The 72,089-nt window shown below is 37.3% G+C and overlaps 2 protein-coding genes and 3 long non-coding RNA genes across 5 annotated transcripts; 2 read left to right on the forward strand and 3 right to left on the reverse strand.

Annotated features, from left to right (window-relative positions):
* Positions 1–17,928: 17,928 nt before the first annotated feature.
* Positions 17,929–36,952, reverse strand: LOC141638500 (deoxyhypusine synthase-like). The gene is given in 12 exon segments (XM_074447913.1): positions 17,929–18,330; positions 21,036–21,271; positions 21,434–21,518; positions 21,520–21,540; positions 22,091–22,177; positions 25,545–25,672; positions 25,675–25,737; positions 25,740–25,760; positions 27,072–27,159; positions 27,161–27,244; positions 27,352–27,557; positions 36,821–36,952. Coding segments are annotated over 11 exon segments (1,095 nt in total). The 5' UTR covers positions 27,547–27,557; positions 36,821–36,952; the 3' UTR covers positions 17,929–18,243.
* Positions 22,239–24,868, forward strand: LOC141638502 (uncharacterized). The gene is made up of 3 exons (XR_012542097.1): positions 22,239–22,539; positions 22,776–22,853; positions 24,558–24,868. It is a non-coding gene; the product is annotated as an uncharacterized LOC141638502 (long non-coding RNA).
* Positions 31,876–34,504, forward strand: LOC141638504 (uncharacterized). Its single transcript, XR_012542099.1, has 3 exons — positions 31,876–31,901; positions 32,246–32,260; positions 33,658–34,504. It is a non-coding gene; the product is annotated as an uncharacterized LOC141638504 (long non-coding RNA).
* Positions 36,953–50,389: 13,437 nt separating the features above from the next.
* On the reverse strand, positions 50,390–51,001 carry LOC141638503 (uncharacterized). The gene is made up of 2 exons (XR_012542098.1): positions 50,967–51,001; positions 50,390–50,887 (listed from the first exon to the last, which is right to left on the reverse strand). It is a non-coding gene; the product is annotated as an uncharacterized LOC141638503 (long non-coding RNA).
* Positions 51,002–51,933: 932 nt separating this feature from the next.
* Positions 51,934–59,132, reverse strand: LOC141638501 (deoxyhypusine synthase-like). The gene is made up of 4 exons (XM_074447914.1): positions 58,924–59,132; positions 58,674–58,841; positions 52,500–52,718; positions 51,934–52,101 (listed from the first exon to the last, which is right to left on the reverse strand). Exons 1-4 carry the CDS (start codon positions 59,116–59,118, stop codon positions 51,973–51,975), a joined length of 711 nt encoding a protein of 236 aa, XP_074304015.1. The 5' UTR covers positions 59,119–59,132; the 3' UTR covers positions 51,934–51,972.
* Between the last annotated feature and the right edge of the window lie 12,957 nt (positions 59,133–72,089).

Raw genomic sequence — 72,089 nt, forward strand, 5'->3', positions numbered from 1 at the left:
AAAAATCCACGTAGAACATACATTTATGTATACACATGGCGAGAATTGGCGCAAAGCGAATGACTCAAGGAGGACGGCGAAATACGGAAGAAAAATACAAAAAATACAAAAAATTTCTGCCGGAGGAAATGACCCGGACGATGCAGGGGCGGGTTACCCTTAAAACAAGAAAAAATAGAAACCTATAGGTTAGAAATGAAATGACTAAAAAAGAAATGAAATAAATATATGAATGAAATAAATATATGAATTTTGAAATGAATTGAATTACAATGAAAATTATTTCCTAAAATAAATGAATTAAAATGAAAATTATTTCCTAAAAAAATAGGAAATGAAATGAAAAAAGGAATACAAGTGTGGTAAAATGACGAAAATGTTGATGTAGCCTATAAAATGCGTGCATGGATTAGGAAATCTGAATATGGTAATTTCCGCGTATTTACAAAAATAATAACCGTAAATAGGAAATTATTTATTACGGAAATTAGGAAAAGATCAACGGAAAATCCCAGAGAACTTTAGAGGGGAAGAAGCGCGACATGAAGAGGCTGCGTCCTTTTGAAAGAAGCGCGGAGTCTTCCTTTGTTCCAGTGTCTGATTGCGAGTTTAGGAAAGCGAAGTGCAGTATAAATAGGCGTCGATAGGCTTTATTCACACAATTCTTAGTCTCTTCTTCGTCTTATCACATAAAATTCTCAATATAAGCACTCATCATGAATACTTTAGAGATTAACCTAAAAGAATGGACCAACCCAATTTTCCAAATGGAGAAACCGACATGGCGCCTATAATCTTGGATCTTTGTTGAGTTTGAGGCTCATCAGGGTTATCCAAACCATTTTGGATGCTTGTCTTGACTATTAGGACCAATTATCATGTTTTTCGTTCCATGACATTTGCCCATTTCTGGCTTGCGATTGGCGGGTGGGATCGAGCACTTATGCACATGACTCCTTCTACTTCGCAGGGTATAAGACCAAATTGAGAGACTTGCTTGGGTTGACTAGGCTTGGCGAGAGGTTGACGGCGTTTAGTGACCTCGAGAAAGGAGTGCGAATGTTAGTTTCATTGGCCAGTTGCGGGGAGGCCGGCCACCGTTTCTTATGTTGCTAGCGGGGAGCTTTCGGGTTTTGCTTGTTGCATGTGTAGCTGTCCTCAAGGGCATGTTGATGAAGACTTGAGGTGATCCCGTCTTCTTGGCACCTTCCCCTAGTCGAACAAATGGAGTAGCGTGAGGCCGAAACATTTTATCTTTAGAGAGAGAGATCTGTTGAGCCTTGGATAATGGCGAGGAAAGCTTGACCCCGCAGTGACACCTTTCTAGGTACCCAGGAAGTCCCATTATTCTGCGGGTAAAAGAACATTTTCTTCTTCTTTTTTCTTTTTTTTTTCTTGATTTCGTTTTCTCTTTTTTCGTTTTTTTCTTTCTTTTTTTTTTTTTTTTTTTTATTATTCTTGTGTTCTAATACACCGCTTTTGGTAGGTTTGGCTCATGGAGCGGCTTGATTGATCGAGCCCCAGGTTCATGTTCCTTCTTATCATGCTCGTTCGATTGCAATGAGGACCACAGTGTACATGGTGGACTTCACTCGAGTTTGCAATTGCAGGAGAACAAGTTGAGGAGTGATGATGGCCCCTTAATTAGGTGGATTGTTCCATGGTGGCACCTCAAATATGTCTTTGAGTATCTTCCTTGGATCCTATTCGATCACATGCGCATTCCCGGCTTGAATTCATGGTGTGCATCTTCCGGAAAAGGCTGATGAGACAAGTCGGACTAAAGCGAACTATCCGAAGCTTGATACGTCCATCCTTGAGACCGCGTGGCGCTACCTACAGAGATAGCGAAGGAGTGGGCCATTAAATGAGCCCAAAGAAATGTATGGTTCTTGAACTCTTCTGCTAATGCCTTGTGGGTGTCTGATTCCTATCTGCGATGGAGGAAAGCTACCACTCAGGAAGAGCGAGAGGTTGAGGAAGCGCGAGCCCGTTGACTACAAGGTCCGCGAGGTGGAAAAGGAGAAAGAAAGCATCGGCCAGGAGAGGAGGAAGCCGGGTTTCGAGGTTGTTCATCCGTCGAAGAAACCGAAGACCTCTCATCGTGGAGATGGTGATGGGCAAGAATAGGAAGTCTAGGCCTCGAGAAAGACCGTTGGTGATTAGGTCCGAAGTGGCGCAAAGCGTCCGGCCGAGGTCGCGACAAGAAATATGACAAGAATGACAAGGGCAAAGGAAGATGGAGGAATAGCCTAAGTCCTTATTATTATTTATTAGTATTATTATTGTTGTAATAAAAAGGTAGGGTTTTTAGAATCCTAGCATATTTTATTTTATTATGTAGCGTACTATTATTAGAAAACGAATGAAATAAAAAAAGGTTAAATGGTTATGAAACCGTTGTGATTTTCTATTTATTATTCTTGTCGAATTCCAAATGCAATGCAAATGTCCTTCTATTTACATTTTAAAATAATGGGTTGTATCTGTGAAGGATTGCCCGTATTCATTTAGAAAAATGAAATCAAACCCTTACGCGTAGTTCGAATAAATGTAAAAGAATAATTGTTCTAAGCAAGAGCTTGTAGTGAACTTAGAAAATAAGCATGAGCTTTTGCTTACTCGAGGGTCGAATTTAGTTTATTCGATGATATGAGGATGACAAATTTGTCAAAATGCAAGAGCAGAGTGACATTAGCTTATTTAGCTTGGCCGGGGGCTGTCTATTTAGGGCCCAAGAAGCTTACGTGGGGTTAGCGCGTAGCGTTTTTTGTCCCTATTCTAGGCATAATACCCGTTTTAGTTGGTCAAGGTTTGTCGGGTTGGCAAATTCATTCCCATCTAGGTCTAGATGTGATTCTTACCGCACCCCTGATTTGAAGTATGGATTTGACTAGAAATGGTCCGGCCCAATTAGGTTTGAAGCAGTGGGTCAGAGGTAAAGAGCTCTAACCGACTTGTACTAAGTCTCCTTCCTTGATGTTTCTTGGCTTAACCCTTTTGTTGAAGGCTCGTTTGATACATGCTTGATATGTTTGGATGTTATGCAAGGCGCGTAGCCTACGTTCATCCAGGAGGATGAGTTCTTCATATCTATCCCTTTTCAAAAAGGATTTGACTTTCGAGTATAATACGCAAGGATGGTATCTCTAGCTCGACTGGTTGTACAGCTTCCATGCCGTAAGTCGAGATATAAAGAGTGGCCTTGATGGGCGTCTAGCGATGTCACGATATCCCCATAAAGCAAAGGGTATCTTGCTTGGCCAATCTAGATAGTTGTGAATCATTTTCTTGAGAATTGTGACAACGTTCTTGTTTCTTTGCCTCTCCGCGCCATTGATACGTAGTCTATAGGGCGAAGAGTGGTGATGCCTAATTTTGTACTTGGCTAGTAATTGCTCAGTCTCAGCTTGGAAATGGGATCCATTATCACTAATGATCTCATGTAGGCAACCATATCGACAGATGATGTTGTTTTGTATGAACTTTGCCACGTTTTTGGTCAAGACTGGTGTAGGAAAAGCCTTCTACCCATTTGGTGAAGTAGTCGATTGCCACTAGGATGAATAAAGGTGACCTCCGTTCTACTGGGTTTATCTTCCAAATTATGTCAATTCCCCAGGCATAAAATGGCCAAGGAGATGTCATCGTATGAAGCGATGAAGGAGGGACATGTTGTACATTCGAGAAAGATTTGGCAATTGTGGCAATGTCTTACGTATTTGATGCAATCAGATTCCATTGTGGTCCAATAATACCCCAATCGTGTGATTTTCTTCGCCATCATGGGCCCACTCATATGAGGACCGCATTCTCCATCGTGGACTTCTTCCATCACTTTCCGTGCTGTGAATGATTCATTTTGAACATTTTGGACTTGGTTTGGGGCTCGAGCCCCTAGTTTGCTGGATATTTCCCTTTTTGTTGTATATATGATGGCATGAGTGCCTTTCTTCTTAGGTTGCGTTGCTTGTATCTGCAGGTTAGCTTTGAACAGGTTTGGTAGATGACGGTTTATGCCGTCATGCCGCCGAAATTTACACAAAAATCACGTAGAACATACATTTGTATATACACATGGCCAGAATTAGCGCAAAACGAATGACTCAAAAGGACGGCAGAAATGCCAGAGAAAATGCAAAAATGCAAAAATTTTGCCGGAAATGACCGGACGGTAGGGCGGGTTACCCTTAAAACAAGAAAAAAAATAGAAACCTATAGGTTAGAAATGAAATGACTAAAAAAGAAATGAAATAAATATATGAATGAAATAAATATATGAATTTTGAAATGAATTGAATTACAATGAAAATTATTTCCTAAAATAAATGAATTAAAATGAAAATTATTTCCTAAAAAAATAGGAAATGAAATGAAAAAAGGAATACAAGTGTGGTAAAATGACGAAAATGTTGATGTCGCCTCGAAATGCGTGCCCGCGGAATTAGGAAATACGGAATATGGTAATTTCCACGTATTTACAAAAATAATAACCCGTAAGAATAGGAAATTATTTGTTACGGAAATTAGGAAAGATCCAACGCGGAAAATCACAGAGAACTTGCTGAGGAAGAGGCGCAGCATGAGCTGCGTCCTTTTGAAGAGGCGCAGTGCTACGCTTTGTTCCCAGTGTGTCTGCTCGCGCATTTTAGGAAAAGAAATTAGTATAAATAGAGACGTCGATAGAGCTTTTATTCACACAATTCTTCCGTCTCTTCTTCGTCTTATCACATAAAATTCTCAATATAAGCACTCATCATGAATACTTTAGAGATTCGCCTAAAAGAATGGACCAACGAATTTTCCAATATGGAGAAACACGACATGGGCGCTTATAATCTTGGATCTTTGTTGAGTTTGAAGCTCATCAAGGTTGTCAAACCATTTTTGGATGCTTGTCTTGACTATTGGGACCCGAATTATCATGTTTTTGCGTTCCCTGGAGGCGACATTTGCCCATTTCCTGAAGAAATTGCTGCGATTGGCGGGTGGGATCCAGAGCACTTGTCTGCTATTCCTTCTACTTCGCAAGGGTATAAGACCAAATTCAGAGACTTGCTTGGGTTGACTAGGCTTGAGGTTGACCGTTTAGTGACCTCGAAAGGAGTGCGAATGTTGGATTTCATTGACCGATTTATTAACAGGGCCGACCCCACCGTTTCTTATGTTGCTAGGCGAAGGGCTTTCGGGTTTTGCTTGTTGCATGTGTATGTCCTCCAAGGGCATGTTGATGAAGACTTGAGAGGTGATCCCCGTCTTCTTAGCCTAGTCGAACAAATGGAGCTACGTAGGAGCCCAGCTTGTTTATGCTTAGGAGAGATCCTGTTGGGCTTGGATAATAGGAAAGCCAACCGTGACCTACCGTACTTGGGAAGTCCCATTATTCTGCAGGTAAAAGAACATTTTCTTCTTCTTTTTTTTCTTTTTTTTTCTTGATTTCGTTTTTCTCTTTTTTTCGTTTTTTTCTTTCTTTTTTTTCGATTTTTTTTTTTTTATTATTCTTGTGTTCTAATACCTGCTTTTGGTAGGTTTGGCTCATGGAGCGGCTTCGATTGATCGAGCCCCCAGTTCATGTTCCTTCTTATCATGCTCGTTCGATTGCAATGAGGACCAGGCTGTACATGGTGGACTTCACTCGAGTTTGCAATTACTGGGAGAACAAGTTGAGGAGTGATGATGGCCCCTTAATTAGGTGGATTGTTCCATGGTGGCACCTCAAATATGTCACTGGAGTATCTTCCTTGGATCCTATTCGATCTGTGCGCATTCCCGGCTTGGAATTCATGGTGTGCATCTTCCGGAAAGGTGATGAGACAAGTCGGACTAAAGCGGACTATCCCGAAGCTTGATACCGTCCCGAGACCGCCGTGGCGCTTACTACAGATAGCCGAAGGGAGTGGGCCATTAAATGAGCCCAAAGAAATGTATGGTTCTTGAACTCTTCTGCTAATGCCTTGTGGGTGTCTGATTCCTATCTGCGATGGAGGAAAGCTACCACTCCGGAAGAGCGCGAGAGGTTGAGGAAGCGCGAGCCCGTTGACTACAAGGTCCGCGAGGTGGAAAAGGAGAAAGAAAAGCATCTGACCGAGGGAGAGGAGGAAGCCGGGTTTCGAGTTGTTCATCCGTCGAAGAAACCGAAGACCTCTCCTGTCGTGGAGATGGTGATGGGCAAGAATAGGAAGTCTAGGCCTCGAGAAAGACCGTTGGTGATTAGGTCCGAAGTGGCGCAAGAGCGTCCGGCCCGAGGTCGCGACAAGAAATATGACAAGAATGACAAGGGCAAAGGGAAGATGGAGGAATAGCCTAAGTCCTTATTATTATTTATTAGTATTATTATTGTTGTAATAAAAAGGTAGGGTTTTTAGAATCCTAGCATATTTTTATTTTTATTATGTAGCGTACTATTATTAGAAAACGAATGAAATAAAAAAAAGTTAAATGGTTATGAAACCGTTGTGATTTTCTATTTATTATTCCTGTCGAATTCCAAATGCAATGCAAATGTCCTTCTATTTACATTTTAAAATAATGGGTTGTATCCTGTGAAGGATTGCCTACGTATTCATTTAGAAAAATGAAATCAAACCCTTGCGCGTAGTTCGAATAAATGTAAAAGAATAATTGTTCTAAGCAAGAGCTTTGTAGTGAACTTAGAAAATAAGCATGAGCTTTTTGCTTACTCTGAGGGTGCGAATTTAGTTTATTCGATGATATGAGGATGACAAATTTGTCAAAATGCAAGAGCAGAGTGACATTAGCTTATTTTAGCTTGGCCCAGGGGCTGTCTATTTAGGGCCACAAGAGCGACACGTGGGGTTACGCGAGGCGCGTTTTTTTGTCCCTATTCTAGGCATAATACCGTTTTAGTTGGTCAAGGTTTGTCGGGTTGGCAAATTCATTCCCATCTAGGTCTGTGATTCTTACCGCACCCCCTGGAAGTATGGATTTGACTAGAAATGGTCCGGCCCAATTAGGTTTGAATTTTCCCCGTGGGTCAACAGGTAAAAGAGCTCTAACCGACTTGAGTACTAAGTCTCCTTCCTTGATGTTTCTTGGCTTAACCCTTTTGTTGAAGGCTCGTTTGATACATGCTTGATATGTTTGGATGTTATGCAAGGCGCGTAGCCTACGTTCATCCAGGAGGATGAGTTCTTCATATCTATCCCTTTTCCAATCGGCTTCTGGGATTTGACTTTCGAGTATAATACGCAAGGATGGTATCTCTAGCTCGACTGGTTGTACAGCTTCCATGCCGTAAGTCGGATATAAAGGAGTGGCCCCGGTGGGCGTCCTAAGCGATGTACGATATCCCCATAAAGCAAAGGGTATCTTGCTTGGCCAATCTAGATAGTTGTGAATCATTTTCTTGAGAATTGTGACAACGTTCTTGTTTGCTGCCTCTACCGCGCCATTAGTCTGTAGTCTATAGGGCGAAGAGTGGTGATGCCTAATTTTGTACTTGGCTAGTAATTGCTCAGTCTCAGCTTGGAAATGGGATCCATTATCACTAATGATCTCATGTAGGCAACCATATCGACAGATGATGTTGTTTTGTATGAACTTTGCCACGTTTTTGGCTGTAAGACTGGTGTAGGAAGCCGCTTCTACCCATTTGGTGAAGTAGTCGATTGCCACTAGGATGAAACAGTGACCTCCCGTCCTACGGGTTTATCTTCCAAATTATGTCAATTCCCCAGGCATAAAATGGCCAAGGAGATGTCATCGTATAGAGCAATGAAGGAGGGACATGTTGTACATTCCCGAAGATTTGGCAATTGTGGCAATGTCTTACGTATTTGATGCAATCGGATTCCATTGTGGTCCAATAATACCCCAATCGTGTGATTTTCTTCGCCATCATGGGCCCACTCATGTGAGGACCGCATTCTCCATCGTGGACTTCTTCCATCACTTTCCGTGCCTGTGAATGATCAAGGCAACGTAGGATTACACCAAGAGGTGTTCTTTTGTATAACTCTCCTTGCATGAGAACGTATTGGGAAGCTAGTAGGCGTATAGCACATTGCCCCTTTTGTCCATGTCTGGTGGGTATGTACCGTTGAGCTTGAAATTCAGGATTGCTTGGAACCAGGGTTCCTGTGCGATTTCCTCTTCATCGGTGATTTGGTGGACATAAGCTGGCTCTGATCGTCGTTCGATGCACAAAGGCATTTCCACCATGTCATCTGGCATGTTAATCAAAGATGCGAGTTTTATAAGAGCATCTGCAAATTGATTTTCTTCCCGAGGTAGGTGTAGATAGGTCACGTGATCGAAGAATTGGGACACTTGGTCTATTCTAGCTTGGTTAGGTGCTAGGCTTTCGCTTCGGATTTTCCAAGATCCCGTAACTTGATTGATGATCAGAGATGAATCTCCGTGTACTCGGAGGTTTTGATGCCTAAGCTCACTGCCGCTTGTAGTCCAATGAGACAAGCTTCGTATTCTGCAGCATTGTTTGTCACCTCGAAGTCGAGTTTGACAGAAATTGGTGTATGCTCGCCTTCATGAGAAATGAGCAACACTCTTATTCCAAATCCTCTTAAATTTGATGCCCCATCAAAGTAAAGGTCCCAGAAGTCTACATCAGTTTGGAGTATATCCTCGTCTGGAAATGACCAAGTGTCTATTGTTTGTGCATCATTGATGAGATTTTCTGCGAAGAATTCGGCAACGGCGCGCCCTCTTATTACTTTTAGAGGCACGTATTTGAGATCGAACTCTGAGAGCATCAAGGTCCATCTTGCCAGTCGTCCGTTGAGGACGGGTTTCTCGAAGAGGTATTTGACTGGGTCCATTTTGGAGTATATTTTGACGGAGTAGCTAAGCATGTAATGACGTAGCTTCTTCGTTGCCCACACAAGAGCGAGGCATGTCTTTTCGAGTTGTGAGTATTTGCACTCGTACTCCAAGAACTTCTTACTAAGGTAGTAAATAACTCTTTCTTCCGTTCCTACGGTTTGAGCTAGCATGGCACCAATGGTTGTTTCAGTTACTGTGAGATACAAACCAAGAGGTTGATCTCGTTGAGGTGGCATGAGCACTGGTGGTTTAGCCAATATCTCTTTGATTCGGTCAAATGCCTTTTGACAGTCATCATCCCACGTGGTGTGATCCGTTTTCTTGAGCTTCTTGAAGATAGGTTCGCAAATCATTGTGAATTTCGATATGAATCGACTTATATATTGCACTTTTCCCAGGAATCCGCTGACTTCTTTTTCTGTTTGAGGTTGTGGCATTTCGATCAAAGCCTTGATCTTGGAAGAGTCTATTTCTATACCTCGTTGGCTAACGACGTATCCCAGGAGTTTGCCAGATGTTACTCCGAATGCGCACTTCTGAGGATTGAGCCTCATGTTGTATTTTCGTAGCCTTGCGAAGAATTTGCGAAGGTTCGCAATATGCCCCTCTCTATCCTTGGACTTGACAATCATGTCGTCTACGTATACTTCAACTTCTTTGTGCATCATGTCATGTAAGAGTGTAGTTGCGGTGCGTTGGTATGTAGCTCCGGCATTGATTAACCCAAACGGCATTACCGTGTAGCAATAGGTTCCCCATTGAGTGACGAAGGCGGTCTTATGCATGTCTTCTAAGGCCATCTTGATTTGGTTATAACCCGCATACCCATCCATGAAGGATAGTAATGCGTGGTCTGCAGTATTGTCAACCAATATGTCGATGTGTGGTAGAGGGAAGTCATCTTTAGGACTTGCTTTGTTTAAGTCCCTAAAATCAACACAAACACGGATTCTCCCATCCTTTTTTGGTACAGGTACTATGTTGGCTACCCAGTCAGAATACTTGAAAACTTTGATGAACTCGGCTTTGAATTGTTTATCTACTTCTTCCTTAATCTTGAGAGCCCATTCCGTTCTCATTCGGCGAAACTTCTGTCTTACAGGCTTGAACCCCGACTTAATTGGGATTCTATGTTCGGCGATATCTCTGTCGATTCCTGGCATGTCTTTGTAGGACCACTCGAAAACGTCTTTGAACTCATGTAGGAGGTTGATAAAGTCGGTCCTTTCGGTAGAGCTCAAGGTAGTCCCTATCCTAAGTTCTTGGGGTTCTAGTTCGGTTCCTACATTGATGGGTTCGGTGTTCTCTATTACTGGTCCCCCTTCCCCTTCCTGTAGTATTTCTTTGGCTACGTAGGGTGGTATTTCAATTGAGTCTGGGTCTTGGTCATCCTCAGTATCATCGTAAACAGAATTGCACTCAAGATAACACAAAGAGTAAGTTAACCCGATTTATTCATATTAAAGTTTGAGAAAAGTTGAAACAAAGAAGCCATCTGATCTGTGGTCAGTGGCGGTAAAGGGACAATGGTTGGGACATTTCCCGAACTACTGTTACTACTCGAGGCTAAGCTAGGAGAAACAAAGGGAATGGGGATGACGACAGGAGGTGACTCCTTAGTGACTTCTCTAGACTTAGACTCTGACTCCGACTCTGACTCGAATTCATCATCTTATGGTTCTCCTTTGAACATCTCTCCTTCTCCAGTGGTGAGCTTGAAGAGTTTTCCTTGATTGTTGGTGTAGACACCTCGTTTCTGCACCTCCCGCAAACCACCCGGTGATGATTAGGCCGCATGTTTGGTACACGGAACGATGTGACAATTCGTAAGTTTATCGTCAAGTGATCGCTCAAACATTTATGTCTACCTCTTAATTGTCATCTACGTGCCGATACGATCGTTTTGGCAGTAATTAGAGTTCATTTGGAGTCCGGTCAAAAACCATCTTCATTTCCTAAAACCGTCAAATCCCGAGTCAAAGCAATGTCCTTGTCTACCTAAGGTTAGGATGTCATAAAATGTTGAGATTATGTCTCATTTTGAGTCACATATCACTTCATTAGGCTAAACTAAAAGTTTACATTACAAAATGTGCATTTCATTTAGCTGAAATGACAACCCGAACTTTAGGCCCATTTTACGAGGTGATAACTACTTTTTTGCGTCAGGCCTATTTCGGAGAAAGTTCTAGATATTTCTTTTAGCTTTCCAACGCCACCAAAATCACCTTATTCCGAATCTTGTAGAGAAAGTTATGCATAAAATACGACAGGCTGCCAAATGCGTTTTCTACGCGCAGAGGAACCTACCCGGGAAAAGACGCAGCAAGTGCTGCGCCTCTTCCAAGGGACGCAACACCTGCCGCGCCTTTTCCCAGGGCTTTCTTTTTGTCCAAGTTTCCGTGTTTTAACCTAAGTCGGTTGTTTCCGGATCTTTCCTTCCGTATCCAACTCTTACCATAATTCCTTCGTGTGATTAGTATAAATAGGAGCCTTCGCTCCTCATATTTCTCACGCGAGTGTCCGCCCTTCTCTTCTCCCTTTGCATTCTAGACCTTTGTTCTTACCTTTTGGCGTCTACGTGCTTGAACATTCGACCACGTAAGCTCGGATCCTTCTGAGTACCAGCCTCGTTTGCATGACCGACCAAATTGACCAACTCCACAATCAATCAACTTAATTAATTTAATCGTTTTCCTCTTACGAGGGCACTTTCGTCTACATTCGAGCCGAGCATCACTAATCGTAAACTTAGTTCATCTCGTTTCGTCAAACATGTAAGTCTGAGGGTGTAAATCTCTCTTTTATTTATTGTTATTTATCTTTTTGTATCATTAATGTAAGGTTTATGTCGAAAATACCTCTTAAAACCGATTTCTAAAACCATGCTTTAAAACACCTTTTTACGAATTTCCAGAAGACAAACCGTCAAGAAAGGACGCAGCAACTGCTGCGCCTCTTCGAAGGAACGCAGTACCTGCTGCGCCTCTTCGTGAGGCTGCCGCAGTTCCTACTTCCTTTCTTCTTCTTTCCTCCTCTGTAATTCGTCAATTTTGTTTGTTTTCGTTTGTTTGTTCGTTGATTCTTTGACACGATAGCATATTAATTCGTATGTATATTATTTATCATTCATCAACACGTTTAATTCATCATTAATCCGACTTAAATCCCAAGTAATCCAACATTTGCGGGTTTTCGTCATAAAATCAAATCCGGGTTGTAGAAATTCAATTCATTCATATTGAGTTTCTGGAATTCGACCTTTGATATATTTGCATCTGTTTATCATTGTCACCATCATATATTCGTCATTAATCCATTGTATTTAACCTAATTAATTAGTTAGTTTGTTAATTTGTTAATTCATCGTTCATTCATGTAAATAATTCACTTGCATTCCGTCTCATCCGTGTTTTATTGTTTTATGACCCATTATTCATATGTAAATAATCTATTAATCACTTTCATCCGAGTAAATAATTTAATCAATCATTAAATTCACCAACGAGTATTAACAACACGCAATTTCGGCTTCACAGCCAGAATTCGGGTCAGGAACAGACGCAGCAACTGCTGCGCCTCTTCCAAAGGACGCCGCTCTGCTGCGCCTCTTCCGGGTTGAATTCTGTCCCTGAACTCCCGTTTTGCCTTGACTTAGTTATTTAATTACGTATTAATTAACTATTAACCGTATTATCGCCCTATAATCTACTCGTCATTTATTCTTTTATTCCTTTTTCCCAAATTGTCCATTTTGAAAGGTATTTTCGACATAAATCAATAACTCCATTGTAATTATTGTAATTTTCATTATTGTAATTTTATTTATTGTATTATCATATTTCTTGTATCATTTGTATGCTTTCATATGTAATTGAGCATTAAATCCAACTTTGACCCAATTGTATGTTAAATTAATTGTTCACCGACTTAGTAAATTCTCACATGTTAGGATTAAAACTTGGATGTTGCATTGCATGCATTTAATCGACGATATATCGAGTATAGATAATTTCCCTAATCATTAGTAGAGGCCGCAATCGAGGTGGGCGGGATTAGGTGTTCGATCAAAAGAGCTTCCTAATACGTACCCTCACCCCTTACTCCAGATCTCTGTGAACACCCGTGTTCATTGGCATCCACGAGAGTCATTCTAGATATAGAATGCTAAGGGTAACGATTGCTTAGTATTCATGTCACTACTTTATGTCTTGACATGACATGAGGTATTCGAACGGTTCCAATTTCCCATAAAAATTGGTGGCGACTCCAACAAAAATGCAAACGCTTGTTCTCTCCCTCCCAAGCGCCCCGTGGGCCCCCGATGTCCACAGGTGTTCCATTTGATTGATTTTCTCCATCCTTTCACGACTCGCGTTTGTCTGTGATTAACGCGGTAGGGTTGAAGTGATCGTTTTGAAGTATCATGGTAATGATCTCATCTCGTGCTCTAACAAATCGATCCTCTCCGAACAATAGACTAACAGCTTGTTCGTCTAAGCAAGGTGCTTGACGGGTTTTGACGGTAGGAACCGTTTCTGGAGGGATGAAATAGCAATCGTGAAAGATCTTGATTCCGGCTAGCTTCTTATCGAGATAATGCCAAGGCTCGGGAAATCCATGAAAGAGTTCTTGATCTCCTTCCCTAACGAAGTAACCGTTTAGGGTAGGGAAGTATGGTCGCATTTGGACTCCTATGTACTTACGGTTTTGAACTTGAGCAAGCATCTTGAGAACTTCCTCTTTAGTGGGTTTGTACCCTAGGCCAAGTGGTATCCTTTTTTAGTTGCCTTCCTTGTATGGTGCGAGGGTGTTTCTTCGGATGGGGTTTAAAGGCATTCCAGGGAAGTATCCCTGGGTTTTGAGCATGTGGTTGACCACCAAGTTGGAGTAGGGATCGTAGTATAAGGGTGCCCATTCGCTTTCGATGACGCTTACGCTTTGGAAGCCCCCAAGTTCATATCGGGTCTCAAGGACTTGATTGTTCGACTTCTTTTCGATTATTGCCTTGATGGGTGACGAAGTGATCGTCACCACTTTGCCATTTAGTGGAATCTTGATCTTTTGATGAAGGGTAGATGTCACCGCTTTGGAAGCGTGAATCCAAGGTCTTCCTAGAAGTATGTTGAAGGAAGCTTCAATATCCACTATTTGGAAGTTAACCTTTCGCTCGATTGGCCCTGTGGCTATGGTTAGGTTAACAAGTCCTACTACCTTTCGTCGTGTACCATCATATGCGCGAACACCTTGATTGGTAGGGGTCCAATCTGACTCTTTCATGCCTAATTTGTATGCCGTTTTGAGGGGTATGACTGTAACACCCCCATATCCAGAGGAGCCTTAACTAGGCCTTCCTTAGCATATAAGGGCGTTACCATCTCGGTTACCCGAGGACAGTAATAATCAAATGTCGATAAAAGAACTATTATGTTATATTACAAGTGATTTAAAACCAACTGACGATATAAAAGATACAACTCAAAGGCTGCTCGCTATAACTATCAAATCTCGTGAAGACTCATCCCTGCCGGGACTCCAGCTATCAACGATATCAACAACCGCTAAGACAGACTGCTCACCATAAGGGATCACGGCAGACACATAAACAACAAGACAACCACACAAGGTCAGTACTGAGATAAGACACAACAATGCCAACAACATCTAACAATACAATACAACATAATCAGTCACACACACAATCACACCCACTCCAATCAATCTCCGTCACCGACTGTCCACTGGACCAGCCCTGCCAGTGGGGGACCGCAGCCGTACCCACCAAATCTCCGCTCATCATACCGAGCGATAACCCTGTCCCATTAATGTGCACATCCCCTTCCGTGGCGGGTTCCACGAAGGGCGAAACTAGGGCGTGAAGCCACTCCCGCAAGTGACTCCACTCAGCCGAGAACGCATCTCGAGAACCATAGACAAACAATCACAATCACAATATCATCAACAACAACAACCGTCAATATGAATACGACAACACACAACCACCACAACACAGCCACAACAACCGACACACTAGACCATCTACAGAAACTGAGTAGGCGAACCTACCTTTAAGCAACTGCAACCAATCCATGCAAACATATGACATATCCATCAACCAAGCAAAGCATATAACCACAACACAATCATCTATTACTACCAAGCAAACCCTAACTGCAAAGACAGCGATACGGATGATGACTATGACATACCTATAAGGATAAACCCGGCAAAAGACCGCTACCCGACTCAAGTGACGCTCTCCTAAGGCACAAGGATCTTCAAAAGGCTTTCATGGAGGTTTTGTGGTGAAGGGAAAGGAAGGAGGCGGCCAAAGGATAGGAGGAAAGTGGCGGAAATGATTTGCGGATTTAACAAAACGCGATTAAAAACCCTCGCTGAAAACTCGATACTCGATCGAGTACCCAACATACTCGATCGAGTGACCCCCTACTCGATCGAGTAACCATGCTACTCGATCGAGTAGCCTCTACTTTATCGAGTACCACTCATAACTCGTAACCCAAGATGGCTTTGGCACGCACTTCTAAAAACTATTCCCGTTCTCAAGGTCAGTCAACGCTGGTCAACGGGCCCCTAAAAGGGCGGGTATTACAGTCTTCCCCCCTTAAAAAGAACTTCGTCCCCGAAGTTCAACTCTCCTAACTCAACGCACAAGACACGGAAAGGCACGACATCACTATTCTTCCGACACAAACCACCTACTTCCCTGAAACGTCATCCCCTATGTCATCATCATCATCATTGTCTAACGCTCTATTCATATCGACTCTTACAGCTATCATATAAACATCATCATTATCAATTGTCACTCTATATGTATACATCTACTCTTACAAACTATCGTATAAAAAAAAAACATCAACCTCGCGATACGAACCAGCACAAACGACGATCACCCATCATATGGTAACAACTATCGATCCGAAACATATCTCATAACAACTTCATATTGTACAACTAATATCACCATGTTATTCAACAACGCGATTCTATTACGACACATTGCACCACAACTAACTCTTTATGACCGTCCTTTAAAATATACTATCACATTCACTTCAATGAACTAAAGTAACCCCTTACACTCCATATAAGCAATGTGATCAAAGTACTAGGAAATTTTGTAATTAAGCAACAAAACTTTATAAACGAATAACAACATAACTTCAAAGTCAGCCTTTTCAGCCTTTTTATTTTGCGACATTACTCTTCCCCTCTAAAAAGGAACTTCGTCCCCGAAGTTCACCACCAAAATTACAACACATATTACCTATTATTTGCGTCGTAACATAAAATGAAAACCATATTATTTATTATGGACATTACTCACTAAGCATATACTCGTTAAATTAGAAATCATACACAAACTACCGAAATAACTAGCCGCCGTCGATAAAGCACGTTAGTATCATATGCACAAGCGTATGAATAGATCGTAATATGACGGATTTAATATTAAGGCAACAAGAAACCATCACCACTTCACTATTTGTGACGAAAATGTATATAAAACTCAAGCACGACTTCTAACATATGAAATTAACGGTTCAAAGGTGTTGCTAAGCATCACGAACCATGCTAAACATCAAACATGTAAGTATAAAACAATTAAACACTTTTAATTTTCGAAATGTTCCTGTAACAGTGCTACTCGATCGAGTATGTAAGGGTACTCGATCGAGTGTCATGCTACTCGATCGAGTGTCTTGGCTACTCGATCGAGTAGCCCGAGATCAGAATGCATCAACTCTGTCATACCTGTAGCTACTCGATCGAGTATGGGGGTACTCTGTCGAGTACCTACAGGTCAAATGCCTTTGGAAAACTTGTCATAAACCCAAGTATATACATAATCATCGCATCAAAGTGAGTCGGGATGACTTCCCGACCCCCAAAATCAATCCTGCAACAATGTTAGCTAGCAAACCCGGCCTTATGGCCAACAATACAAGTCCATGATCAAAGTTTCAACGAAAACAACTACCAAACTCTAATCGACACTACGGACATCTAATACCAACGACCATAAACAAAGATAGAAACAAGGAGTATCACTCCTCCTGCTGCTGCTGCTCAACCATCACCACCACATGTATAACAACTTTTATTGAATGATAAATTGTATAAATGAATGAAATTGATTTTTTTGGTCCAATATTGATTGGAAATCAAAAAATTGGATTCAATTTCACTTTAACTTCAAGTTATGGGGCCTAATCACAACATTTGAAACTTATTATGGGGTTTGATCTCACAATTGCTCAAACTTATGGGAATTAATCGTCACTTTCGCGATTTATTATCCGATCGATTTTCAGATTATTTAACATTTGAGATGAGATATGTTCACTATTTAGCGAAGCTATATGGTTAGTTAATTTATTTATTTATTTTTATTTTTTATTTTTTTGGTGCGTAAGGTTAGTTAATTTTAAACACTTTATAAAAGACGTTCATAATGTCGATTAATTTTCGTCTTTATCGCCTTGCCTTTTCGTTTATGTCGGGTTATATTTCGAGTTATCTTTCGAATTAGGTCAATTTTCGGTGAGCTTTTGGGTCAATTTCAAGTTATCTTTGAGGTCGGGTCAAAGCATGCATCAGATAGCTATACTGTTTTAGTTGTTTGGGTGTGTCTGTTCTCTCTCTTCAATGTCAGTCGCCTCCTTATATAGGACTCCTTAGTTCATACAAGAGTACTTATATAGGTCTCCTTAGTTCAGATAACTATACTGTTTTAGTTGTTTTCAGGTTATCCATGAACTACGTAAATAATTAATTAATTGAAAGAGTTTCTGTTTAAATGATTATTAATATAATACCCTATTGGTAATATATGAGGTCACTAAGGAGAAAATGCCATTAACCAACATTTTCATAATCACATATTTCAAACTAGCCATAGAAACGGTTAGCACAAGAACTAATTAAAGTACCAAATATCCAGAATGCATCTTGCAATCTGGCTAAGCTCTGGATTTATGGTGGGAAAGATGAAACCATCTCACATGTAAAATCTGTCCAAATGTCTCTACCACGAGTCAAACCAAAACGGTGTATTGTATCATATACAATACACCTTTCGATGTATCCACATGTAGATTATTTTCTTTTTTAACGGAACACCGTGAATTCATAGTTTTAGATTAGAGGGTGCGAAATTGTCAAATATATATGTTGCGGACATAAAGTTGAAGCATAAAAAAAGTTCAACAACACTCTTAAGACGACTTAACAGTCCAGAAAGTGGGAGCCTTAGTAGACCTCTTGCCTCCGCCTTTGACAATGAATCACACCATAGAATTAAAGCCTTCCTTTACAAGTTCTGCACGTGATAAAATAGATTTGCTTTGCTAGCGTCAATACTATTTCCATAGAAAGATTACTAGTCACGGGAAAAATTTGTCCCCATCAGAGCCTTCAATGTCTTTCTTTCTCCCTCTCTCGCTTAGAGGCAAAGGTCTCAGCAACTAGTAGCGGGAAAGCGATAGTGGCATCACAATGCACCTAGTTGAAAGAGAAGAGTGATCAGTAAAACAAGGGTATAACAACTGCCCATTATTATATTACTAGGAAGAATCCCGCGCTTCGCGCGGTAAGTTTGTATATGAGATATGTATCTTTAACTTAAAGCTTATAATTTCTAAATTATTAAAATGATAATTTATTTTCACATTCGACTTACTTTACTAAATACCTAATTGTATATAGTTTCTCAAAAAAAACTTTGTTCTTTGTGTAATAAGTTTGGATATGAGATATGTATCTTTAACTTAAACATTGTTTTTATAACTTGTTGTATTCTATAATATTATTGTTATTCCTATTTTTACTTACAAATATATTTTAAATTATTAGAACATGATAAAGTATAAAACTGCATCTTTCCATTTTTTTCAAATTACTTGCATAAAAATAAACTTCAGTTTTTTTTGTATTTATATAGTAATTAATAAATCATTTTCTATTATATTGCACATAAGGTTCAATATGTCATGAGGCTACTGCGCAATATAAATACCCAACTTCTCAATTTAACTAATTATAAATTTAATAAATTTATCAAAAATAAATAAATGCAACATATTTTTATATTCTAAAAAGGCTAATTAATTGTTAAAATGTTGAATTGTTCAAAATATTCATAATCAATTGTGTAAGTTAAACTGTTTAAAATTCATTGTTCCTGATTTTAGAAAGTGCCGAACTGTTAAAAACACCCTTACAAATAATATAAAAGATAAACAAATAAATGAGACGAAAAGAATATTGGTTATTAATATGACAAAAATGTTATGACTTGCACATCATTTATTTTCGAACAATTGATTGCTAAGTGCATCATTACAATGAATTTACTATGTACACAATATTTGAAACGGACCCTTCAAGCTAACATTTATACATGCATCATCTCGTTTTACATTTATTTTTACGGGAAAAATATTAAAACTAAGACATTTTAAATACTCTAATAATGTCATCTAGGTACCTCCTTGACTCCTATGTCTCAATCATATATTTATCTCGATTTGACTAAAATACCACTTACAAAGAAAAATAAAGTTAAATTAATAATTTCGACGAATAAGAATATTTTCAACATAAATTATAAAATGACGGTCAACTCATTCTCATGATTATATAATTGTTCTAGCTTATTTCTTATGATTTATTATAAACAAATCTCATCATAATTAAATCTAAACTAAAACCAACTTTTGCAAGGATACTTAATAGCAACTATCAATCAACATATAGACCACTGAAATAATAACAATAGTACATCTCCCTGACGCTACCATATCAAAAAAAAAAAATCAAGAACATAGCCTTTGTATCTTATACTCTACCACATCATCTTTTAAACAACTAATCTCGCATTTGAACTCTACTGTTCTCGCTAATAATCGCAATCTTAATCACCCCATAACTCCTTTCACTTGTTGATGTAGGACATAGCCTTCCATCTCTTATACTCGCACTATTGTAATTTAAGGAATGTTTGTTACCTTAATAGTACTTGCCAAAACTTATGCACATTATTTTTGTATTCTAAAACAAAAGTCATTTAAAATGAATTAGGAGCATGGTTTCATTGTGTTACTGTAAAAATTATCTACACTGTACTCCTTATTTCTTTCTTTTATATGTACCTATCTATACCGCACAACCTTTTTTCCATTCGACAAAAACATGAGTGTTATCATTTCGTTCCACAACATCCCAAACTATTGATACTTGACCTCTCATCGATCTTAGAATAGAGCGTATCTTTTATCTTTTGAAAGTGTGAAGAAGAAACTAAAGTGTTGTAAGATGGTGTGTAGGGTGGAAAGAATTCTATAAATTTATAGGGTGAATGCTTTGAGAAAGAATACACCAAACATTGAATGTGTACAAACTAGGAGTATAAGACTATGAGGCGTTGAATACTCTAAAATCAATAGAGTCCACATACATACACCTTGTTTTATGTACTAATATTTCTTGGAAATTTAATTTGCACCCTATTTGATTTTTTTCGGGGAAGCATACATAGAATTGCATAGATACTCATACATGTATCGTTGACTAATGATTGAATTCAAGTTTTATTATCTATCATGGGAGCATGAGAATAATACAATCACATTGAAAAATTGTCAGTATAACATTTAGGAAATGTAAGGGAAAAAAAAGGTAAATATCACATGTTAAATCTACACTTTTTCAACCAAGTTTTATATATAAATATAAGATATAAGATAAGATATATAAGATTGTTTGTATTGTACTGTATACATGCATTTAAATTAAAAAGTGAAGTTTTAAAATATTTCATAACATTTCATCTTTTTTGTGCAATACAAATAATTTATCTACTTCAATTCTATAGGGAACACACATTGAGTGAGTTTAATATTTTAATAACTCTAACGAAAATTATACTTATACGAAAGCATTTTTCGCTATAAATTTAAAAATTTTAGTTTCGAAATCTTCCTTGAAATATTTTTAAAATTAGCTATATTACTTATTTAATTTAATCTAATAAATAAGTTTATTAAATTATTGTTGATGTTGATATTCATGTTACATTAATGCATGCAATTAATGACTAAATTGTCATAAATGGCTGTATTTAAGGCTGGGTTGACACGTTTCGCATCCACAGCGTTTCAACCCAGTTTTATATATATATATATATATATATTATGCAAAAGACCAACCTTAACACTCTTAGCAGATGCGCGGATTTTTCCCCAGGAAACAGCCTCATCAGGCTGAGCACCGGAATCACTGCCATCAAACTCTTGGGCAGTGTTGATAAAAACAGCATAATCGGCCCCATTTCTCATCATGTTTGCATTGCATATGTGATGCTTTGGCAACCCTCCCCCTAGTATTATCATGCCTGTTTTCCTAGGAGCCGCGTGTACAGCCTCACCGTTCATGGCTCTTATATCTGCCCATGACGATGAACATGTCAAATGTCAAAACATCAATAAAACAAGTGTAGTATGAGACCGTCATACATGTGAGACCTGTCCTAATATATATATGTATTCCTCATTTAATTATTTGGCCAGTGACTTGATCTCATAGGTAAGCCCAAAAAGAGACATACCCTGCACAACATCGATGATTAAGCCTGGGTTGCGATATGTTTGAAAATACAGCATGTCTCCGAGTGAGCCGTCTGTTAAACCCGGGACAGATCTTTGGAATATTGTTCTGAAAATTAAACAAGTTAAAAGCTTGAGCAATTATATAAGCACCACAAGTGAGCAAAAAATTTGCAAGTTTGTGAAAATGCAACATTGTCTTGGACGAGATTTTGTTATGTAAAAAGTAACGTCTTGGGAGGGTTATGATAATATGATATGGAGGAATGGGCAGCATGCTTATACAGTGACAGGACGGTATACTTGGCTTATAGGGGATAAGCCCAAAGTGAAGTGGACAGAGTCACAGAGGTATGAATTTGGTTGGAACACCTTGAATGTCCAAAGCATTATATTATTTGTTGGTTGGCTATTCTAGAGAGGTTGCAGACCGGGATAGACTAACTGACTAAGCAGGAATGCAGGACGGGCATCTGTGAAGATGATGATATTCCAAAGCCTTATTCATCAAAAGCGGAGAGAAGGGAATAGAAGCGACCTAGAAGGACGAGTGAGGAGAGCTGGCATACTTATCCAAGAGATCAAAACTGAAGACTGCATTAAGTCCAAATAAATTTTCAATGAAATATTACACATCCAAGATTCTTGTGTGTACTTACCATGGATGCCCAGTAGAGATATGAAGACTCGTCATTTATTTCTCTTCCTAAACGAGCAATCAACTTGGATGGCGTCCATAATATTTTCTGCAGATATTAGCCATATAAAATAAGGACAAGGAGTAATATGCATTTGAAGGGGGAATATAACAGTTTCACTACTACAAAAAATGTTTCTAGAGACGCTTAGCTTGCAGCGCTAGTATTAAAAAGTGCTGAGAGGAGCTTAATTGACTCACGAAGGAGGCGCTTTTAAAAAGTGTTGCTCAATAACGCAATAATAAGAGCAGGTCTGAGTTTTTAAGAAGTCTCAAGACTCTCATTAGCTACCACTTTCTCTCTTCTAAAATCCCCAAACTGCTCATATTCTCTATCTCATCAAAACCTAGCTATCCCCAAATCGCTTGTTGGCTTCTTGTTCTCGAATTTCAGTTGCTCAAATTGAAACGGTTAGAATCTCGTTTAATCTTTTATTCAAAAATTCATCGTTATGTATATATTGAGTGATTCAACAGATCCAATCATGTAGATTTAAAAAATCTAGGGTTTCGTTATTTATTTAACGGAGGATTCAATTACAATCAATTATTTGGGGTTTCTCTCTTGTGTTTCTGGGTATATACAATGAATATTGTAGATTTGGTTACATATATTTTGCGGTTTTGTTTGCTTTGATGTATTTTAGGATGGATTCGAGACATTGTTCATCTTTTATTAACGTGGCTTGGATACTGACGGCAGTGGAGCGTCTGATGAGCTGAAGGTATATATTTCTACTTTCTTGGCCATTTCTCTACTGATTTTTAGGTCAGTCCTTAGTAAACCCTTGTCTCGAGTTGCAGCAAATATAATTTTTATGTTCTCTTTCGGTGTAATGGATACTTTTAGGTTTTGTATTGCTTGATTTTGCTTAATTTAGGTTGTCTGAGTTAATTGATTGGGCATTGATTCTAGTTTCTTGGCCATTTCTCTGATTTTTAGGTCATTCTGTGACTTAATTGATTTGGCATAAGATGTAATTGTTACTGTATATGTCTATGAATTGTGTGAGACGAATTGATTTTAGCCTGATGTGTGATTGTTACTGTATGTGTATGAAGCAACATTTTAAAGGCTAGTGTGTAATGAATGATGATGTCAAAGTTGTGAGAATGGGTGATTATAAGCAATAATAGAAATTGTATTTCAGTTTTATTTAACGGATAATTTTAGTATTGAAACAAGGAATCCAATATTTGTACATGGTTTCACAAATCTAAGTAAGGGAGCATATAAATTAGTACTAGAAATTGTTATTTGTTGTGGTTTTTCTTCCTGTCGTACCTTAAGTATGCTTTTCAAAGCCTTAAAACCAATGAACACTAGGTTGTGGAATTTTGGATATGTAAACTTATTTGAAATTTTGCTGTTACAGATATCAATCCATCGTTTGCTAATTGCTTTAGACACTTGAATGATTGGGTCGTCTGACGAATTTTCTTATGGATTTGAGATTTGTGATACTGTTTTTTTATTTGAAACTTTGAAGTCATTGTTGGTGAATCTTTGTCTGTTGATCTCTTTTTAAAAGTATGTTTTCTATCCATGGATCAGGAACTTTTTCCTGGGGTGTTTTTTCTTGCATCATCGATTTGGAGAGAAGGCGGGAAAATGAAGATGATTCAAATGGATTTTAAGGCCTGCTTATCACTGATGTTACTTGTGTATGTGCAGAAATGAAATTAGCCTTTTTGTTATAATGTGCATGTGCAGAAAATGAAATTACCTTTTTGTTTTAATGTTTGATATGATCGCTATTATACTATAGACACTACGCCAATCATCTTACGACATAGGAAATCACGAAATGGAATTTTACTAGATACAGTGTTGACTCTGCCATGGCCTATGAACTTCCTAGTCTCATAGGGACTGATTGCTCTGAGTGGATCTGGGTTCTGAGCCTAGCCTCTGGTCTGGTCTGCAGTTCCTAGTTTTGGTGATGACCGGTCTCCGTTTGTCGTGTTATGATATGGTCCGGTTTGGGACCGGCGATTAGCCCTAGCTGCTGCATCCCAACCACTACACGCTTATAAAAGGTTCAATAATACTTTGTGGTGGTTGGAGATTTGGAGGATTTGGTTGTTCTCTCTAGTCACTGAGAGTAAGAAAAGCAGGTGGTTGTTTGACAATATAAACTACAGCAAAATCTAAGTCTCTTAGTTTGTTACCAAAATAATAGAAATGTTGCCTACTTCTCTTGATCATCACATCTTCTCTTGGTGCCATGTCTTTTCTCTCCTTTTAAAATTTTAAGTGTTTTTTTGCTTCTCTTGTCAATAATGGCAATATGTCATTTCTGTTTCTAGACGGATTGGTCGATTGGTCTTCTATTGGTATTAATTAGCTATAATATTAAATAACATAGTAATTTGAATTATCTTATAATTTGATAAGCGACTTACATTGTTTTCACTTGAATTTTCAGTAATTCTATGTTCAAGATGCTTTTTGTATCATCAAGCTCAAGCTTCATCGCAAGGATTGTTTAACGGACACCGAAGATGCCTTTCTAAGATGCCGCAAATAGTCACTTGCTTGTGTTATGGTAGAGAACTTAGTGATTGGATAGTTGGATACATTTTTTGATGTATTTTTATTTGAGATATATTTTTTCTTATTGTGTTCGGCCATGTATTTGATGGTACAATTGTTTAATGTTAAGAAATGTTTGTTTCTGGAAAATTTGTGTGCAGTGGTTGAGACAATGCAAGAAATATGTTTGTTATGAATGCAATATAATGGAAATTGCAGGTGAAATAAATAACATTGTTGATTGTAGCATAAAAAGCTTGTGAAAAAAGCGCGTCGTGAACAAAGGCATAATGGTGCATAATAGGCGATGTTCACATAATAGGTGAGGCGCTTTAAAAGCGCTGGTATAATACTAGAATAGCGCGTCAATTTTTTGCGGGGCTATAATTTAGCTATACCGACGCAATAAAATAGCGTCGGGAAAGGGGGTAGCGGCAGGCAAATGCGGCGCATTTGGAAGCGTCGGTAGAGACCCTTCCGGCGCTATTTAGCGTCGCAATAGGTGTTTAAAAAGCGCCGCGGCGCAAAATCCTGTTTATGTAGTAGTGTTTATAGTTTGAAGGAAGTGGGGATTGGATTACGAAAACCAAAAAAGAACACTAAGTTGAGGATCGAAAATAGAGACCATGAATAATTGACTGTCAAACTAATTATTGGTTCATTCCCTGGAGGTATTTGATAAATCAATTGGTTATCTTGTCTAATGATAAGAACAAATACTAGGTAATATGGTGCATTCATCCAGAATTTCACATGTTTCGAAAAAAGGACACATGCCATGCAATATGATTTAGAAAGAACACCTTCATTGAGAAAGAACATAATTAGGAAAAACAAAAATAGTTAAATAAATACACACTATTGCTGAGTAACGAATTACCTCTGAAGTTTGCTCTTCCAACATTTTATCAAAAATTGGAATGATCCAATCTTCAAATTTGCAGTAGTTGTCATTCGGAACCAACAAATTACCAATGCGGTTCAACCCTCTCGAACGCAATTCGGCTCGGCTAAGGAAAATTCACCTTTGAAAGTGGGTGCTAGACATTTAATAAGGTCTTCTTCTATACCCCGATCGTCGTTACTATCACGTCAACTGAACATAGGCAAATTTGTATAACACTAATTCTAATCACGAGAAATTTAACAATGAGTCAAAGACCATGCAATATATATCCAAAACACAACTCTCAACATTTAACAAACTAACATTGACAAGAGAAATCGAGTTATTGAAATGTTAGTCCTAAACCATATAGGGTGCATTGATCCAAGCCACAAGTACACAATAGTTACCCATATTTAGGAAGAGCATGAGACAAGTAAGAATTGTAAGATCCTCTGAGAAAAAGCGGTTGCAGAAATGTCTACCAACAAATATAATTATCCGCCCTCAAGCGGCAAGCAAGGGCGGCCCATCACCTGCGCCACAACTCCCAAATAATTCTGAGTCTGAAGAAATATGCCAAGACCCAGGGGAGGCTTTTTTAAAAGTATCACAAGTACCCATTTCATTTGCTGTTAGAAAATTGATTTGCACGAATAAGGATTGACAATAATTAACCACACCGAATCGACTTCGCTTTCCTAATAGAACAACTCGACCCTTATTTGTGCCCGGGTTAAACCAATTTCCTATTGAGATAAGACGGTGTCCCTCTGATTTTGGGCAAAGCCAAAAATCAGGGAAGTAATTCAGAAGTATTGTGTGTAGATTGTTATGTCGTTCTATAATGCAGAAGATGAGATTATTTTTCTATATCTCAAACATCTTTAATCCATGTCTATTTATATAGAAATGAGATGGATCAGGGGAATGTATTTGTAAAGAGATGCAACTCTTCACAAATTCCGACTTATTTCATTCCTGTTGCGGGAATTAAAATCCGTCAAAGTTTCGACAGCGTTGCCCCCGAACCACTCCGTCATAGTCTTTCAAACGAAAACTATACCGTAAATTCGTTAACAAAGTGTACACTCCGTACTACCCGAACTTACATTATATTATAACGAACTTACCCATCTACGAACCAAACCTGAATACGCTAAAATGAACCGGTAATTACACTTAAATTACCAACATTTGCTACTCCATAGTGTTAATGCTTTCATTTCTGCTCTGACTCATTACAACCTCGCTAAAACCCCGAGAACAAACAACTATTGTATCACAAAAAATTTATAAGAGACAGTTTTGATGAATCAATTGCCCATATAATTGAAGGAGCAATAAGTATTTGGGTTGGTCAAACCGTTTGATAAGAGACTCAAGAGCTACCGAATTATGTTAAAACATCAACGGATCAACTTCACTTAGAGAAGAGAAATGGAATAGGACATGGCCTCCCTATGGGTTGTAAGTAGCACAAACGCTCAAAGTAGAAGAAGGAAAAGTGTTCAGTTGTACTTACCATATGATGTTGAACCAGATAGCGAACAGTGTCACGAACACCAGAGGAAATAAGATTTGAAGTAAAGCCCAAGAACAGTTTGCACCCTGGTTGATTCTCTGAAGCTAGGATCCTTCTCTTCCTCAGTGCAATCATTTAGAGGCTCCTCATCTGCCAGCCTCCACTCCAGCTTCATTCACACAAAAATGAAATCAAAACAGCAACAAACAAGAATGTGACAACACTCTTTAAAAAAATAAATAAATAAATAAATAAAATAAAAAAAAAAATACCAACCATTTGATTAACTAGTTGAATGGCATCTCCAAGATTGGAGGCTTGAAAACCAGTAGAAACAAACGAGTTTAGCAACTCTGAATAATTGACACCTTGATTAAAATCATAGCCTTCAATCTTTGGGCGTTTTCCTTCCAAGTTCTCGGATTCCTTGAACACGACAGCGCGAGTAGATGCCATACTATCTTCCACCATTTTGTCACTTACTGATAAATTTAAGAGGGGAGGAATAATTCAGTGTAACACAAGATAAACAATATGCTTTGTAATCAATTATTTTACTAAGTTATCAAACAATAGTAAAAGCATATGGGAGACATAGCAAAAGATAGACGACAAGAATCAAACTTTTTGCAAGGAATCTAAACAAAAAGCAATGCCCAAATCATATACAGTAACATACTTCAATGAAACCAGTAGCAATGGATGAATTATGTAAGCATAATTTTGAATTTGTGATACTTTATAATGAAATAAATTCCCACATTAATTAATAAAATTGAAATGTAAGAGACAGATCATACCAAAAGCAACAAGCAGGAAACAATGGAAATAACGAGAAATTAATATCGTGGGAGGCTTAGGCTGCTTTGACTGTCCTCTCACTACTACACCAAAGGGTTTTTTCGGCCTCAAATGAGCTACAAGAATCAAAGGACAGTAGGGGCAGGTGTTTTGAGCCCGTGATTTACTGTCAGTAGACCGGTCAAACCCAACTTCAATTCGATTCCATCACACCTCGTATTTACCCAGAATCTCATTTGTGACGGCACGTATCCGTCACTTTGGAGTGACGGATACCATTTTCTCTCGCAAATGACCCAAATAGAGGAGAGAGGGAAGCACATGGAGGTGCCCCCACCTTGTCCCCTCTATTCGTTTTGTAAGTGGCATTACCCGTCACTTGCTCCGACTCGTCTTCAGCAAGACTAATTGTCGTATTTATTTAAGCATTAAAAACCTGTAAATTTTTTATCGCACTCAATTGAACCAAATTTGAAATGACTCGTTATTTTAGTGTTGAAATGCGTTACCATTTCGATTGACCAAGGTAGTGAATAACAAAAGACAACAAAACAACGCACTTTCATAAAATTTCATAAATACTGAGTGGGGGACCGAGTGGAATCTAGGAAATGGCTGGAAGTTTATGAAACAGCGTCACTTGATTGAGTGACACTGCATTGGAGCTTCACTCGATCAAGTGACCTGTCGCTGTCCAGCTTTTTACACGAGGTTGGTAGGTGGTATATCACTCTCAAAGCCTTATCTATTCAAATTTCTTTCACTAGTAGCCACCCCCCCCCAACCACCACCACTTTACGCTACCACTCTCTAAAAACCTCTAAAAATATCATATACCTTATCCTCAAGATCTAGCACACACTTCTTGAAGAATTCATTCTCAAATCGTTACTCTTGCTATTTGTTCATATTGTGGTAAGATTATGTTCACTCTTGTCCTCTTTGTCTTTAATTAGTAAAGCATAATTAATTAGCATGTCGTTTAGAAAATTAATTAGGGTTATGACTAAATTAATGGGATAATTAGAGGTTAATTAGTATTGTTATTGTTATAGTATGGTATAGTAATAACTAATAATTAGCTATGGATTATGTAGGAGGAGACTTCATTGAGAAGCACTTATAGCCCTTAGCTTAAAGGTTGTGGAAGATTAATAAGAGGTAGGGTTTCCCTACTTATTTTTAATGATATGGATGTTATTTGTGCATTAATTAGCATTAATATCATGGTAGTTGCATTATAACATAAATAACTAGTTTTGTGACCCGTGCAATGCACGGGACATTTAAAATTAACTATTGCTTAAAATATTTCCATTTTAATTTATTATTCCCGTTGTTAAAGAGCAGTACAAGTTTGGTACACGGATAGAGCGATAAATCGTTGGTTCGGAACTTCCCACTCCATTTATTTGTCTCTGTATACTGAATCTGTAGTATGTATGTCTCATCTTACACACAAAAGGTAATGAGGAAACCTCTCCACAAGTAAATTGGCCTTCCAAGATCTGCCCTGAACTAACAACTTCACCATTTCCAAACCGCCAAATAACATGAGCCAAAATTAAGATGTCTAAAATTGGACAGCATGGGGAAAATCTCTTCATTTATTCCTTCGCTTGAAGGTTCGTGAGGCTAAACTGATGTAAAGTTCAAAAACTACCTATTTATTACCTTACAAAGTACACAATAAGAGCAAGCTTATTAAGTTGAAGCATTGGTACTACAGGCTATTGTTAGTCAAGTTAATCTCAAATTACTGATCTAAGCGAGTCACATGTTGCGCGAGGGTTTGAACAACAGTAATATGAAAATAACCAACAAAATGTTTATGCCATGCCAAGTAAAATTGATTAATGTTCATGTAGGTAAACAACACAATATTTATAGCACACATATCAGTGTGTGTTTGTTTTGCTAAACAATCGCCAATGCCCTGGATAAATGGCTTTGACGGATCTGATATCTAACTCCATACATCCAGATTCGCTCAAAAGTTTATTTACACATAATAAATGGAAGCACAAAACGAAAGTTAGAGTTACTCCAAAGTTACTCTTAGTCTCCACTGTTATGGCACATGAAGAAGACTTTGTATTGACTTGTTTTGTTTGGGGTAGTGTGCAAAATCATAAATAAAACGTATTCCATATCCTCCAGAATATTGGTATGCCTATGTGACTAAGTCACACACATTCATGCCTTCCACATTATAGGTGTTTAAATATGAAGATGGTTTCAGACTCATGTTAAAATAACATAAGACAATTACCTCTCAATCCACCAATACAATTGACACAATCTGTCAAGGTCAAACAAAAATGACAATTTGTACAGATTTTTGAACTACTAACTATAGTTTTCTTGCTCATGTTTTTCCCTATACTCTTTTCCACCTCACTCTTGCAAGTCGTTCTTTATTCTGCCGAGATCAGACTCTGAACACAGTGAGCTTGATACAAAATTTTGAAAGAGAAAGTGTGACGTACTGCGACGGTGGGAAAATAATTTCAATAATGAAGAGGAGACACATAATTTGGTACAGTACGTGCTAATTAATTAAACTCGTAAATTCTACTCAGTAATCTCTCAATAATAGCACTCATCACGAAAATTCAAGATTCAGCTCATGCAATCTCGCTCTCATAGTCCAACACAGTCATAAAGACGTAAATATTTCTCAGAAGTAGGTAATTTGATTAGATACTCCTAATATTTTACTCCCTATCTCCCAATCATTTGCTTACCTTTAATTAAATTATCTCTCATAAAAAATATATAAAAGGTAAACAAATGATTTGAACGTAATAAGGAATATGATTTCTTACCCAAACTTATATCTGATTAGGTCATCAAGGCATCTTGAAACTGATTAAACAAACATCAATAATTTCAGATATGTTAAAAACGAATAAAAATCCTCAAATTTGATTTCAAGTGAACAATGATTAAACAAAAATCAGAAACTTTAGATATTGGAGATAGATAGAGATACATACATGGTTGTGAGGTACAGAGGAGATTTGTTATCTTAATATTGTCTCTGAATTACCAGGATAACGGTGTCAAATTTATAGATCGAGCTTCCAGTCTTTTGACCTTTCGCCTGTCGGAGGGAAAAACGGTCCTGTACTTAGGCGATTGAGAGGGGAAGTGAAAAGGCATCATAATGCGCGAAAGTGGCAGTTGAGCCCCATTACTTTAGCTAATCGTGAGATTAAACCCCTTAAGTTTGGGTTGTAGTAATTAGGCCCCATTAGTTATGCAAAAGGTGAAATTAAGCCCTTACCCAAAATCTCATGATAAATTCAATATATCATATTACATAAGTGAAATTGATTACACTTTTTACAATATATACAATCAAAATAAAAATTAACAATGAAATCAAAATTTAAAATGAATTAGCATCAATTAGAGAAGATTTTAATTTATTTCATAAAAATAAAAATATTTATGTTTTATTAAAAAACTGAATATTTTTCTTAAATTTGTTAACAATTCTTTACGAAATGAAAAATATATATATAATGTTTTTATTTATTTTTTTGTGAAAAGATGAGACATACAAAAAATATAGGTGCTTAGTTTTTTTTTTTTTTTGTAATAGAGGTATATTTTAATAAAAATGACGATTTTCTCGAAAAAAAAGTAAAATAAAACTAAAGTTTTTATTTTTCCAGAATTTTAAAATATATTGTCTTTGTTTACTTTTTTTTTTTTAAAGAATTTTGCACTTTTCTTTAAACAAAATATAACCTAATTAAGTTTTTGTGGTATGAGAAAATGAATTTATCATGAGATTTTAGGTAATGCCGTAATGAGCTTAATTTCACCTTTTGAATAACTTATGGGGCCTAATTGCTACAATCCAAACTTAAGGGGCTTAATCTCACAATTACCCAAAGTAATGGGGCTCAATTGCCACTATTTATGTGTCCAGTGCTTGATGAAAGCATTTTGATCATGTGAGGTGGCATTAAAAAATATGCGTTGGAAGCTATGATTGATCGTGATTATACAAGGTTAGCCTTTGACTTTATCTCATTTTTGTTACTATTTTTTCATAAACTGAGAATTAAATTTGAATATAATATCTCCCACATTTATCATTTTATGATTTCCTATGTTTTGGAAAAATTATTTTTACAAGGTTGAGAATTTATAACATGATTCTAAATTTTTGAAACGTCTATGGTGTATTTCATCCTACTAACCTTAACAAAGAACAACTATTTGTTGTGCAATAGCTCTCCACACCCTTCCCATCAGTACATCTTTTTAATACAATGCAAATTGACTAATTCATATCCTAATTCTACTCTCACATTTCATTACCTCTGATGTTTAATCCTGGACTCCTGGACAGAAGGTATTGATTCAGGTAAGCTTCAATTACCTTTAATTTGTTTCTGCCATTGTTTTTCAAATGTTTACTTAGTATGGTCAATTGGTTATTTTCTATTTGCTTTTTTTTTTTTTTATGATATTTGATTTCTCTCTTTTAGACTGATCAATTTGGTGTCCTTGGGGTTTTTGGTACATCTGATTTCTCCCTTTTCGAAAGATTTGATTCTATATACTACTCCCTCCGTCCCGGTCATTTTTTGTACTTTAATTTTAGCACAAAGACCAAGGAGAGATGAGATGGTCAATTACTAAATGACAAGTGGGACAAATTGAGTGTGAAGGACCAAATTGTTCATCAAATGCATTCCTAAAATAGAAAGGACAACAATTGATTGAGATACCCAAAATGGAAAGGACAACAAATGACCGCGACATAGAGAGTACTTTTTTTTAGTCATATCTATGTGATTTTGTATTCATGATAATTGAAGGAATATATTATGCCACAAATTTGAATGTTTTCTATATAATAAATCTAAGAACTTGGAAAGAAATTTGATAAACACGTTTGATTGTGCTGCAATTTAATTGATTAAGATTTCACTATACTTACTTTGAGATTAGGCTTCTATTGTTTGATAACTAAAAACAAATATTACAGTATAACATCGGTATTTCTTATAGGGTTGTAAAGATTTTAGTTCTCAATATTACCAAGTATTGTTCGAAGAAATATTACTATATATAAAGGTATTCCACATTTCCACTTGACTCGGAAAACATTGTGAGTAAATTGTTATTCGATGACATAAGAATCTATATGGCCATGCCTTAGTGTTTTAAGTACTTTTCGTTGTATCTAAATGGTTTTGCGAGCTAGCATATTGTTTTCACAACTTGAGATATGGATATGCATTTTAATTCAAGCAAGTCGTTTGATGAGAAAATGATTAGAGTGTATGTATAAGTTGCGTAATAAACTATGGCTTAAGTATGATTGAGGTCTCATAACCCCCTGCATGGTCGAGGCATTAGTTTCTTCTTCAGTGGCAAATTAATAAATAAACAAAGTGCTATACAATAGAAGAACATAAATTTATTAGAACAATATGCCATACCATTAGACACGGGGGACTAAAACAAGTACCACTGTGATATTAAAGAGAAAATAAAAGGAGAGATTAAAATAGGGAGAAAGACTTGCATGAGAATGTTGAGTAAAGTTTACTAGGAGAAGGCTCGCGATAATAAATAAAAGAATGCCTCATAAGACAAGTGTATTGTTGAAATGCTACTGTGTTTTTGTACAAATTTAATTGAATTTTATACTGTCAAGAAGAATTATGTACAACACTTGCATTAGCTTATTGCTTTTAAATGCTTGGGGATGATTTTGATTAAGTGGTACTATTGTTTCACCTTTTTGGTCAGGATCTAGGGCATCTTGATGACGGCAGAAAGAAGAGACAAAGTGAACTCATCAAGAAGGCATCGTCAAGATGACAATTACATTCACTATGCCTGTAATTAATCAAGGGGCGTTTGGTTCAAAGGGTCGGAATGGATTGAAATGGAATGAGATACTATGGAACAATGGATTTAGAACCCTATACATATTAATTATTGTTGGTTTAATTTAGAATTATATGGAGAGGGAATGGAGTTAGAACCTTGAGGGGGAAGGTGGATAGGATTCCAAGGGTTTCGGGTGAAATTATAACTCCATTTCAAAATGCCCCAACAAAACACATAAATGGCTCAAATCCATTCCATTCCAACCCACCCAACCAAACACCCCCTAATAAGCTGCTTCAAAAGGATATGGAATATGTCCAACTGTGCCGAAGGAACCACGGAAGACATAAATTTACGAATTCTTCTGTGAAACAAATGATATGGAATATGTCAACTCCTAGGAAGCAAGAGATATCAAGGTCTAAAAATCATTCAACAATCACCATGATGAAGGACATTGTACATTGGAGCAAAGAGTTTGTTGTTGATGAAATCTTAGTAGATTAGAGTGATAGTGTATGAGAAGGTATTGTTCATCCACGGTATGCAGGGATCGGAAGAGTTGTTTGTTATGTAGTATGAAGTACATGTCTTTTAAGTTCTAGAACAAGTAGGCATATAAAGATCATATTCCATTCTCTATCACCGAGAATCTGAGAATGAATTGGAAAAAGTGTAGTCATTTGAATATTATATCAAATATTGTATCTAATTAGAGAACATTATTTGCTCTAGACGATCGAATGCTACAGCAATATTATTAGGGTGATGCTCATTCATGGACATGATTTACTCAATCATGGACATGAATGACTACTTTACCCTCATATTTTAACATATTCATCAGTTTTACCATTATTTTAATTTTATATTCAACTTCCCCCTTACACCACTTAACCACCACCCCAACCACCGGCCAAATCAGCTCCTGTTGCCGGCAAGATCCACCACCGCCCTATCCCCCGCCTGCAAGACCGCCCATCGTCCCATCCCTTGCAACCACCGTCCCCACCTCTACCACCCCTTCCCCACCTTCCTCACTCGCCTTCCCTAAACCTCCTTCCGACGCCCTTCACACAAACACCAGGCCTCCGCCGTCCTACCCATCTAACTCCACCGCCCCTCCCTTGACCATCCGTCACATCCACCCCAGCCGGCCATCCCCGCCAACGCAGCCACCCCTCCCCCTTCAAAACCCTAATATGTATAAAATATTACTAAATTAATTTTAAACCCCAACAATTAGATTAATTCAAAAAATTGATGTGTAATGATTGAAAATAGAGTTATTAAACTTGATTAATGTATGTATTTGATTAAACTTGATTAATGTATGTATTTGAGTTGATTAAATTTGAAAGGTATAGGAAGAGAGAGAAGAGAGATTTTTTGTGTTGTTTTCTTAGACGAAGGGTAGGGGTGGAAAAATTATGAAAAATTGTCCATGAAAGAGTAAAACTTGTACATGAAAGAGCAACTACGTATTATTATTGTTCTTTTGCATTTGCTCATTTTTAATTCTGACTTTTAAGGTTTTTTTTTTTACGTGAGTTCATACATATCTTTGAACAGCAAATCGTTTGTGTAAGACGGTGATATTTCATTCAACATAATATTTCATATACTGTCGTAACCAAAAAAAATTTAAACACAATTTATATACATATTTTATATATGTCCGTGCAATTTTGCACGGGTTCTAAGCAGTGGCGGATGCAGGATTTGACTAAAGGGGGGGCACACCCCAAAAAAAAATTTTGCGGACAACTTTTATACATTAAAATTTTTTCATCGTCAATACATAACAATATAATCGTAAAGAAAAAATATATCAACAAACCCTAAACGACTAAACCAAATACCAACAAGCCCAAGTGCATTATTTTAGAGGGAATATCCATTTTCGGCGGTAGAATTGGGGGTCCTGTGTAAAAAAAATTCGAGAGACCCCTTCAATTTCATATATTATCGTAATGAAAATAGTAAAAAACTTAACCAAAGAGTACCATAATCTTTATTTAAAAATTCGATTAATTAAATCTAACTTTGAACATACAAAAAAAAATAAGCCAAACCTAACCATAGTGAGATTCGAACACGAGACCATCAGGGAAGTTTATAAGCCTCTTACCACCAGACCAAGAGCATCATCATGCTAAAAATAGGCGCTCTAAATATGTAAACATAAATTTTCAGTTTTTTTTTTCTTTTTTTTTTTCGTCACGTGAGGGCACGTGCCCTCACTTTCCCCTCCCCAAATCCGCCGCTGGTTCTAAGCTAGTAATAAAAATATGTATAGATATACTCATCTAATCATACAAATACGTATACAAATACATTTAAATATACTAATATACTTATACAAATACGTATAAATATACTAATATATTTATACAATTACGTATACGACAAATTAAACTAAATAAACCCGTCTTATACACTACCCCAAATCCCGACTCAACTCAACCACACCACCACCACTTCTGCCACCATGGCCACCACCACCAGCCACGGTGGGCCACGGCCGGCAGCCACCACGGCCCGCAACTACAACAACAACACGGCTACAACAACAACAACAACAACCCGCAACACCATATACGGCCACCCCGTGGGCCACCACTACCACCACGGTGGTCGACTCCCTCACCACCCCCAGATCCGACAACCACCACGGCAGCCAGCAGCAACACCATCGACAACAACAACAATAACAAGCAACAACAATAATGACGGCAAAACAGGCCGTACACCCCCCCGCCCCCCCTTTAGACTCGATTTCCGACCACCACAGCCACCTTACTCGCCACCCAAGACCACCACTATACTCTCCTCACTACCCTCGACATAACCAACCCAAAACTAACCTAAGACAACCACGAAAGGTGGGTCAAAAATTCGTCTTAAGACCGTCGCACAAAACAACTATAACAACAATTTAAACCCTATAAAAGTCACGTTCAAACCCCTTTTTGGGTGGTCAACGGTGGTCAAATGACGGGTCAAGGTGAGTCCGGGTCAAGGCGGGTCGATGGTATAAATTAAATAATATAAAAAATTTAGTATAAGGCAGTCTTACCTTACGATCTCGAGGCGGAGGGCGAAATCTCCATATCTTCCAATCTCTCTCTTTTCTCCCTTTTTCTTTCTATTTTTGTGGTGGAAATGTGATGAGTGAAATAATAAGGATAGGGTAGTATGAGTGGGGGTATCAAGGGTAAAATGTTAGGTGGGAGTATATAATACATGTATTACGTATTATTATTATTATTATTAAGGTTTTTTCCCAAACACAACCTTTTAAAAACTTTTTTTTCCAAACACAACCTTCAAAAAAAAAGTTTCTGAAACACCACCTTTAATAAACATTTTGTTCTCAAACACGACATTTTGGCCTCACAAAAAAAGAAAGAGGAAAGTGATTTGGAGGGAAAACAAAAAAAGAAAGTCAAAGGAGGTCTCACGTGCGAAAATGTTAAATGAACGAAAATGATTCAAGTTGTCGGAATCCGGCCAAAATGTCGTGTTTGAGAACAAAATGTTTATTAAAGGTGGTGTTTCAGAAACTTTTTTTTTAAAGGTTGTGTTTGGAAAAAAAAGTTTTTAAAAGGTTGTGTTTGGGAAAAAACCCTTATTATTATTATTATTATTATTATTATTATTATTATTATTATTATTACTAGTTTAGCACCCGTGCATAATGCACGGACATATATAATCTCATATACAATATGCATGAAAGAGAATACTTCTAAAGTAGTTGGGGAATAATCTGTAACAATCATTTTTGTTTAACTACAGGTTTAATATAAACAACATTATTTTAGGATGTTTTTAGGCTTCCAAATAATCGAAGAGCATACTAACGAAGTTAAATATGGTGAAGAATAAATCGATAAACAATTTGTGCATAGAACAAATATCATACGTTGGATAATCAAGAATTTCTCAACTATTGAACATATTGCTCTCATAAGCTTTCCTCCCCAAAGAACTAAGTGTCTTAAGCCTGAGCTTAGATTGATTCAACTACCCTTCTACGGTACAATATATCCACCGCAAAGATCATGCCACCAATTTTATCCGATATTGCTCACAAAATAATACGTACCAATTACTACATTATTAACACATAAGTCAAATCACAATTATATGCCTTATGTAAGTCACTCTTTGCTCAAGCAGCAAGTCTTGCTATATTCGTCTATAGCAAGAGACGGGTCAAATACCCTTAAAGTGGTGACATTTTTAGGCCCCACAACGCAAGTTGTTGTTTGTCTTATGCGTAATGTGGTATGTTACTTGGCATGTCTTTAGTTATAGACGGATAGTTGCCGTCTATAATGACATTTTGTGTTGCTCAAGAATCCCCAATATATAACATATTACAATAAAGCTCCCAAGGGTTCAACCCAAAATCTATTATTAAACTTTAAAGAAGGGTTTTTCTAAAATGTGCTAAATAGACACATGTTAAGATGCTAAGAAGGGAAATATTTACATCAATATATCATGAGAGAGTATAAAATAATTTTGGTGAATGAATTTTAAAACCTTTTAGCCTCTTGACATCAAGAGGTTGAGATGGCGGACATGTTTCCTTTTTTTTTTTTCGGAAAATTGAGATTTTATATCGATTAATCAAATTTATCACCAGACGTTACAAAGCAACAAAAACATTATAATAAAGTATTTATTCAAATTTAATGTAAGTTTGCTCAAAAAATCCATTTCCATCTTTACCTTTTAGACGCACTTACTTCAAATTACCTTGGAAAAATCCAAATAATTAAGTGAAAACTTTGTAGCAAAAATGGCTGATGTAAGTATGAAGTACTTGAGTCGAAAACCTGTTTTGGGTATAAAGTAAGCTAGACTAATTTTGTGTTCGCAAGTATAGCTAACCTGTAGTATGAGAAACGTAATTAGGATGGTTGCCCGGTAGGCACATGATAAGCTCTAAGGCTACCTTGTCTTTAAATATACGTATGGCAAGGAATATGTTTACACCTTCATGTCTGATTCCACAAACTTTAATTTTTATTCAATAACTGAAGTCATGGAAAAATATAAAATCTCATAAATTTGATTAGTAGAGTAAAATGCCCTAAAGAAGATAATGATTGAAGGCAATATCACATCGTCTTGAAATAATCCATCAAAAATTCAATAGCATGAAAATTTTAGTCTTAAATTGGAAAGTCATACAGAAAATATGAAATGAATAATCAATTATCGAAACATGAGACCACAATCACACTTATCGCGGAGGGTTTACAACACAGATACTTATCTATACACTATAGTCACTTTGTCATCAAACAACTTGGTTAAGTTTAAGTTTAATAGGAATATTTATAATAGTTGGGACTCAACTATCATCTTAAGATAAATATGGTAGCTCACAAAATCATTAAAATACAATAAGGGTCCTAAAATCTAAAGAGTTAAGTTATACTTATAACCCTCATTCCCAATTATTTGTTTGCCTTCCAAAAAAAAAAAGACAAACAAATCCTTGAGACAAAAGGAGTATGGAGCACATGTTAAAGAGCTTGGCTATCAATCGTGAAATTTAAACCATGATTGTTACCTTCAGTCAATGCCAGTGTTTGGGAATAAAAATTATATTCCCCAATTCAGGTTTGGACCTATTAGATTTGAATTTGGATTTCATACAATTAAGGCTAAAATAAACCCATTTGAAATCCACCCTCTTAAACCCTCATTTCCAAATCTTTATTTCATGTTGCTAAATTGAAAATAAGGCATTTCAAATTAAATTCTTGTTACCAAAAACTCTCTAAATAATTTTTAAGGGAAATACAAGAATATAATCCTTAAGAAACAAAGAGAGGACAAACAAATCGCAATGAAATTGGAACAGGAGTATCAAATTTGATTTCCAAGTTCAAGGATCACATAGTAAACATTCAAATTCATGGACAACTATGTTCCTTCACAATGAATCATCCAGAATAGAGAAATCACATATCATAAAAAAAATCTACGGACGCCCAATTGATCAATCGAAGTAAAAATATGTAGAAAAAAAAAATCAAAACCAAATTAAAGGCTATTGGGGATTACCTAAACCAATATCTTCAATCCAGGATCAAGAGTAGAGTGGAAATAATCTTTGTTCGTTGTATAGAGAGATGTATGGAGAATTGTGGTATGAATACATTGGCAGGAAGAGAGAAGAGGCCGTGAAAATAAATACAGTAATAATACTCCCTCCAATTCTAGGTACACAAATTCTCATTTGTGACGAAGCTATCCGTCGCAAGCTTGCGACGGGTCGAATACATACCATATTTGATGGGAAATGGATCGGGTAGAAGTGTAAGTGGCAGACAAAAAAAATGAGGTAGGCGGCCCACTATGTACTTCACTAATATTTAATACCAATTATTTGTCTTTACACTATTGCATTTAAAGCAATTGTCTCCCATCATCCCACATCACTTACATACTTTACTTCATTTCATTGTTAATCGGTCCACTCATCCATCTTCAATCTCATTTTTCTTTCTTTACATCCCAAAATCTCTTAAAATCACATTTGAACATTCACAAAATGTGTAAAAAAAATTACTGTAAAAAAATTGTAAGAAATAAAATGGCGGATGGGTTGCCCCATGTTTATACAAGAAAAACCGTAACAAAAAAGATACCACATAAGAAGAATAATAGAAAAACGATGCATGCAAATAAGCCCAACAAAGGTATTTTAAATTTCAATATTCAACTTTTGATTTCATTTTATATGGTGTTGTTTTTGGGCCATTTTATGGTTTGTTGTTCATTTTTTTTGTTGATTATAGTTGAAATTTCATTATTATTATTATTATTATTATTATTATTATTATTATTATTATTATTATTATTATTATTATTTTAACACAAATCAAACGAAAAGATGGAGATTTTGATTTTGGTAATTGTTATCTTGAATGTTGTTAATGAGTGAGTATTTTGTTGTCATCTCATGAAGTATGAAGTTTGATCATTGTTACCTTGAATATTGTTGTGTAGGTTTTCATTGTAGTATACATGTTTGAATATAAGTTTGCATGTGTAAATGTCTGTATATTCTGTGTTAATGTCACCTGGCAACATTTCTAGTCAGAGATTATTCCAAGACAGATATTGTTGTGTAGGTTTTTCATTGTAGTACACATGTTTGAATATAAGTTTGCATGTGTAAAAGTTTATATTTTTTGTGTTGATGTTACCCTGTCAACAATTTGAGTCAGAGATTATTCAAAGACAGATATTATCGTATATATCATATAAATGTCTCTACTTTGAGTGTTAATGTCACCCTGGCAATTACAGTACAACATATTATTAAAAGACAGGTGTTTATGTAAATCTAGTTATTATCTCTACTTTGAGTGCTAATGTGACCCTGTCAAATATAGTACAATATGTTAATTAAAGAGACATGATGTTGTATATCTAATTAATGTTCATACTTGCAAGCCTAATGTCACCTTGTCAACTGTAGTACAACAAATTATTAAAAGACACAGTAGATATATATCTAATTAATGTCTCTACTTTTAGTACTAATGTGACCATGTAAAATATTGTACAACATATTATGTAAAGGCAAATGTTGTTGATGTTTTGGTGTTAATGTTTGCACTTTTCGTACTAATGTCAACCTGTCAATTAAAGTATGTCAGATAATGTATATGCAAATGTTGTTTTATATGTCATCAATGTCTATACTTTTATGACTAATGACACCCTGTAAATTTCTGTAGGTATTGGTTATTCAAAGTCACTATTGGAAATGAAAGCCGAAAAATGGGAAGTTATTTACGAGATGTATCGGAAACACTCACAGGCTGTCGGTTTCAGCATTAGGAAAGCAACATCTAGCAGAGTCAACGAGCCTCGCACACCCGAAGTCGAGAGATACTTTGTATGCTTATGTGAAGGAAAACATGGGAATGGTAGTAGGCTAGTTGAGAATAGTTTAATATGGTTCATTATGTTTATAGAATTGGACACTTTGTCACTAAGTTAGTTACACTACTTTTTACAAACAGAAAATTATAAAATGATCACTAAGTTAGTTACACTACTTTTTACAAGATGTTAACATCAGGTGCAATATGTTACCAATTTAAGGAATATTATATTTTGTAAAAGCATATAAACATAGAGTTGTATAATGCTAATATATTACACATTACAACATGTGAAGTAATGATCCAATATGTTACCATTTTAGGTTTAAATATGTTAACATTTCAGATCACTTACATTCAACTACTTATGTAAACAAACATCTGCTATCTGGAAACATATTACACATGTTCACAAACATACTCAATATGTCAACAAATGTTTTATATTTCTTAATTCTTAAACATACAACAAACTGCAAATAAAACCCAAGAAACCAACAAGGCAACTATAACTAATTTCCCGCTTTTCCTATGTTTCATGATTTCAATATTTAATTCTACAACCACCATCTTCAACTTTTCATTTTTGATCTTCAGATTCTTCATTTTCTCTAGCAAGTCGTTTCTCTTCTCTAAGTCTTCACTTTCCGTCATAACATCAACAAATTGAAAAAAGCCACAACCATTGTACTGCAAGTGTTGAACAATAAGGAAATGATTATGCAAGATATAATTAAATTCAATTACAAAAATATATTAACAAACAACAAATGTAATCAAATAACATACCGGCCAAAGAGAACACCCATAAAACGTTTTACCTACATGTTCTCCATGCTTCACTGTCTTCAAGACTGCACCTATATTGTGTTTGCATAAAACCGTATTTTTATGTCTTGAATTCCACGAATTAGATGAAGATGCATAACTTTTTCCCATCACTACGAAAATGTAACAACCTTCGTTTAACATGTGACCACTTCAATCGAACCACTCAAGTAACATACAACCCATAACTGGTTACATATATACTTTCATTAAAATGTATATACAGTTGTCCAATATGTTACTATTAAAAGAACATTTGGTATCAATTTGACAATCATTAAAATTGTAACAAATTACATTTTTAAACTCATTGACAAATTACTGACTCATACATAAATTTTTCATGTAAGTATATATTTTCTTTATGTTGCTATTCATTAATAATAATGAATGGTAACATGAATACCAAAAATGTCAACATATAGACCATTCAATTACTTTTATTAGCTTGTTGACAAAAAATTTCAATACCAAGAAAATTAAACAACAAACCCAGGAAAATATCAATAAAGTTAGAGAATCCAACAACAAACCAAGGAAAACACACAACAAATCCAGAGATTCAAATAATAAACCCGGAAAATCAATATACGAGACAAAATTTTCAACTCACAAGACAGATTTATTCAAAACCTTAGAAAAATGAACTATAAATTGTAACAATCAAACTAACATTCCTAACAATCACCAACAAAAATTCAACAAAAGCAATGAAAATTAACTTTACCAAAACAAAAAATGGAAAAATTTACTAAAATGATAAAATTTATTTGAGATTCAAGCTTAAAATGGTAACAATCATGAAATTTATTAACAAATTGATAATAAATAAATAAAACACAACACCACAGCATGTGGTAACAAAGTGTCCGAGTTTATAAACATAATGAACCCTACCAAATTAAGTTGAGATATGCCATTTGTAACATAATATAAAATCATTTTATTTTGGTAACATTTTCAGAGTTTATAGGTTACATAATACACTTCACAAAACTATATCAATAAGACTTAAATGGATCGCAAACATGCAAATCGAAAATATAAATAATCATCAAATCAAAATAAAAAGTAAATCTAAACAGTTATCAAGACTCCAAAAATCTAAAAAACGATCATACCCAAAATTTAGCTCCTTTTTTTTACCCTAAATTTATAAATCCAGAAAATATTCACAAATCTCAATTTATAAACCCTAAATTTAACTTTTTTTTGTATGCATGTACCAAAAATGAAAAATCATTCTCAATATTCAAATAAAATGCATGTTCGAACCTTTGATCTTGATTTCCCTTGTTTGCTTATTTTTTTGTATTCTTTGCCAGTGATGTTTTCTTTGTAATTTTTTGGGTTTTTTGATAACTGCTACCACATATAATTCAGATTTTACCAACTGCTACCAAAGTAAAATTTCTTTAAAAACTACTACCAATGTTGTTGGTTCGGATTAAAACTAACTACCCAATGACCACGAACCTCCTATTTACGCATGAAAAGACAATACTACCCATATTTTACACTCTCCTCACTCATATCATCCCATTACCCAAACTTATCCCTCTTTTAACCTACTTAATTTATTTACGTCACTCATCACCCATTAATCAACCTAAACACAATCCTTTAAACTTCTCATTTTACTCCCAATTAAATTGGGGATTTTGCAACCTAAAATCGTCTAAACCTTATTCTCCAAATCAGCTAAATCCTTGATTAGAGTTAAATCCAATCTGAAGAACCCAATGTTTTCCAATCCCAGAATCCCCAAATTCGTCCCTTTTCCGTTGGCACCCCACAACTATTAAGGAAGGGTTCATTCCCAATGGCTACGTATCTGGAAATGGGTGCAACGGGGTTTCATTAAGCTAGAGTGGTGTTTGCATGAGTAGAATAAGCATAAAAGTAAGAGCGGAAACTCAATAAGTGAAGAGATATTGCAGCAACAATGTGCAACAATATTACCCACCTCACCTGCAATAGGTTACTCCATAATAGAGAAGGAGACGGATATCAGCAGGCAGCAAGGTGAGAAAATGATTGAAGAGCAAGTAAAGTGAGGAGTTGGCAATTAATTATTGTCAATTCCATTGCCCCATTCGACATTGCTACAAATCTAGAAAACGAAAAAAATTAAGAACCCTAATTTGATAATTTACTATGGGTATATGAAATGGAGGAAGAAAAAAGATGAGATAGAAAATTTATGTGAAATTGATGATGAAAAAGTTGAAATATGAAGTCAAATGAATTGAAAAAAGTGAGAGTGAGTGAGAATGAGAATTGAAATTAGTGAAATTTAAGATGAATGAAAGAAGAATGAATTAGAAACACACAAGGGAGGGGGTAAGGGCATTAAAGGAAGAAAAAATAGAACTTAAGATGAGAATTGGAAATGGATGGCTGAGATCATTTCTATTTGCTTCCTAACCTGATTTGGTAGTTAGTTTTAATCCGAACCAACAACATTGGTAGCAGTTTTTAAAGAAATTTTACTTTGGTAGCAATTGGTAAAATCTGAATTATACGTGGTAGCAGTTATCAAAAAACCCTAATTTTTTTTGTGTTCCGAGGATGAAGATGACTACTATATCATGAGTTTCTTGAATGAAGAGAGAAGAAGAGAGAAGAAAATGAAGACAGAAGAAAATGAAAAGAGAAAATGAAGTAGTGTCTAATCCTAGAGTGAGGTGTTGGGAAGAAAAGAGAAAACAATTACTGTTGTGCACAGTACGGGTTGTCTACCCATTTAGCACTTAAACGACACTATCCAACCCGTCGCAAGCTTGCGACGGGTATCTCCGTCACAAGCAAGACGGATTGTTCTAGGTATTCTTTCCTTTGTTTGTGGGCACGGAAATTAAGAAGAAAAATAAAATAAGAGTAAAAAGTTGGGTGGGGTTTGGTAATTGGAGAGAGGGGTGAATAATTATGAGTTAAATAAGAAATGGTGGGGCCAAAACATTAAGGAAAGTAATAAAATATGAGGAAAAGAGTTGGGTGGGGTTTGGTGATAGGAGAGAGAAATGAATAAAATAAGAGTAAACGTTTCCAAAATAAGAAAGGGGAAGAAAACTTGAATAATCCGTTTTAGGAAATAGGGAAGAATATATAGAATAGGAGGGAGTATAATAATTATGTGGTATGAATACATTGGCAGGAAGAGAGAAGAGGCCGTGAAAATAAATACAGTAATAATATAATATAATAATTATTTTAATTTTAATTAGGGTTATTGAGTGAGGGAGTGGTGAGTGGGGAAAAATTTAGCGAGGAGAAGCCACGTGTATAGCAGTGACGTAATAGTGATGTCACTGGTTTCTCTATTATAATTATATATAGATAGATAGATAGATTATTATTATTATTATAAAAGGATGCGCGCAGCTTTCATTAAAAGAAAAATAAAAGTTTACATAAAATTTGTGGGGAGTCGAGAGACAATCTGGGCTCCCACACCCTTATTATTATTGTTGTTGTTGTTGTTGTTGTTGTTGTTGTTGTTGTTGTTGTTGTTGTTGTTATTATTATTATTATATTATTCCGTCTCAACATAACTCGTATCAATAATATATTATTATTTTATAATTATTAAATTCGGAGTATTACATACGGCTACCTGGTCGATGATTTCTCGTTTCTGGTAGGGTCATGAGGAGGGACGGAGAGGCATAAGTTGGGTGGCATGGAGGAAATTATATCAACCGAAGGGGGTTCGGGAATTTCAGCTCTTTAATTTACCACTACTTGGAAAGCAAGCTTAGAGACTGACGACGGGGGTAGAGTTTATGGGCTAGGGTAATGTGAGCTAAATATTACCCTAATGGCGAGTTCATGTCCGCTGGTTTGGGTAATAACCCGAGTTACACTTGGAGAAGCATCCTTGAGGCAAGAAGCGTGCTAGAGGGCGGGTTGAGAAAGTAAATTGGAGACGAGTTATCTACAAGGGTTTGGTATGATGCGTGGATACATAGGACTCAGACGGGGTGTGTCTTATCTACGCGGGTGCAAGGATATGAAGATATGTTGGTCAACGAGCTATTGGAGGATAATGATGGATGCTGGAAAGACGATCTAATTGCTACCTTGTTTTTGCCGTTCGAGCAAGAACGAATCACCAATATTCGGGTTAGTATGAAGCGACCTCCTAATGAGTGGTACTGGAATGCGGAGAAGGATGAGGTCTATACGGTTAGATTGGCGTATCGTCGTTTGGCGGGGGATAGAGGGGCTTTGGAAGTGGGTGGTGTGTCGGACTGGGAGAGGGAAAATGGTTGTGGAATAGGCAATGGAAGGTTCCGGTTTAGTCCTGAGTGAAGCTTTTGTTTTGGCAGTTGTGCAGCGAAGCTTTGGCGACAAGAGCGAAAATTGTTTCTTAAGTGCGAGGCTAGTGCTTTTTTTGTCCTTTGTGCAATTCATGTTTCGAGTCGAGACTTCATCTGTTTCGTGATTGTGTGGTTGCTAAACGGGTGTGGGAGGTTCTTGGGCTGGATGGCGAGAAGGGGTTGGGGTGTGGGAGCATGTTCTGTTTATGGTGGGGTGTTGGGCGTTGTGGGAACATCGTAACAAGGTTATCTTAGAGTTGAGGATGATGGATCCTTTTAGTGTTATTCGAAGAGCAAGTGATATTGTCAAGGAGATTGAGGAGGGAGGGTTCATGCGGGGCAGACGGATGCTGAATGAGAGATTGAATGAAGAGGTTGGCGAGGTGAAGGGCTGGGGTGTTCCACCATTGGAGTTCATGAAGGTTAATGTTGATGCGGGGGCTAAAGAAGGGGAGAGTGTGAGTTTGGGCGTAGTGTGCCGTGATGGAAGGGGAAATGTGTCGTGGGGTGTCTCGGATGTGAAGGATTGGGACTCGGGAGTGGGAGCCTCATGTAGCTGAAGTGGCAGCTGTCGTTGAAGGAGTTAAAGAAGCGTTGAGGAAGGCGCACAAAGGGTCGTATTTGAGAGCGATTGCATGCGAGTCATCGAAGCATTAAGGAAGAAGTCTAAAGGGAGGAGTATTTTTTCGTTAGTTTTAGACTATATTTTAGTATTATGTAACTCCTTTAGTTCTGTTATTTGGTCGCATACTAGCCGCGTTAACAATTGTGTGACGCATGCATTAGCTAATATTGCACCTAGAGTTGTTGGTAGATTTCTGTGATCAGATGTTTTACCCCCGATCAAACAATGTTGTAATTTTTGATTTGTCGTTAATTCAATAAAGCCTTCGGGTTTTTACCTTAAAAAAAAAAAAGAAGAAGCTAAAAGCAGTCATTGTCTAGCCGGGTCATTTAGATGGACTTGTCGGGGCCGGGTCGAGTTTGGGTAGGATTTTGGTTGGGCCAAGTCATTGTTAGATCGGGTGATTATCAGGCCAGGTAATTATTATAATTTGGCGGGTCGTGGTTTGGCTCATCAACTTATTACGCAAAAGTGGTGATTAGCACCCATAATTTTGAGCAATTGTGAGATTAAGCCCCATAAGTTACAAATATAAATACAAAGTGTCTTGCTTGTGACGGCCACTATCCGTCACAAGCTTGTAACGGATAGTGAGCCTCTCACAATATGCAAGTGGGAGGGTTAGTGGAGCGCTCCATATTCGTCCCACTTGCCCTCCCACTTGCAATTATGTGAGAGGACCACTATCCGTCACAAGCTTGTGACGGATAGTATCCGTCACAAATGAGAAATCGCCATATAACAATTAGCCCCCATAACTTTGAGTCTTTGACAAAAAGTGAAATCCAACCCTGTTTTTAATTTTGACATTAATATATCATTAAATCATTTTATATTTACTCATTGTACATTAAATAATTTTTAATATTTTAAAAGTATTTAAATAATTTGGTACTATCGTTTCGTACCAAAAATAAAATACCTAAGTACAACTAACAGAAGTCAGCGGTAAGTAGGGTCGATCTCCACAGGGAGGCGGTTTATTATCTATTTGTCTATTTATCTGTCTAATGTCACGATGGGGGTTGAATTGATTGTGTTAACTAAACTAAAGACTAAAGCAAGGGAAATAAAAGGGAGAAATTAACAGAAGAAAAGGGAGTATGCTAGAAGTCGGTCCACCGTGGCAGCTATCAGATCTATTATATCAGGAATATTAAGGCGATTAGACTATTGATAAGAAGAGCTATGGTCGTCACCTTTCGGTCCTTAAACCGCCCTAGAGTGTAAACAGCTTAACTTTCGCCCTCACTGCAATACCCTATTTTAATTAAGCAAGCCTTCCCTTCCAATCTTTCGATCTAGGTCGGGGTTAACTAAAATTATTGGTCTCCTGCATGCATTCATTTGACCGGATAACAATTAAATTGCCTAATACAATTCCTATCGCAAGACTAATCTATTTAATACAATTAAAGCATTGCTACCACGGCTTCCCTAATCCTAACATACTAAGGGATATTAGCTAGACATGGGAATGGGGGAAACAAGAAATAAAGGAGAAGAAATAAACATAAATAACAGTAAGAAAAGAAGAGAAAGAGTTAATACTAATTATTGATCCGGAAATAAAAGCAACAGTAGCAGAGGTAGGGAGAAGAATAACGTGATCCCTGCCTCCGGGTAAAGAGAGATGATTACAAATGACATCCCTAACTCCTATTTATAAGAAATTAGGAGTAGGATTAAACCTAATTAACGAGTTAAAGCTTAAAAGCCCAACCCGTCGTCAAGCTACTCGATCGACCAACTAAATCACTCGATCGAGTGAACTTGACTCAAAAACACGCTCGATCGACTTAGAATGTCCTCGATCGAGTAAATGCATAAGAAGAACTGGTCGATCGAGTAAACAGACCACTCGATCGACTTATTATTGAATCCTAACCACTCGATCGAGTAATAAATCACTCGATCAGGTGGGTCTTGACTTCAGCAGCTACAATTCTCGTTAGTTTGACTTTGACTTGTCCTTTTAGTGCCCGAAACACCTTCACGCATCCCAAGACAGCAATATTTCCCGCTCCAAACCTACTCTTTCTCCAAATGCATGCTAAACGGACGGTAATTGGCTTGATTTCGCTACTTTCTGGTTCATTCCTGCAATTAAGACAAAATAACCCAAAGTAGCATATTCGGGGCATTTCGTAGCATAAAACCACGATAAAAGCATAGAAATACGTGCATAAAATAGGCTAAAAAGACTATATAAAATGCACGTATCATAATTTATTAATTAACATAGTGTTTATATAGAATATTTTAAATATTTGCACTAGTTTTAATATAATTGATATACATATGAAATTACTTTACAAATTCTAAATTTTATGTAATTTACTAAAATATTATTTTTTTCCCAAAATGTGTAATAAATTTCATACAATTTATAAATGTATAACAACTTTTATTGAATGATAAATTGTATAAATGAATGAAATTGATTTTTTGGTCCAATATTGATTGGAAATCAAAAAATTGGATTCAATTTCACTTTAACTTCAAGTTATGGGGCCTAATCACAACATTTGAAACTTATTATGGGGTTTGATCTCACAATTACTCAAAGTTATGGGAATTAATCGTCACTTTCGCGATTTATTATCCGATCGATTTTCAGATTATTTAACATTTGAGATGAGATATGTTCACTATTTAGCGAAGCTATATGGTTAGTTAATTTATTTATTTATTTTTATTTTTTATTTTTTTGGTGCGTAAAGTTAGTTAATTTTAAACACTTTTTTGGTGCGTAAGGTTAGTTAATTTTAAACACTTTATAAAAGACGTTCATTATGCCATTAACCAACATTTTCATAATCACATATTTCAAACTAGCCATAGAAACGGTTAGCACAAGAACTAATTAAAGTACCAAATATCCAGAATGCATCTTGCAATCTGGCTAAGCTCTGGATTTATGGTGGGAAAGATGAAACCATCTCACATGTAAAATCTGTCCAAATGTCTCTACCATGAGTCAAACCAAAACGGTGTATTGTATCATATACAATATACCTTTCGATGTATCCACATGTAGATTATTTTCTTTTTTAACGGAACACCGTGAATTCATAGTTTTAGATTAGAGGGTGCGAAATTGTCAAATATATATGTTGCGGACATAAAGTTGAAGCATAAAAAAAGTTCAACAACACTCTTAAGACGACTTAACAGTCCAGAAAGTGGGAGCCTTAGTAGACCTCTTGCCTCCGCCTTTGACAATGAATCACACCATAGAATTAAAGCCTTCCTTTACAAGTTCTGCACGTGATAAAATAGATTTGCTTTGTTAGCGTCAATACTATTTCCATAGAAAGATTACTAGTCACGGGAAAAATTTGTCCCCATCAGAGCCTTCAATGTCTTTCTTTCTCCCTCTCTCGCTTAGAGGCAAAGGTCTCAGCAACTAGTAACGGGAAAGCGATAGTGGCATCACAATGCACCTAGTTGAAAGAGAAGAGTGATCAGTAAAACAAGGGTACAACAACTTCCCATTATTATATTATTATGCAAAAGACCAACCTTAACACTCTTAGCAGATGCGCGGATTTTTCCCAGAAACGACCTCATCAGTGAGCACGGAATCACCGCCATCAAACTCTTGGGCGGTGTTGATAAAAACAACATAATCGGCCCCATTTCTCATCATGTTTGCATTGCATATGTGATGCTTTGGCAACCCTCCCCCTAGTATTATCATGCCTGTTTTCCTAGGAGCGCGTGTACTGACCTCACCATTCATGGCTCTTATATCCGCCCATGACGATGAACATGTCAAATGTCAAAACATCAATAAAACAAGTGTAGTATGAGACCGTCATACATGTGAGACCTGTCCTAATATATATATGTATTCCTCATTTAATTATTTGGCCAGTGACTTGATCTTATAGGTAAGCCCAAAAAGAGACATACCCTGCACAACATCGATGATTAAGCCTGGGTTGCGATATGTTTGAAAATACAGCATGTCTCCGAGTGAGCCGTCTGTTAAACCTGGACAGAATCTTTGGAATATTGTTCGAAAATTAAACAAGTTAAAAGCTTGAGCAATTATATAAGCACCATAAGTGAGCAAAAAATTTGCAAGTTTGTGAAAATGCAACATTGTCTTGGACGAGATTTTGTTATGTAAAAAGTAACTTCTTGGGAGGGTTATGATAATATGATATGGAGGAATGGGCAGCATGCTTATACAGTGACAGGACGGTATACTTGGCCTATAGGGGATAAGCCCAAAGTGAAGTGGACAGAGTCACAGGGGTATGAATTTGGTTGGAACACCTTGAATGTCCAAAGCATTATATTATTTGTTGGTTGGCTATTCTAGAGAGGTTGCAGACCGGGATAGACTAACTGACTAAGCAGGAATGCAGGACGGGCATCTGTGAAGATGATGATATTCCAAAGCCTTATTCATCAAAGCGGAGAGAAGGGAATAGAAGCGACCCTAGAAGGACGAGTGAGAGAGAGTGGCATACTTATCCAAGAGATCAAAAGCGAAGACGCATTAAGTCCAAATAAATTTTCAATGAAATATTACACATCCAAGATTCTTGTGTGTTCTTACCATGGATGCCCAGTAGAGATATGAAGACTCGTCATTTATTTCTCTTCCTAAACGAGCAATCAACTTGGATGGCGTCCATAATATTTTCTGCAGATATTAGCCATATAAAATAAGGACAAGGAGTAATATGCATTTGAAGGGGGAATATAACAGTTTATAGTTTGAAGGAAGTGGGGATTGGATTACGAAAACCAAAAAAGAACACTAAGTTGAGGATCGAAAATAGAGACCATGAATAATTGACTGTCAAACTAATTATTGGTTCATTCCCTGGAGGTATTTGATAAATCATTTGGTTATCTTGTCTAATGATAAGAACAAATACTAGGTAATATGGTGCATTCATCCAGAATTTCACATGTTTCGAAAAAAGGACACATGCCATGCAATATGATTTAGAAAGAACACCTTCATTGAGAAAGAACATAATTAGGAAAAACAAAAATAGTTAAATAAATACACACTATTGCTGTGTAACGAATTACCTCTGAAGTTTGCTCTTCCAACATTTTATCAAAAATTGGAATGATCCAATCTTCAAATTTGCAGTAGTTGTCATTCGGAACCAACAAATTACCAATGCGGTTCAACCCTCTCGAACGCAATTCAGCTCCAGCTAAGGAAAATTCACCTTTGAAAGTGGGTGCTAGACATTTAATAAGGTCTTCTTCTATACCCCCAGTCGTCGTTACTATCACGTCAACCTGAACATAGGCAAATTTGTATAACACTAATTCTAATCACAGAAATTTAACAGCGAGTCAAAGACCATGCAATATATATCCAAAACACAACTCTCAACATTTAACAGCTAACATTGACAGAGAAATCAGTTATTGAAATGTTAGTCCTAAACCATATAGGGTGCATTGATCCATGCCACAAGTACACAATAGTTACCCATATTTAGGAAGAGCATGAGACAAGTAAGAATTGTAAGATCCTCTGAGAAAAAGCGGTTGCAGAAATGTCTACCAACAACTATAATTATCCGCCCTCAAGCGGCAAGCAAGGGCGGCCCATCACCTGCGCCACAACTCCCAAATAATTCTGAGTCTGAAGAAATATGCCAGGACCCAGGGGAGGCTTTTTTAAAAGTATCACAAGTACCCATTTCATTTGCTGTTAGAAAATTGATTTGCACGAATAAGGATTGACAATAATTAACCACACCGAATCGACTTCGCTTTCCTAATAGAACAACTCGACCCTTATTTGTGCCCGGGTTAAACCGAATTTCCTATTGAGATAAGACGGTGTCCCTCTGATTTTGGGCACAAGCCAAAAATCAGAGAAGTAATTCAGAAGTATTGTGTGTAGATTGTTATGTCGTTCTATAATGCAGAAGATTAGATTATTTTTCTATATCTCAAACATCTTTAATCCATGTCTATTTATATAGAAATGAGATGGATCAGGGGAATGTATTTGTAAAGAGATGCAACAACAACAACATCAGAGCCTTAATCCCAAAATGATTTGGGGTCGGCTGACATGAATCATCTTTTCGAACCGTTCATGGGTGAACGCACGCCTCAAAATGCGAATAAAAAAAGGGAAGATGAAAAACAAAAAGGAAGAACGAAAATGTAATGGAAAGTCAAGGTGAACTTAGGGGTTTTAAAATCGAATTCCGTCTTTCTTTTATAAAAACTTCAAATTTAAATCGAGAGAAAAGATTAAAACGATTTTTAAAAACCGAAATAGGGTTGTAAAGAGATGCAACTCTTCACAAATTCCGACTTATTTCATTCGTATTGCGGGAATTAAAATCCGTCAAAGTTTCGACGGCGTTGCCCCCGAACCACTCCGTCATAGTCTTTCAAACGAAAACTATACCGTAAATTCGTTAACAATGTGTACACTCCGTACTACCCGAACTTACATTATATTATAACGAACTTACCCATCTACGAACCAAACCTGAATACGCTAAAATGAACCGGTAATGACACTGAAATTACCAACATTCCTCCCCCATTTAAGCGTAATTCAAGCTTTTAAAGCAGCTAACAAACATACCAATTTATGCATAAATGAAAATGTCAGGAAGATTGAATTTCCACTTTGTGAAATTACACATTCCAAATATTCGAGTATCGGGGTGTGACTAAGCATTGAACCCTTTTTACCCATTTTGAATACATGAAGATAACTCACACATAAATTAATTTACTTCTAAAGTTACAAAACCGACACTTATTTACAAGCCTAGTATCCCATATCTATTCATGAACATATCAGGAGTCAAACCCATACTCCCTTGAAGCAGCTGTACTTCATGTTCATATAGGTTGATTCTTTTCATCGTGTCCCTGCAAACACACTTTTTCAAAAGATCAATTAAGAAGATAGACTTCAACCTTAGAACATGCAAGTCTAAGCACACACCTCGGGACTTAATTATTGTGTGCTTCAATCTCTTAACAATAGGCCTTCCACATTGAATTCAGCCTCTAACATTCTATTAGAGGGGAATTGGGTATCCTATCGCCAAGGATCTTATACGAGTTTTAGTCTCATCCCGTCAACCGACTTTATAACTAAGTCCCCCAATTGATCCTTTATGCAAAGTGATCAACTAAAAATGAGATCTCACAAAACAACCAATATCAATTCCCATTTATGATAGTCCATAAACCGTGTTATAACAAACACCCAGGTGCGAACCGCTATTCACTATCAAAACTTATATGAATGAACTTAGCCTTTTAACCGGCTATATGCTAACACTACGCATACCAACTCCAATGTCAAATTTTTAAGGCAAATCCGCTTCTTGGAAACCATAAGCTAATGGTGACTCCCATAAGCAAGAACACTCTACCATTTGTAGAAATGACCATCTACATTGGTAAATCAATTTGCATAACATTATCCCTCTATAACGAAGGAAAACCAACATAGGACAAACCATAATTCATGGTTTACTTTATACATTTTCACACTTGCCTAATAGCTTGCCAAGGATGAGTACTAGCTAAACTAGTATACTTACTCAACTTGTCAAACCACAATAAATAAGCCCTTCTGAAAACCCGAGTCATCTCCAATTTCATTATTGGATAAAAGCACCATACTCGACCTTTGAGAGTATTAACCGGAGAATAACACTCATACTCTCACACTTGATCCTAATACCGAGGATCATATTACCTCCCCCATGTCCTTCATAGAAGAACATGATGACAAAACCACCTTTTACCAGGTAAATAATCTTTGCTTTGTGTCAAAGACCAACTTGTCAATAATGCTACAACACATGACAACTCCATAACCGGATTGTCAATAATTGTACATTCAATGCTATTGATTTACCTCTTACATGATAAACCACCATGACTCCATAATCTCACCATGGTTTTCACAAACCATCATTCCCGAGATTATATGGTAAATAAACCAATTAAATAATCAAACTTTAAAATGCTTTACACAAGATATAACATGTTAAACAATCATACAAAACAGTTAGCACACTAACAACATTATTAAATAACCGATCACCACATTGTTAAATAATCGATCAAATATTCATTGATCTAAACACTATTTTCTATAAACATTCTTATGGACATGTATGTTCATCTCACATAATACTCAATGTAAGAAATAACACAATTTGAACGACCTTCTCATATGATACACTTATATTTCTAACAAGCCACATATGTGAATCATATGTTACCACTCAATATACATAATTCCGTGTATTACATTCAAGAGAGCATGTCATGATGACACTCATCTACAACACAATCATTTCACAAGACAATGCACAGTAACCGCATCACAAAGGCATGATCATTATCATTAAATCAATTGATCAACAAATATATTTAAATATATTTAACATGACATACACTAAGATTAATAAATAACTTTGATCAAAATTTAATATTTACAATGAGACCAACTTAACATAAAATACGTTTTGAGGAGTATGTACCCCACTCCTCTTAAAAAAAAACTAGAGTGTCTAAAGTCATCACAGAACCGGAACTTGACACCACCTAAAAGACCATTACACTATACTATCGAGTCATACAAGTACTTGAATGATACCGCTCAACTTTACATTCCCGTGTATCATGCCAAGGAGAGGGTATATATATTAATAATTTATAATTCTCCGTATTACACTGATTCCATATAATCAATACCTTATGTTCTTCACATTAAAAAATTAAATACCAACTAAGAAATTTCTTCTTAGTCCTAAAAAACAATCAATGCATATGTATAACCACTTAATTTTGACCATACCAAGTATTTAACCCACCAAAAGAGTGTTTAACATGAAAATAAATTATCTAATCAGAAATACTATTTTACATGCAAAAATAATATCGACATGGTGCATTCATCATATGAGTCATTAAACAACTTTTCCTATTCCAAGCATCAGATTTCATTTCATCAAAAATTAAACATACTCTGCCATTAATTAACTTCAAACTAGTCAATTCCATCAAAATTTGGTGTACATGCCCACTAATCTTCACGAAAAAAATGCCATTTAGAAAATAATTTGATAAATTGAGTAATCATTGAACTACTGCCACCATGCTTAGCATAGTTAGTCATCAAATCTCCTAATCATGGATGATGTTATACATCAAAATGCGAATTATACATGCAGATCGAACAACAAAACCCAACACATGAATTAAAATTACTTGCATCATTAATTTAATAAATCAGTTTTATTTATCACGCTAAGGCATGTAATAATTTACATTAACATACCAGTCAAATTAATTATCTAAATCATCATTTGATTTCAGACATGTATGCTTGTTTAGAATATCAAGAATACTAAAGCAAATGTAAACATAATTATTTACATAAATGATAACCATTATCACCAGTTATATATCAAAGACAATGTGAACCAAACACGAACAGAGTAAGAAGGAGTATATGTATACTTATCTTAGCAGTGTCTTTCAGTTAGAGATCTTATTGCCAATACATTCATGGCAAACATGAAATGCAAAGAACCGCCTTATAGTTCACATTGAAGAACAATGCCAACAACACCACAAGGCGCTTGAAACCAAGTAACGAAGTAACGAACTTCAAACTGTACCAAAATTACGATTCTCGATTTTGTTTCGCATAGCGATCCCATCATCGTTAGGCAGTAAGACTAATGGAGTATGATTTCACCCTATCATGCCTCCCTATCTTGATTCTCAAATTAATGTAACAAAAAACACAAGCCAATCTTATTACTCAAGCCAAGCAATATGTTGATTGACTATTGAACTACCAAACTAAATATGTATAACTTTTATGATAAAAATTTTACTTATCTGATGTGATATTGTTCAAAGATTGAACTTGCTAACAAAAGCACAACAAGTCTTGCACCATTTAATATATTGCATATTAAACCATTAGCATGAGACATCTTAGAAGAAAATTATGGAACCGCTTCACTGCTCGCAAAGTTTCAACTTGCATGCCCATTTTGTCATTTTACAATGAAATCGTAAAATGACCCAAAACTGGCCAAATTTGTCAATCCGCAAAAGAATTGATTGTCCCAGATTCGATACGATATATCTCGCAATAAACAAACATGCATTCTGAAAATAACAACCGCAAACCAAATCTCCCTGTTTTCCATATGTCAGTATCGTCCTGCATATAGATTTCATCTCAGAAATGAACACCCTCAAACTTCTCCAGTTTGTTAACCTTCATTGTCATTTCCTTACCATTTGCGATTTGAAAATTGTTCTATTAGATTATTAGAAAATTGATTTGCACGAATAAGGATTGACAATAATTAACCACACCGAATCGACTTCGCTTTCCTAATAGAACAATTCGACCTTTATTTGTGCCCGGGTTAAACCGAATTTCCTATTGAGATAAGACAGTGTCCCTCTGATTTTGGGCACAAACCAAAAATCAGAGAAGTAATTCAGAAGTATTGTGTGTAGATTGTTATATCGTTCTATAATGCAGAAGATGAGATTATTTTTCTATACCTCAAACATCTTCAATCCATGTCTATTTATATAGAAATGAGATGGATCAGGGGAATGTATTTGTGAAGAGATGCAACTCTTCACAAATTCCGACTTATTTCATTCCTGTTGCGGGAATTAAAATCCGTCAAAGTTTCGACGGCAGTTGCCCCCGAACCACTCCGTCATAGTCTTTCAAACGAAAACTATACCATAAATTCGTTAACAATTATGCAAGTGTACACTCCGTACTACCCGAACTTACATTATATTATAACGAACTTAACCATCTACGAACCAAACCTGAATACGCTAAAATGAACCGGTAATTACACTTAAATTACCAACATTTGCTACTCCACAGTGTTAATGCTTTCATTTCTGCTCTGACTCATTACAACCTCGCTAAAACCCCGAAAACAAACATCTATTGTATCACAAAAAATTTATAAGAGACAGTTTTGATGAATCAATTGCCCATATAATTGAAGGAGCAATAAGTATTTGGGTTGGTCAAACCGTTTGATAAGAGACTCAAGAGCTACCGAATTATGTTAAAACATCAACGGATCAACTTCACTTAGAGAAGAGAAATGGAATAGGACATGGCCTGCCTATGGGTTGTAAGTAGCACAAACGCTCAAAGTAGAAGAAGGAAAAGTGTTCAGTTGTACTTACCATATGATGTTGAACCAGATAGCGAACAGTGTCACGAACACCAGAGGAAATAAGATTTGAAGTAAAGCCCAAGAACAGTTTGCACCTGGTAGATTCTCTGAAGCTAGGATCCTTCTCTTCCTCAGTGCAATCATTTACAGGCTCCTCATCTGCCAGCCTCCACTCCAGCTTTATTCACACAAAAATGAAATCAAAACAACAACAAACAAGAATGTGACACAACACTCTTTAAAAAAAAAAAAGTACCAACCATTTGATTAACTAGTTGAATGGCATCTCCAAGATTGGAGGCTTGAAAACCAGTAGAAACAAACGAGTTTAGCAACTCTGAATAATTGACACCTTGATTAAAATCATAGCCTTCAATCTTTGGGCGTTTTCCTTCCAAGTTCTCGGATTCCTTGAACACGACAGCGCGAGTAGATGCCATACTATCTTCCACCATTTTGTCACTTACTGAAAAATTTAAGAAGGGAGGAATAATTCAGTGTAACACAATGACACGTCTGTCGCGTACCTGTCAAAAATAAAACCTAACGGTCTCAACTAAAAATGTAGTAGAGGCAGTCGAGTATCGAATCCTCAGGGAGGTAATGCAACTACAGCTATCTATTTCTAATCCTATGGTAACAATGGGGGTTGATTGAATTTTTGGTTCTAAAATACGGAGTAAAAAGGAAGAGAAATAAAGCAGATAGCAGTAAAGGCAATAAAACGATTTAAAACTATCAATAAGAGAGGAACATGTCGGGAATTCGGTTCACTACGGTAGTTCAACAACTTAGCAGTAAATGACTCAGACGAACTAATGTGAGACGGATATTAGAAGGTCCTTTCGGTCCACTTCCCACCCTAAAATACCACTAACTTAACTTTCGTCCTCATTAAAAGTCTCATCTGTTTATAGCAGGCCTATTTAGTCCAATCTTTCGATCCAGGATTAATTGTAGCCAGATTAATGGGTGACATAGAAGCGTGCACTCAACTAGGTCGAGAATTACAGTTATATTGCTATAGTGACAGGGTCTCTTAGTCAATTCGTCTAATTCATTTACTACGTTGTCATTAATCTACCGCAGATCCCCTAATCCCAACATGAAGGGGTTTAGCTACTCATATTCGTAATAAAACTAACAGCAAACAAGATTCCAGCAGAAGACATGACGAAATAACGATAAAATGCGATAATAGAAATTAGGGCAGAAAGAATGATAACAAAACAAGAATTAAAACAACAAGAAGGTTAATTATTATTAGGAGAAGAGAGAATTACAATCCAAGCAAATTCCGGCGTAAAGAACTCGAAATCCGAGTGAAGCAATCCAACGTCGAAAAGTCACCGTGTCTAATGTGAAACTTAGAGAGTAAAAAGAGGTGCTAAAAGAATAGATAAAAAGATTAAATCCAGAGATCCCCTAATTAACCTAGTAAACATAGGTTAAATAGCTAACGTCTAAGAGTTTTTTTTGCGGAAAAACCAAAATACACGGACTAATTAAAGCCCACAGCGTCGAAGCCTCTCGATCGAGTAGATCATACCACTCGATCGACCAATGTCTCAACAGAAAGCCCTCGATCGACCAACAGGTCACTCGATCGAGGCTTGGATCATGTGCAGCTCACTCGATCGAGGAAGGAACCTCTCGATCGAGCCTTAGGGAGCCTTGGAACCATTCGATCGACCTCCAAACAGCTCGATAGACCACTTGGGTCTTCAATTCAGCTTACGTCTTCACTCAAATACCTCGTAAAGCGTGCAGCGACACTTCCAAGTGCAACATCTCACTCTGGGACAATCCCGTCTCCTCTAAATGCATGCAAAAAGGACGGAAAAGAGCATGGTTCCGCTACTTCCGCGATCATTCCTACAAAAAGGACAAAATACACCAAAGTAGCCAATTCGGGGAAAAATACTATAAAAATAGTAAAGAAATGCATAGAAATACGTCCTTGAAATAGACCAAAAAGACTATACATTAGGCACGTATCAAATCCCCCAAACCAAACCTTTACTCGCCCTCGAGTAAACTCAAAACTAAACTAATGGAACGGAAATGATAACTCGTAGCTAGCTTAACTTGTCTACTTGAGCCAAATTAATGCAACAAAAATCAACAGTTGAGCAAGCAAATCAATACGCAAACGAATTATAGGTGTTCAGAAATAAAGCTGACCTATCGACCTTGCAAGACCAACAAAACTGGACTCTCACGTGGTCACTCTTCTCTCATGAAGCAAAGGGCAAATGTAATATGTAAAAGAGAGAAGAAAAGACAGTCACTCACCTAACTGCGACCTACATAGCATGCATGCAACAAAAATGAAAGACAATTCAAGTACTAATGCACACACTCCAACCAATAATGTCCGTCACAGCCGAGGGTTTGCAAATAATATGGGAATAGTGAGGTTCAGGTGAGAAAAGGCAAAACAAGTTATGGTAATGTGGAGGTAAAAGCGTCAAGCTAGTTCCTAACAGGACCATAATAAACCATCCAGGATCTCAAACCGACCGAAAGACTAAGTACGGGTGCCCTTCACTTGGCACAAAACTCACTAGACTCAAACACAATCTCCTCAAAAAAAATATTGGAATAAGAGCGGAGGAGTGGGGACGGTCACAAAGTTCCCTTTTTTAAACGCAAATGCGAAACAGCTAACTGAAACAACCAACCCTCTTGTCGATTGTACATCTTCGAACATCTTCTCAACTCTGACAAGAGGGGACAACATCTTACACAATCTCTATTTCTTTCTTTTGCTTATCAGCTCTTTTTCTATTTTTTCCATGTTTTTCATTTTCATTCATTTTTCTTTTTTTTTTCTTTCTTTCACGTTTCCTTTTTTTTTCTTTTTCAATACTCTTTTTTTTCCTTTCTTTCCTCCTTCCTTAACACAAACACCAACTCCAACGAGAAAGACAGGCCAAACTGCAATGGTAGACATACCACAAAAGGACAAACTAACTAGCTTGACTAGGCAGGCTTAGTTTGGAATGTAGCTAATGGGTCAAAAAGGCAAGTTTGGCTAAAGTGGAGCTAAATGGGTGAAGATATATAAAGAAGGGGAATTTGCAAGACCCTCCCTGCATGTGACACCAACCACAACCCGAATATGTGCATTTGACGAGAAATTGAATGTCATAAATGTGCAAATGAGACAAACATGCTATGCAAGGAGTACTACTCTCAAAATTCCTAATGAACTGGTCATGAATGTCACCAGTTATGGCTCTAAAAATCAGAATTTTAAGTAGTTTGCCAGTTTATCAGGTCAAGTCTAAACAGTCAGCTATTATTTGAACAGAAATTCGTAGATTATGCGTATGACAAGGCTAAAACTATCAATACAAGTGCAAGGCTCAAGTAATGTGACAAGTTATAGTGCAATTTCATCACGGGAATCTACCGTTCCGACTCAACCTAAATGCAAAAATAAACGTGAATTTTTTTTTGAATTTTTTAACAATTTCTAATTTTTTGTATTTTTGATTTTTTGAAAATAAACAACAAATGCAAACTGAAAAATTAAACGTGAATGCAAGGCAAATGCAGATGCAGACTCAAAAGGATGCAATACCCTCCCCAAACCAAAACGGACAACGCCCTCGTTGTCCTCCAGCATACACCAGCAGAAAAATGGGGGATGGGAGTATACAACCAATAAAATAAAAATAAAGGAGACGAAATAAAAAGAGTGAGAGAACATACAAAACACGAACTTCCCCAAACCGAAAAACCGGGAAGTGAGTAGACCAAGAGCTACTCGTCGTCGGCACCGCCGTCTCTCGTGTACTCCGACTCAACAAAACAGTCTCCCCAAACCAGCAACAAACAAGGGGGAGACTCAGTCGTCATCTCCAGCCTGAGCCTGAGTCGGGGCCGGAGTCTGAGAGCTAGAAGATGCTCCGGCCTCCCGCTTCCTCTTCCGTGGGCATCTTCGGTAGAGGTGTGAGAGCGCCCTCCCTCGTAACAACAGCCTCTGAAGGGCTGGAAGTGATGGCTAACTGGCTAGCTCGCTGGTGTGGTCTCGGTAAAGATACCAGCTGCTGGAACGGGGCTCGAATCCATGATCCAACAGAGAGAAGGGCCTAGGAGGAGTGATGGCTCGTGAAGCTCGAACCGAGCTCCCGCCGAGCCGGCCGCGAAGTAGACCGTCCCTGCACTGAGACAAGTAGAAACTGGTCTTTGCGGTGGTGACCAAGGCGGAGCTAGTGGCAACGCGGGGGCCACCGACTCGCTCAGCGACGAGCCGGAGGACGTACTAGTAGAAGACCGAGAACTCGCGTCCATCCCGCAAAGTATCAAAGGGCATGAATAAGAAAGGATGCTGCTAACCGTGGCTAAAACAACCGCTAACCAACATGTGACAGCAAAAAGAATGGCCCTATTAGTCGAAGAATTCGACTTCCAGAATGCAAAACCCAACAATTCCTCAAACATTTCGAATTACAGCATGTGAGTGGTGATAATTTGATAAAGCAGTGACTGCAAAAGAGCTAATACGGCATGAAAACCAGAAATTGAGGCATGTATGACTGGGCGAGAATAACCACTCACAGTGCGAGATTCCTAATAATTTACATCAAGTAATGGCGATAGGGGACGGGAAAACAGATAACAGCAGCAAAAGGTGGTCAAGAACTGCAGTTAGGCATAGCATGGCAGCATAAAACCGCCTTACAGTCGATAAATTTCGACTCACAGGAACCCTAATCGCGGAAATCGCGCAAAATGCGAATTAAACATGTAGACATAGCGAGGAATTGCGAAGAGATCATCAACAAGCAAATTAAGGGCATATAAACACAATCAAATCGAAACAATTCGACTAGACATGGAATTTTCGAGCCCTAATTCAAAATCACCTCAAAAATTCGAATTATATCAAGAGAAATTGCAAAGAGTGTGATAGAAAATACTTACTTGATGATGATTAACCTACAATATGCAATTAAACTTCAAAAACAAGCAAGCAAGGCGGATTTTCGATTGAAAAGCCGCAAACCCTAATCCCTTTTAAAAACCGCAAAAACGAGCACGAAATAGGGGGAAAATAAGGGGTTATTGAAGATTAATTGGCTGACAATAGAATGTAGGTGGTGGATTTGAGGATTTTGGGCAAGAAATGGGGATTTGGGGGAAAATCAATCGCGATTAGGGGAGGTTTAGACGGAAATTAGGGGTTAAAACAATTAGAAATGAAAACTGAAATAATAAGGAGTTAAGTATAGAAGAAACTCCCGTCCACTGTTCATTTCACTCGATCGAGTGATTTTAGGTCACTCGATCGAGGACTTTTTGATGTCCCTTGCTCGATCGAGTAATCAACCTCTCGATCGAGCTGCTTCTTTTTGGTCTTCCTCGATCGAGTAACCAGCAAGCTCGATCGAACCATTTTTCACTCGATCGAGTACAAAAAGTACTCGATCGAGGACTGGCTCGTGTAGACTTCTTCGAATTTCCGTCTTTTCTTCCTTGATTTGCGTGCATCTTCCCCAAACCTGCGTAAAACATATCCAAACGTATCCCAAAATACCAAAAACGCAGAAAAACACAGTCTATAGTCTTAGTCTAAGCTAAAGAAATGTCTAAACTAATTGTCCTAATAAAAATGTAAATAAAAGAAATTCAAAGGAAATTCAACCAAATATCTATTACACTTTGTTACACGGGGCATTTCCCCGTTTAATTCCCATTAGCTTTCAGTAGCCCCTTCGTGGGCTTCTGACTGGAGGACGTCACTTCAGCGATACTGACCGTCCTCTTTGATTTCCATGAGCTTGAATTACTGTTTGTGACAGTAGGAGGAATGTAGTTCCCATCTATGTAGGTGCGAACTGTCTTCGTTCTCGCCCCTCTATCGACTTCTTTGGCATCCTTGGGTCCACTTGATCGATAATGGTTGCACCTTTGTCCCTTGATGGCTCCTTTCTTGCCTTCATCCGTACTGCGGTAAAGGACAACAGACGAAATTGCCTCCTTCTTGCTCTCAATCTGAGGCGGAGGGTTGACAATAATAGCAATATTCTCCAAATTTTCACCTAGAGTGTCAATAATAGGGTCAACAGAAGAGAGGGCATTGCAAGGCTGAGCTTGCATGGGAGCCCTCCGGAACTTGGACTGATGAAAAATCAGTTCCTCATCCCCTACCTGAAATGTTAAAGTCTTCCCCCCGACATCTATTACTGCGTGGGCAGTGGACAAAAATGGTCTCCCTAAAATGATAGGGGTGTGCACATCTTCGGGGATATCTAAGACGACAAAATCGACGGGAATAAAGAACTTCCCGATCCGAACAGGTACGTCTTCCGCTACACCTAGTGGCCGTGATAAACTACGGTCGGCCATCTGGACAGTCATGTTGGTGCAACTCAGTTTTGTCACACCAAGTCTCTTAGCTAGAGACAATGGTAAAACACTTACGCTAGCGCCTAAATCGCATAGCGCATTATCAATCAACTGCATTCCTATGTGACAAGGGATCGAAAAACTACCCGGGTCTGATTGCTTAAGAGGTAGCTTATTTTGAGATAGGGGTGATCCCATCTCAGTCAAGGCTACGGTCTCATTATCATTAATGGTCCTCTTACGCGCTAAAATCTCTTTCATAAATCGTAAATAAGAGGGTACCTTAGTCAGCAATTCAGTGAACGGCACGGAAACTTCTAAACTCTTCAAAAGCTCAACAAATTTGCTAAACTGTTGATTGATCTTGGTATTCTGCAGCCGCCTCGGGAAGGGAACAGTAATTGGAATCTCAAGTCCCTTGTTTCTTGCCTCCAAAGTGTCTTCCGGAGCAAGTTCAGTATCCTTCGGACGCTTCTTACCTCTCGAACGAGGCCTTTCTGGTAATCCCTCGCTTAAACGAGCACTAGCAGGCTCTCGAATAAGCTTCCCGTCATCAATATCACTCGATCGAGCAATGTGTTCACTCGATCGAGTACCTTCTTCAAGCAACCCGATCGATCGAGCAACTTGATCCCACTCGATCGACCATCTTCGACTTCAGTTCACTCGATCGAGCGAAGGACTACTCGATCGACCGATTCTTCACCATTTCCACTCGATCGAACACCTAATTTGATCGATCGAGTAATCTTTTGTCGTGAGCCCCTTCTTCTTAACGAGTAACACCGTTCATCATCGATTCAGACTATTTCGTGTCCGATTTCTTCATTTCGGTCCCTCATAAGAGAGACCGCTTCTCAACTCTATCAGATGTACCGTCTCATTTGGGTTCTTCTCATTTTGAGTCGGTAGATGACCCGGCTTTCTTGAGGATTGATTCGCGGCGAGTTGGGCAACTTGAGTCTCAAGTGCCTTTATGGTCGCGTCTCTCTATTGATCACTTGTGCTTCTTTGTTGATCACTCGCATGAAGCTGCTTTGTAATAGCTTGCATCATAGACTTCAACTCGCCCATTTCACTCACCCCACTTGAAGATGAACCGTGGTTAGGAGGGTTAAAATGACGGAGGCTTCGATAGCCTTGTTGCTTCGGTGTGGAGGAATATAGATTTCTTCTTCTTTGATTTGGAGGAGCGGTGGGATTGAGTACGTTGTTCGATTACTCCACCTCAAATTGGGGTGGATATTCGGCTCGTAATGAGTGTTGTTTTGCCTGTAGTGTTGAAAGGCAGCACATTGCTCATACGGACTAGGACAATGGTCAGCGACGTGTCCATCTACCCCACATCTCGTACAGACGAAAGGACCGTCTGTCATGGCATTAACCTGGTACATCCCTGGCTTGAGAGCTCCCCCTAGTTCATACTTGTCGAACCTCGCGGTAAGGGCTTCTAATGCGACTATCGAAGAGGATTCAGCAGCTCTCCTTTGGTTTCCCCTTGAATTCCCGTATTCAGCCCTATGAGTGGCTAAATCATCTATGATTTTCCATCCCTTCGTCGGCCCCAAGTTGTCAGAAAATCGACCGTTGGCTTCTTTGCATCTAATATAGCCCTGATCATCATATAAACCATTGTAAAAATGGTTGCAGACTCCATCTTTCAAAACCGTAGTGCGGTATGGTTCGCACTAGTTTCTTAAATCGAAGCCATGCCTCGTGGAAGTTCTCGTCGGGCCCCTGTTTGAAACTTGTTATCCGAGCTCGATGGCGATGGTTCTCGAGGCGAGAAATACTTCTTATAAAACGCCAATGCTAGCGAATTCCAATCTGTTATGCCGTGAGCAGCTTTGTCTAAATCCTGTACCACTCCCTTGCAAAGATCGCGGAGTGAGAAGATGAACATAGTTTCTTTGATCGATCATCATCACGCCGGGGGGGAGGTATGGAGCGATGATAATCAATGAAAGTCTCCATATCTTTGAGCTGCGTTTTGATTCATGGCTCCCGAACCGATTCTTCTCGACCATATTGATGTATGCAGGCTTGGGCTCGAACTTCCTAGCATCTCCCGGCAGTTCGAACCCTTTATAAATATTATCAGCAGTGGGCTCGGAGTGACTAGCAATGGTAGCTTCCTCGGCCATTTCGGGAAAATCTGGGAAAGTGATAGATTCAACGGATGAATTGAAAACGGAGAAGACGGTGGATTGTCTTGAAAAAGCTCGTTCTCGTAAAAGTTACCACGAGAACCGGGCTCTTCCTCGGCTGTGTTGCTCTTGAAATAGTCTCCTTTTACGCGAGAGATCTCTCAATCTCGGGATCAAAAGGTAGTAGTGGACCACCCTGCGACCTGCGCATAAGACGAAACTAAAGACAAGATATGAGAATAGTTTAAGGAACGATGTTCCTTAAACTAAAAGGAGAATTAAAAATAAAACAGCTAGTAATTGAACAGTTGCCTCCCCAAGAACGGCGCCAAAATTTGACACGTCCGTCGCGCACTGTCAAAAATAAAACCTAACGGTCTCAACTAAAAATGTAGTAGAGGCAGTCGAGTATCGAATCCTCGGGGAGGTAATGCAACTACTGACTATCTATTTCTAATCCTATGGTAACAATGGGGTTGATTGAATTTTTGGTTCTAAACTACGGAGTAAAAAGGAAGAGAAATAAAGCGAGATATAAAAGAAAGGCAATAAAACGATTTAAAACTATCAATAAGAGAGGAACATGTCGGGAATTCGGTTCACTACGGTAGTTCAACAACTTAGCGATAAATGACTCAGGCGAACTAATGTGAGACGGATATTAGAAGGTCCTTTCGGTCCACTTCCCACCCTAAAATACCACTAACTTAACTTTCGTCCTCATTAGGGCGGTCATCATTTATAGCAGCCTATTTAGTCCAATCTTTCGATCCGGATTAATTGTAGCAGATTAATGGGTGACATAGAAGCGTGCACTCAACTAGGTCGAGAATTACAGTTATATTGCTATAGTGACAGGGTCTCTTAGTCAATTCGTCTAATTCATTTACTACGTTGTCATTAATCTACCGCAGATCACCTAATCCCAACATGAAGGGGTTTAGCTACTCATATTCGTAATAAAACTAACAGCAAACAAGATTCCAGCAGAAGACATGACGAAATAACGATAAAATGCGATAATAGAAATTAGGGCAGAAAGAATGATAACAAAACAAGAATTAAAACAACAAGAAGGTTAATTATTATTAGGAGAAGAGAGAATTACAATCCAAGCAAATTCCGGCGTAAAGAACTCGAAATCCGAGTGAAGCAATCCAACGTCGAAAAGTCACCGTGTCTAATGTGAAACTTAGAGAGTAAAAAGAGGTGCTAAAAGAATAGATAAAAAGATTAAATCCAGAGATCCCCTAATTAACCTAGTAAACATAGGTTAAATAGCTAACGTCTAAGAGTTTTTTTGCGGAAAAACCAAAATACACGGACTAATTAAAGCCCACAGCGTCGAAGCCTCTCGATCGAGTAGATCATACCACTCGATCGACCAATGTCTCAACAGAAAGCCCTCGATCGACCAACAGGTCACTCGATCGAGGCTTGGATCATGTGCAGCTCACTCGATCGAGGAAGGAACCTCTCGATCGAGCCTTAGGGAGCCTTGGAACCATTCGATCGACCTCCAAACAGCTCGATAGACCACTTGGGTCTTCAATTCAGCTTACGTCTTCACTCAAATACCTCGTAAAGCGTGCAGCGACACTTCCAAGTGCAACATCTCACTCTGGGACAATCCCGTCTCCTCTAAATGCATGCAAAAAGGACGGAAAAGAGCATGGTTCCGCTACTTCCGCGATCATTCCTACAAAAAGGACAAAATACACCAAAGTAGCCAATTCGGGGCAAAATACTATAAAAATAGTAAAGAAATGCATAGAAATACGTGCTGAAATAGACCAAAAAGACTATACATTAGGCACGTATCACACAAGATAAACAATATGCTTTGTAATCAATTATTTTACTAAGTTATCAAACAATAGTAAAAGCATATGGGAGACATAGCAAAAGATAGACGACAAGAATCAAACTTTTTGCAAGGAATCTAAACAAAAAGCAATGCCTAAATCATATACAGTAACATACTTCAATGAAACCAGTAGCAATGGATGAATTATGTAAGCATAATTTTGAATTTGTGATACTTTATAAGGAAATGAATTCCCACATTAATTAATAAAATTAAAATGTAAGAGATGCCCAGATCATACCAAAAGCAACAAGCAGGAAACAATGGAAATAGCGAGAAATTAATACCGTGGAGGGCTTAGGCTGCTTTGACTGTCCTCTCACTACTACACCAAAGGGTTTTTTCGGCCTCAAATGATCTACAAGAATCAAAGGACAGTCCAAGGTCCAATATACAGGGGCAGGTGTTTTGAGCCCGTGATTTACTGTCAGTAGACCGGTCAAACCCAACTTCAATTCGATTCCATCACACCTCGTATTTACCCAAAATCTCATTTGTGACGGCACGTATCCGTCACTTTGGAGTGACGGATACCATTTTCTCTCGCAAATGACCCAAATAGAGGAGAGAGGGAAGCACATGGAGGTGCCCCCACCTTGTCCCCCTATTCGTTTTGTAAGTGGCATTACCCGTCCTTTGCTCCGACCCGTCTTCAGCAAGACTAATTGTCGTATTTATTTAAGCGTTAAAAACCTGTAAATTTTTTATCGCACTCAATTGAACCAAATTTGAAATGACTCGTTATTTTAGTGTTGAAATGCGTTACCATTTCGATTGACCAAGGTAGGGAATAACAAAAGACAACAAAACAACGCACTTTAATAAAATTTCATAAATACTGAGTGGGGGACCGAGTGGAATCTAGGAAATGGCTGGAAGTTTATGAAACAGCGTCACTCGATTGAGTGACACTGCATTGGAGCTTCACTCGATCAAGTGACCTGTCGCTGTCCAGCTTTTTACACGAGGTTGGTAGGTGGTATATCACTCTCAAAGCCTTATCTATTCAAATTTCTTTCACTAGTAGCCACTCCCCCAACCAACACCACTTTACGCTACCACTCTCTAAAAACCTCTAAAAATATCATATACCTTATCCTCAAGATCTAGCACACACTTCTTGAAGAATTCATTCTCAAATCCTTACTCTTGCTATTTGTTCATATTGTGGTAAGATTATGTTCACTCTTGTCCTCTTTGTCTTTAATTAGTAAAGCATAATTAATTAGCATGTCGTTTAAAAAATTAATTAGGGTTATGACTAAATTAATGGGATAATTAGAGATTAATTAGTATTGTTATTGTTATAGTATGTTATAGTAATAACTAATAATTAGCTATGGATTATGTAGGAGGAGACTTCATTGAGAAGCACTTCTAGCCCTTAGCTTAAAGGTTGTGGAAGATTAATAAGAGGTAGGGTTTCCCTACTTATTTTTAATGATATGGATGTTATTTGTGCATTAATTAGCATTAATATCATGGTAGTTGCATTATAACATAAATAATGGTAATTAGGGTGGATGGTATGATATTATTTGGCAATATTCATACTTGTGGAAAAATGGGTAAGCATTGTTATTCCTCTACAAGTAGTAAATTGCATTATAACATGTTTATGAGACATTGGTGCCTAAAAGGGTGAGTTAATGTTGGATTGAGCATTTATTACATGTCATAAATTGTACATTTGAAAAGCATACCACTTGTTTGTAATCTATAAAATATAATTAAAAGGCTACCCTAAAATGACAAATAAACGCCACCTAGACAAAGCCACGTAGGATCCAAAAAGCCACCTAGATTAAAATTTAATGTGACGTAGGATCCAAAAAGCCACCTTTGATCAAAATTTAATATTTACAATGAGACCAACTTAACATAAAATAAGTTTTGAGGAGTATGTACCCCACTCCTCTTCAAAACAAACTAGAGTGTCTAAAGTCATCACGTAACCAGGAACTTGACACCACCTAAAAGACCATTACACTATACTATCGAGTCATACAAGTACTTGAATGATACCGCTCAACTTTACATTCCCGTGTATCATGCCAAGGAGAGGGTATATATATTAATAATTTATAATTCTCCGTATTACACTGATTCCATAGAATCAATACCTTATGTTCTTCACATTAAAAAATTAAATACCAACTAAGAAATTTCTTCTTATTCCTAATAAACAATCAATGCATGTGTATAACCACTTAATTTTGACCATACCAAGTATTTAACCCACCAAAAGAGTGTTTAACATGAAAATAAATTATCTAATCAGAAATACTATTTTACATGCAAAAATAATATCAACATGGTGAATTCATCATATGAGTCATTAAACAACTTTTCCTATTCCAAGCATCAGATTTCATTTCATCAAAAATTAAACATACTCTGCCATTAATTAACTTCAAACTAGTCAATTCCATCAAAATTTGGTGTACATGCCCACTAATCTTCACGAAAAAAATGCCATTTAGAAAACAATTTGATAAATTGAGTAATCGTTGAACTACTGACACCATGCTTAGCATAGTTAGTCATCAAATCTTCTAATCATGGATGATGTTATACATCAAAATGCGAATTATACATGCAGATCGAACAACAAAACCCAACACATAAATTAAAATTACTTGCATCATTAATTTAATAAATCAGTTTTATTTATCACGCTAAGGCATGTAATAATTTACATTAACATACCAGTCAAATTAATTATCTAAATCATCATTTGATTTCAGACATGTATGCTTGTTTAGAATATCAAGAATACTAAAGCAAATGTAAACATAATTATTTACATAAATGATAACCATTATCACCAGTTATATATCAAAGACAATCTGAACCAAACACGAACAGAGTAAGAAGGAGTATATGTATACTTATCTTAGCAGTGTCTTTCAGTTAGAGATCTTATTGCCAATATATTCATGGCAAACATGAAATGCAAAGAACCGCCTTATAGTTCACATTGAAGAACAATGCCAACAACACCACAAGGCGCTTGAAACCAAGTAACGAAGTAACGAACTTCAAACTGTAC

The sequence above is a fragment of the Silene latifolia genome, unplaced genomic scaffold, assembly GCF_048544455.1.
Source record: "Silene latifolia isolate original U9 population unplaced genomic scaffold, ASM4854445v1 scaffold_20.1, whole genome shotgun sequence".
In the NCBI taxonomy this organism is placed as follows: domain Eukaryota; kingdom Viridiplantae; phylum Streptophyta; class Magnoliopsida; order Caryophyllales; family Caryophyllaceae; genus Silene; species Silene latifolia.

Coding starts and splice junctions, on each gene's coding strand:
- LOC141638501 (XM_074447914.1), bottom strand. CDS start 59,118: ATGGTGGAAGATAGTATGGCATCTACTCGCGCTGTCGTGTTCAAGGAA. Junction 52,719..58,673: donor ATCTGGTTCAACATCATATG/GTAAGTACAACT, acceptor GCCTATGTTCAG/GTTGACGTGATAGTAACGAC. Junction 52,102..52,499: donor TGGAAGAGCAAACTTCAGAG/GTAATTCGTTAC, acceptor TAATATCTGCAG/AAAATATTATGGACGCCATC.